Source organism: Nelumbo nucifera, chromosome 7 (assembly GCF_055504915.1).
Source record: "Nelumbo nucifera cultivar China Antique chromosome 7, China Antique-T2T, whole genome shotgun sequence".
Taxonomy (NCBI): Eukaryota; Viridiplantae; Streptophyta; class Magnoliopsida; order Proteales; family Nelumbonaceae; genus Nelumbo; species Nelumbo nucifera.
In genome coordinates, this window is record NC_142655.1 from 8,186,565 (window position 1) to 8,242,312 (window position 55,748).

The 55,748-nt window shown below is 37.8% G+C and overlaps 3 protein-coding genes and 2 pseudogenes across 4 annotated transcripts; all 5 read right to left on the minus strand.

Annotated features, from left to right (window-relative positions):
- Positions 1 to 481: 481 nt before the first annotated feature.
- On the minus strand, positions 482 to 1,514 carry LOC104613409 (N-terminal acetyltransferase A complex catalytic subunit NAA10 pseudogene; annotated as a pseudogene). The gene has a single exon (XR_016078628.1). The product of XR_016078628.1 is annotated as an N-terminal acetyltransferase A complex catalytic subunit NAA10 pseudogene (transcript).
- Positions 1,515 to 2,982: 1,468 nt separating this feature from the next.
- On the minus strand, positions 2,983 to 27,298 carry LOC104613410 (F-box family protein with WD40/YVTN repeat doamin). The gene is made up of 9 exons (XM_010281205.3): positions 27,033 to 27,298; positions 24,584 to 24,784; positions 21,447 to 21,501; positions 19,929 to 20,027; positions 12,932 to 13,035; positions 8,693 to 8,782; positions 6,233 to 6,372; positions 4,340 to 4,424; positions 2,983 to 3,737 (listed from the first exon to the last, which is right to left on the minus strand). Exons 1-9 carry the CDS (start codon positions 27,170 to 27,172, stop codon positions 3,371 to 3,373), a joined length of 1,281 nt encoding a protein of 426 aa, XP_010279507.1. The 5' UTR covers positions 27,173 to 27,298; the 3' UTR covers positions 2,983 to 3,370.
- Positions 27,299 to 38,300: 11,002 nt separating this feature from the next.
- Positions 38,301 to 39,648, minus strand: LOC104613411 (protein MIZU-KUSSEI 1 pseudogene; annotated as a pseudogene).
- Positions 39,649 to 48,460: 8,812 nt separating this feature from the next.
- LOC148790129 (putative serine carboxypeptidase-like 53) lies at positions 48,461 to 49,418 on the minus strand. Its single transcript, XM_088891922.1, has 3 exons — positions 48,949 to 49,418; positions 48,759 to 48,875; positions 48,461 to 48,642 (listed from the first exon to the last, which is right to left on the minus strand). Exons 1-3 carry the CDS (start codon positions 49,277 to 49,279, stop codon positions 48,596 to 48,598), a joined length of 495 nt encoding a protein of 164 aa, XP_088748048.1. The 5' UTR covers positions 49,280 to 49,418; the 3' UTR covers positions 48,461 to 48,595.
- An 883-nt stretch (positions 49,419 to 50,301) lies between these two features.
- Positions 50,302 to 53,695, minus strand: LOC104613412 (serine carboxypeptidase-like 40). Its single transcript, XM_010281208.3, has 8 exons — positions 53,208 to 53,695; positions 52,517 to 52,624; positions 52,137 to 52,411; positions 51,811 to 52,068; positions 51,557 to 51,675; positions 51,361 to 51,453; positions 50,967 to 51,072; positions 50,302 to 50,614 (listed from the first exon to the last, which is right to left on the minus strand). Exons 1-8 carry the CDS (start codon positions 53,569 to 53,571, stop codon positions 50,456 to 50,458), a joined length of 1,482 nt encoding a protein of 493 aa, XP_010279510.1. The 5' UTR covers positions 53,572 to 53,695; the 3' UTR covers positions 50,302 to 50,455.
- Positions 53,696 to 55,748: the final 2,053 nt, after the last annotated feature.

The window sequence follows — 55,748 nt, forward strand, 5'->3', positions numbered from 1 at the left end:
GTGTTTATGATCCTGATAGAAGCATAACACATCTTTGAGTAGGACCACAAAGCTATTGTTAAGGAAAACTGAGGAGACAGGTGTCATTCAAATGGTTGACAAAAGTTCCAGATAAGAAAGTATTCTAAGGAGCCAAATTAAATCGAGAAGAAAGTTCGGGAGAAAGGTTCTATCGAAATTTTTTAACAGAAATTCCAAAGAAACATGTCAAGGAGAAAACTAATGTAATTGCACATAATGGAATCAGATCATAGATTTAGAGACAGTATTTACAAAAGCACTAATTTGGATAAGCCGTTACAATAACCAATATAATGTTTAACCAGAACATTAGATTGGCATAATAGCTATTCACATAAAACAGCCACCCAAAATCTAAACTAATTTACATGCTTAGTATCACTAGTCCTGACCTCAAGTTCAAATTCATATTCCAAAACAGAACAACACTTGAATCAACTGATGGAAGGATTTCTCCATGTAATATAAAATTGCTGCCTCTATAACTACTCTCCACTTACAATTTCAGTCAAGGTTCAGAAATATGAAGAAAATGTCAATAGTAAAGAACAAATTGACAAAATACATAAATAGCATTACCGAGAAAATGCAATGACATGGATTCTCAAAAGAATTGTTCACCAGAATACCCAGTTTGCATTACATAGCATGCCCATTTGAATTACTACTTCGATGTTAAATAATAAAACCAAGATAATTGGCAATCTTCTGAAGTAGATTTATCCATAGAATACTAAAATACAAGATATTACCTCATTAGCATTTTCAAAATCATAAATGCCCCAAACCCCAGTTCTCCAAATCCTAATTACCTCCGCCATCATCCAGCTGTATTAGCTTTTGCCTCCTCACTCTTAGCCTCGCCCGAGCAACAGCCCCCATGATGGTGATGATGATGATGATGATGATGATGATGATGATGGTGTTGATTCTGCTTTCCCTTGAGCTGCTTCCTCATATCGTAAGCATCCTCTCCGTCAGCATAGTACTTGGCCTCAACGTCATGAATCTTATACCCAAGCGTCTCGGTATACAAATTGAACGCAGCACGATTGCTCTTGCGGACATGAAGCGACACGTACTCGGCACCGAAGACCTGCTCCATGGCGTTCTGGGCAGCGGTCATGAGCTTGGTGGCGAGGCCAAGCTTGCGGTGAGTACGAAGAACGGCAAGAGAGGTGATGTGGCCATGGCACTCGGTGCTCTCCTCCTCCATCTTGGCCAGAACGTAGCCGACGATGCGGCCGCCGTAGTCTTCGGCGACGTAGAGGAGCTGAGGCCAGGAAAGGATGTGATAGAAGTAATACTTCATCTGGTAATTCTCAGGGAGGCAAAGAAGGTTGCAGGCCTGCATCGCGAGAAGGTCGTCGATGGTGGCCTTTCTGATGCAAACCATGATTTCTGGAACCCGGGTTGCGGTTAGGGTTTCGCTTGTTCTTCTTCCTCTGGTGCTTTGCTCTGCTTCCGCAGCTACAGTAGCGGCAAGTGGAAGGTGTCAGAAACTTGTGGTTAAATATTGACCTCATCTTGGGCTTGGGCCTCAGCCTTGGGTGTCGTGTTGGTGTTTGTACAATTGTACCTAGTACCCAAGACCAAGAGAACCAACAGTGGTGCATGAGTATGACAATGAAATCAAGGGACACAATATAATGATGGGCCACTAGATTTCAGGCCCAATCCAAGGGAGGAGGCTTCTAACTTGGAATATCGAAGAGCAACAAAAAGTTCAAAAACATATGGCAAAATCAAGAATAAAACATATAGCACTGATGACATTTCTCCTGTCGCAGTAGTTCCTACAAACCCTGCAACAGGCTTGTTTACTCTTTCTTCTTTGGTATCTCTATACGTTCAAATGTAACTATTTACTAAATTTAAAGTCTTTTAACCCTTCAGCTTCATACATCTTATTTATGCCTTTATTTCCTTCATACATCAATATCTATATCTCTCATTATCTGAGAAAATCGATGCTTTCTGCCCTACAACCTCATTGAATCTCTTAAAAAAAATGTAATTTCTTGAAACTTCCAACACTTGACAGAATGGAATGGTGGAACAGGATCCATTTAGTCAATTCCATACAATCCAGCAGACGAGGCTCAGATGTTGATTATGATGAGGCTGCATTTCTTGATTCTATATGAAACACCAAAATAATTGAAAGGTCATTATCCTATGTTGGTCCCAGGTAGCTGAGATCATTGGAGGGGTGAATAGGATAAACCCTAAGTCCAGGGTTAAGAATGGCCCGGTGCATTTACCAAAGTGCTACATTCTATAGTCTCCCCTAAAATCACTCTAACAAGTAACAAGTAAGAACTGAGTGAACATAAATGAAAATATTTGGGATTCCATCTTCTAAGCTCCAACAAATCAATATGAAGAGATTCTAGAACCACCCCCAAATTTTAATCAAAAGGTAACCTTGTCTCTCATTCAGGGAGGCATGTATCCTTTTTTTCAATTTTCTTTTTTATGCCAATTCTTTCCCAGTAGTTCCCATATTTTGATATGTAAATAACTGATATTTATCAATTTATGACTTCTACTTTAACAGAACAGATCGTGCCAATAGCCTTGGTAAAAAGACTTGAATATACCCTAAGATTTCTTAAATTGACTTAAAACATATCTTGAGCTTGAGGTGGCCCCCATTGGACTTAAACATACCCTCCACAAGGTTCAAAATATCGATACACCCCTTCCACCATATTGGGGTGTATCGATACTACACGCACGTCAATTTTTTTTGTTTTATTTATTTTTTTTTAATAAGGGAGAAGGGTAGGTTTAACCGTTTAAGTATTATTTAACATTTAAAACAGTTCATTCAAACCTCAGGGTATGTTTTAGATCTTTTACCCTCAACAAAATTGCAGACATCACCAAATTCAAAAGGATGAAAATTGTCTGCCAACCATAATCAAGTGCACCTTTCAGGAACATGTAGGCATACCATTTTTCCATCAATATCTATTGATTTTTCATGATTTTCTGATTGCCCCTCTTGTCATGGAAGAACACCGTGTCGGACCCATTGTTAGTTGGATCCGCTAAAATACACACACATTCAATCACATTTATAATGTACAGATTCCAATTGAACAAGTACTCCCAAACGATGAACAAATAAATAAATACAAAAAAAACCATGCAGATTGCCTTACTAAGATCTCTGCTAACCACTCATCCATGGAAATCAGGCAAAAATCTCTTGAGCGCAAGTTTTGCCTAGATTCTGAACGGATGCGAGAGCCAGATGTTAGATGTATTGGTCATTTGGTCTCCAGCATCTCTTCAATGGAATACCGAAAGACATTTCAAGGCAAAAATGAAATTTCCCCAGCTACTTGTTGAATTTCCACATCCTGATAAGCTTACCATTGTGTGTGGTTACAACCTTCTTCATCCCAACAGCCAAGCATGTAATGGGAGGTCGACTGAGTTTAGGAATGCTGTCAATTTGGATGTCTTCTGAAAGTTTTCTGACTCTCTTCTTTTCGATGATGCCATATCTCTTTTCAGCAGAACCTGATTTTCCGGTTTCTTCGTTCATCACATAGCTGGAAAGAAGCTGACCAGTGTCTTGGTTTAGAATACGTAGCACACCATCTATCCCACCAACAACCAGTGCCGTTTTATCACTCTGCAAATGTTGCATGGAATACACAACGTTTGGACCGACTCTTGTTTGCCATAGAGGCTTCATAGTCCTGGAAAATAATTCATGTCCGAGACAAGAAAAAAAAAGACATACAAATCAGTATCATTCAGACCCAGTGGAAATCATGCTTCATAAAGGGCTTGTGATTTTGTGCACCAAGTGGGTGAGGCAGGTACCATGACTGAAAAATATATAAGATGCTCAAAACTTGTCAAAGTTGGCAAGTATGTAGATGCGTTAAAAACACAATATCTTCTCTTTCACATATAATCCCTTTAGCCAACCATGTCATCCACCACATTAGCTTTTATAGGACTGAATTTCAGAAGGAAATTACACCGATAGGACTCCCAGAGAGAAGGCGACTGGAAACCCATAACCCAAAACAGGCATATTATCCAAACCCAAAAACAATCACCAAAACTACATGAAAAAAGGAAAAAAAAAAAAAAAAAACAATTTCACTAGTGTTACATTAAAAAAAAAAGATAGGCAGGGATATGCTTAATGCTAACTGCATACTGAACAAGAAATTGTCAAATTTTAATGTGAATAAGATATCATTGGCACCAGAAACATCTTTTTTTTTTGATAAATAGCACCAGAAACATCTTTCATGCAATAGCTTGGTAAAAAGATTTATTTTCATACCTGAGGTCCCAACAATGTGAACATCCAGAAGTTGATCCGGCAAATACTAAATGTGAGCGCGGGTTAAAACATAGGCTCTTTATGCCTGTTATGAAAAAGTATCAAATTTAAGGAAATAATAACTTATAAAGTACATCACAATTTTGAAAAATAATCATAATTATGATGTTTCTTTTGGAATTTAATGTTATTGTATTAAGATTAAAAATAGTTAAGGGAGCACATGATATATTACTGTTAAAATATCAGCTAATGTCCAAACGAAAGTTATGTTAACTTTGGCATCATGTTGTCACTATTTCACCTGCTCTGATATTTTGTTCCCTTAACATCCTTCTAATCTAAATTGAAAGGGCTGATCTTAGCTCCCTAATATCATTTGGCATGTGAAAAAGCAACCACGGGCCTTTGCTTAACATTTTCTCAATCCAATGGTGTTTCCACTTCCCAGTGTAACCTTGTACAACTAAAAATGTGAACATTAAGCTTAGATTAGCATGCACAACTAATACACAACCTCAGTTGCATCTGCATATAATCAGAAAAGAGGCTCTATGCTACCACATATAATCAGAAAAGAGGAGGCCTAACATTTCCATTGTACTATTCATCAAGTCACTATTGCCAATGCCACTAAGGCTGTGTTTGGTTACAGTGCAAATTTATTTGCATTAGTATAAAAGCATGGGAGTGCAAATGAAAAAAAATGGAAATTCTCATTCAACTTTGTTTTGGGTTTTAGTTTATTCTGCTTCCTGTCTTAATTTACTTTATTTGTACTGCAATCAAACAAAATAAGCTAAAATTTAAAACAAAAATAGGTCAGAATTTACACTCAAATCATTTGCACTGCCATAATTTTGCATCAGTACAAATATATTTGCATTGCAAGCAAATACAGCCTAAGTTCCAGAGATGCCAACACTTCATATGATCAAGCTAAAGGTTTCCTCTTAATAGAGTTAAAAGAGGCATCATTTGATGCATCAAATATGGATAAGCAAAAAATCTACCCATAAATAATTTAAAAAAGAAAGACACCGTTCATTGAGAGTTTCTGTCTAAAAGATAAGGACAGCAATACTATCCTATCCCCTTTTCCAAGTCCAGTGGGAGTTGGTGGTTCTACAAGGGCTGAGATACTGGCTGCAGTAAAAGGAATACAGGTTGCCAACAAACTAGGAGTAAAAAATTTGATAGTCAAGGGAGACTCTAAGGTGGTAGTGGGCTGGCTGTCGAATCCAGATATAGTGTTCTGGGGATACAGGGATCTTCTCAAGAAAGTTAAGTGGTTTGCAAGGAACATGTCAGTCAGTTTTCAGTGGGTTAGCAGATCGGAAAATGCTATGACTGATTCTTTGGCTAAACAAGGGGTCGCAAGGGATGAATTATTTTGGGCCTACCTTATGATTGTATCCTGTTAAGAGTATGGTTATCTTCTCATCTCTACAGGGAGGTAACATCTCGTGCCTCCTCTTAAGGTGAATGTATACTTCCTACTTTTAATAATAAAATCATTATTCATTTATCAAAAAAAAAAAGTTTCTGTCTAGCATTCCATTAACATACTCTTCATCAAGCCTGCAAGTTATATCTACTCAACCTACCAGAGTAGGCTTGAAAGAATTAGATCACTATTTCATTTACATGTTCTGCCATTAGGAAGTCAAAAACCATCCCTTTCCCAAAAGCAATCACAACAGGAAAAATACAACAAAAGAAGGCATAAAGATATTCACACAAATACTGAAAAGGGAAAAAGGCATGTCACAAGCATCACCGTAACCTTAGAAAAACATATTGAAGAAGAAAAGTAAAATAAGAAATAACTGCACTTCTGCCAACAAATTGAATCTCTAGATATTGTTTATAGATCAAGCATATGAAGATAACCTGTGCAATCAGTTGACTTTAAAGAAGCTACCCGTTGATCAGATGAAAGGCCTGCCATTGTTATACTGCCAAGAGAAGAGCCACTAAGAATCATCTGATTATCAGTTAGAGCCAAGCATGTTACAGGCCCAGAACGCATCCTACATGCATGAAAGCAATGCAAACAATGAACCAGAGGGTTAGTGAGAACAATAACCAACACCATGAAGATCCACTGAATATGTATGTGATATCAACAATTCAGCATCATTAAGTTAAACAAGCATTAGGCCAACTATAAGGGGGTTCCACTCTATTGAAATAACCAATCATACTTATAAGAAAGGCAAAGTGCATTACTTTTAAAAAAGAGGACATGATAAAAGACTTTCTTAAAGACATCATATGACCAATCACTAAACTTTTAACATATCCCATACCTGACAATCTTTTATTTGCATAGTTGATTCTATCTTTAGACTGTGTCTAGACCATAAGATGGTTGACAATCAATTTTGGTGAATACCTATACATACCATTTCCTTATCCCCTGCTTCATGTTTTATTACTGTGTTTTGGTTCAAGGTCATCTAATGATATGACATTGATTGGAGTTGATCCTTCCTACACATTGTTTTATGATAAAAAATAATTTAACAAGCCCCTAATAAACTCCTAAAGGATCTGCCATGGGCATCTGCAAGTTAAATTTAGAAGGATCTGCCATTTGTTCTCTTTGGAATTTGAAAACCTTTTTTGTATCTCCAAATGAAAAAATGGTCTAATTTGCTTTGTATTTTCCTTTGTACAGCTACTGGTTGTACTTGTTTTTTTTCTAATGAAATGATACCTAATCTCTTCTCAAAAAAAATAAAAAAGAAGAAAATCTTAAAGAATATTTGCATATGCACAACTTCCATCACCATCATATGTAATCCTAGCTATATCATATAGAAGATAAGATTAGATGCAAACTCATTATAAAAAGAAGTTAAATGTTTGGCTTCTCTGTCTAGTTCTCTCTATTGGAATGACACTCAAACAGTCAATCATAGTAAGAAAATCCATGAACACTTGTGATTCTTCTCTTGTCAGAGTAATTTATAGGATAGCACATCAGCTCTGATGCAATGTACTTTTTCTTTGATGTGCCTCACACCACTTTTTTAGAACGGGTATACTATACTCCACAGCCCTGTTTTACAAAAAGATTACCATATACAAAAAAGTGTTAATGCTATCCTTAACCAACTTGTTTACAGAGAGCCAACAACACATTTCGCCCACAATTTTCTGAGGAACTGAATCAGTAGAGCTATTTTATTCTTGAATATTCTTGCATTTCAATTGATCAAAAAAAAAATCTTGTGCTTCTCTCTTGCTAAATGCACCAAAGGGTTGCTGCTGGAGCCATGTTGGATGATCCTCCTATACTTAACCTTTCACAAACTCCATTACCAATTCTGGACAGAAAATTTTTGCCTCAAAAAGCTTCCAAATTTTGGACTATACCTCGGCAGAAAAACTGCAATGTAGCAAATGATTCAGACTCCACTTGTTACTCACATAGTATACAGTTTGTGGAAGCCAATTGCATACCCTTCCTTACCAAGTTATCCCTAATAAGGATTCTGTTTAGGTATGCAGTCCAAAGTAAAAAAAAGCTACCTTTGTAGGCACATTCTTGCACCAAACAATCTTGACTGGGATTCATTACACCTCCAACCAAGAAATGAAATTATAGAAGGATTTAACTGAATTTTTTCCAGATTTCCCACTCTCACATTCTTCTGTCATACCTTAGTCCTTACAATAACTCACGCTATTTATTTAGAAAATATCATGTTAATTTTTTTGATGAGTTCAACAAATATGATATTAATCATCCAATTGGCATCCAAGAATAGTGAAGCAAAAAAAAGGGAGAGGAAAAAAACACTAGGAAACATCAACTAGCTTCAGGTCAGCCACTCATTAAGTACTTATAGAACAAGATGAAGGCTGTAAAAGCATTCCAGTGGAGAATATCTGAAGTAACTGATATGAAAGCTTGTAATGTCAAGATAATAGACATGTAAGGTGAACATACACTAGGATGATCTGATGCAGCATTTTTTGGACATTGACAGAACTAAAATAATCTTGGTTTCAAAATCATTGGGAGTGCAAATTTGTAAGTCATTCTGGTAATTTCATAGAAGTCACAAACAATAAACAAGTACTTGGTTACTTGAGAGAGAGAGAGAGAGAGAGGACAAGGCGCAATCCATATCCATCATAACCATACATCAAGACAAAGAAAAATAAGGAATTATATACAAGACTTAAACAAGAAGGATCCAGCCAAACAAAATTCTTTGTTATTGATTAAATAAAAAGTAAAGCATCCATATGTAACTGTCAATTTGACAACTAATGCAATAAACATCCACTTTAATTACTAATACCAGGTTGATGAGTAGCATAGGTTATCATCTGTACCTAATAATGTGAGAACATTGTCTACTGTACATGTCAAATATGCGAACTGTTCCATCCTCGCAACCAACCACAGCCTCTGGATCAATGTAGCTGCATATAAATATTATGGTCATTTTGGCTGAAGCAGAAAAGATGCACAATACTTCAAAATGGTGGATGATATTTTTTTTTTCTTTTCTTTGTTGGTAAAAAATGAAAGTTTAATAACTCTCATGGTCATGGATCCTGATTTGTCTTCTCATGCTAGGATGTGCACTCATAATTTAATGATGGATATAGCACTGAACAGAATGGAATGACAAAACAGGATTCATGTAGCCACCCAAATAATTGGGTCAAGGGTTAGATGATGATGATGATGTTGAGACCATTCCAAAACATTGAATGATTGGATCTTTCAAAACATGTGTAGTGAGATATGCAGCCATGTCACCTTTTCCAAAAAATCTTTCATCCACATGTTTCCTTAAAAGCTAGCTATAGGGGCATCTTCCAGGGAGAGTTGTTATGACCACTTCTATTCACATGCATGAAGGAAGCTCTAAGCAGATTGACAAGAAAAGTAGGAGGTTTCATTGATGGTTTCTTGATCAAAGAGGGGGTAGTTAAAATTTACATTATTACAATTTGCATATGGCACTTTTTTTTAGTTGTGCTTCACAGGAGTAGTTCCTTTACGGCTTTACCTCTGGTGTGTCCTAAGGTGGTCCAAGGTGCTGTCTGACCTATGTATAAATTTATCAAACATTGAAGTGATGCCAGTTGAGGAGGTAGAAGATATTGCTGATTTAGCAATTGCTTTGGGATATAAGGTATGTTTGCTTCCATCTAAGTATTTGGGTCTGCTGCTCCATGCTAAATACACATTTAAAACCATTTGGGAATGTAGTAGTACTTCGGGGAAGGCTAAATAGCTTTGATTCAAAACACATTAGAAAAACCTACCCATATTTTTTAATTGTCTTTTCCATTATTTGATAAAAAAAAAATTGTCTTTTCCATTATGGTATCAGAGGAAAACAAATTGGAACAGCCTCAAAAGGGGTTCTCTATGGAAGAGATGGATAAATGATGCCAAGTTCCATTTGGTAGATTAGGAAAAGGTGTTCTAATCTGCTGGATGCCTGGACTCGTGGCACCTCAAGATGGCTAACTCTGCCCAGGTAGGCTTCAGCATTTCAATAGAGAACCTGATAGCCTATGGAGAAGGATAACTGAGGAAAACTTCTGCACCAAAAATCCAAATTTGGACCCAGGTATTGTAGCTACATCCTATGGGTGTTTAGTGTAGGAAGGAGTTGAAAGAATGCATTAATTAAAAAGAAGCATGTATAACAAGAGGTTGTGAGATTACAAATCAGTTAGAAGAAATGAATAAATGAGCACAGCCCCTGCTATCTCACCCCTAATCATAGTTTATTACATTTAGCTCAATACAATTGTTGCCTAGTAAACCCTTGTTTAGCTAACCCACTAGCCAAACTGTTGGCTGACCTGTGTACCCATTGTATTTTCAACTGCATGTCTCTAGAAATCCAATCAAAGCATCTTATTTCATTCCTGTAATTCCAGTTTGCTGTAGTGATCTTTGATAACCAGCTTATAATCACTTTTGAATCTCCTTCAATGACCAACATGTCAATCCCCATTTCCTTTGCCTTTTGCACCCCAACCACTGCTGCTCTTAGCTCCCCCCTGATTGAATCTCCTTCACCTATTGGACCTGTGTACAAAGCAAGCATAATCCCATTCTCTTATTAATCCCCCTATCCCAGATGGTGCTGGGTTCCCACACTGCTTCCATCAAAGTTCAACTTCTTCCATCCCCTAGCTGGTGGTGGCCACTTCTTTTTCAGCTTTGGTTTCTTAAAAGAGGAGGTTAAAATTGCACTCTAATTTTGAAGAAATCATCCATGGTGAAGTCTGAAAACAAATCCAATTTTTTTACCCAATGTGCAACCTTCAGTGCGATACTTTCAATAATAGCCTCTTTACTTCTTTCCTTGCAAGAATATGTGGGAGTCCCCAGTCCCTATAAAAAAGTTTTCTTCATGGTATGGAGTGTGGGTAGCAGCCTTGAGAAAATGTCTCACAAGAAACAAGTATGCACAATGTGGTATAAGTATCACATCTATTATTTTTTTCCCATGAGTTTTTGTCTCCTTTTTAACATAAGCTACTGTTGAGTGTTGCCCAAGAACTTTAGTAGACAAGCTAGCAACTTGGAAGTTAAGCAGATTAAACAAGAAAGGTAAAGTTGCCTGAAGCATATTCCTGTTATAATCTGATGATATGAACTGAAAGAAATGCAAGGACCTTCTATGACAATCAGCTTTAGAAGAGGAAATTCTTTTTTCTTTTTTTTATTTTATTTTTTTGATAGATAACAGAAAAGATCTCATTAAGAGAAACACATAACTGCTCAATAGAGAACAGCAGGCCTGCAAAGTACAGAGTAGAAGGAACCAAAGAACTACAAAAAAAGCCACAAACAGAAACTTTACAAAGTACAGCTTGGGCCTGGGCAACCCCGATCTAACACCTCTTTCCCCACCCCTGCTTTTGCTAATGAATCTACCAGCATATTTGAACTTCTAGGAACCCAATTGAATGAGGCATTCAACAAGGTCCAAGTTACAACTGCCACCCTCACCAACTGCCTAAACTCCCACGGTAGATGATCTTGTGCTTTTATCCAACAAATCACAGTTTCACAGTCTCCCTCTACTATCACATCTCTCCACCCCTGCTGCTGCATCAGTTTTAAACCTTGAATCAACACTAATAATCCTGCACTTAACCTTAACGAATTACCCTGTCCTGCTGGACCTGTAAATCTGAGGATAATATTGCCACACTGATCTCTTACAACACCCCCCCCCCACACACACACACACACATACAAGAAGGCCTTGGGTTCCCAAGGCAATACCAATCAAAGTTTGAACTTAATTAAACCTGCTTCAGGAGGATACCAATCCATCAATCTCTGTTGTTTGCTAATCTGGAATCCATCCACTGTTTTCCATCCTCTTAACAAGTCAATGATGGACACTCCCTTAAATTCCTTCGTCACTAGTACCCAATGTGCCACCCTTGCCAATGTAATCTCTAACACCTCTTCAACTGATTTATTTTTCTCCTCCAATAATCTTGCATTCCTTTCACACCACAACCCCCACAGAAGAGGAAATTCTTAGGAAAGCAATGGAAACAGAATTCTCCTGGCAATCAGTTCAAAATGATTTCAGGATGTTCCACACAACCTATATTTCTCTCATGTTAAACTATTTGTCCAAAGATAGAATACTTTTTGCTTTTTTTTTCTAAAAAGTATATACTTCTTTTTTTTATCAGGGATAAAGATCCTCTGTACAGCCACTGACCACCACAAGCTGCACCTCTATATTCTGCACATTTTTGGTGGAATGCATTTTACTTTATTTTTCAAAAATATAATCAACATTAAGACTGTCAATGGATTGGATTTTAATCCATTCCAATCCAACTCAAATCTCAAAACTAGTAACTTCAGATGCAGATATCTGTTAAGGATTTAATGGATCGAATTGGATTGAAGTAAACAAATCCTTTTCTAGTTGGATTAGTTTGGATATATCCCAGTCCAGTGACTCCAGTGCAATAAAAATCCAATCCAACTTCCTTTGCTCTGTCATATTTGGAATGAATGGTTTCCAGCTAGATATCATGGCCAACATGGTATATGTTACATCATGACTCCAGCTAGATATCATGGTGGTAATTGGCAAGTGGTAATCAGTTCATATGAACATGGTTTTCCTGCGAGACATACTTGAACTATCTTTAATCATTAATTATTACCTAAAAGTTAATTTCCAACCAATTTATAGATAATGAATTGGATTGGATCTCAAATTTCAGGTGTCAGATGGGATTGGATTTGGATATTATGAATTGGATTGTTATTGGTTTAGAACCGAATTGGACCAAATTTGATCCACTGACAGCTCAGCAGAATTCATACTTTTATGTGTACATTATCCTTTTTTATTGGTAATTACTTATACATTATCCTTCAGTTAATTCAGGTACATATCCAAGAATATTGTTTTATTCCATAATATTTTTAGCCTCAAACAATAACTGAATAAAAGGTAATGCACTATATTAAATTATGAGCAATAAATATGAAATTAATTCCAAAAAATTAACAATAAAACATTTTTCTATGAATTATGGAATCATTTGACAACAAACCGCATGCATAACCCCCTTGAAAATGTTCCTTCACGTGCAGGAAATATACTTCTTTCCCCATGACGCCTCCAGATGCATACACGAGTTCCAACCAGCCCAACAATCTATATATAAGATAGAGAACTTTAAGACTGTGGATCTTAAGATAAAATATAAAGGTTAACCTTTCTAAAACTCTTGATTTGATGATCATCAAGAAGAAAAACATATGGGCCATTCATACAAGTTGATATGTGTCAAAAGAGTATAAGCTTGCATACATCAGGAATGCATTTAAATTTTAACTTATAGGCTATGTTATCCAAATATGGCAAGGATACAGATGGGCGTAGTGTCGGATACATAATTTATACTAAAATTCAAAGTCTCCAATATGGCATAACATCCTAACACAAGTATCATAGATTATAGCTATTCAAGATTAAGAAGCTGAGCTTATCACATAATTATGAATCATGTTATACATAAAGCACACCATAGAAATAAGCCATCTAGTTGACCAAAAGAAAATTATTATAATAGTCCAACATACCGCGTGCAAACTCCTCAAATTATGTAGACATGGACTCAGTTTACAGCTATCTCTGTTATCTTACCATAAAAATGAAATAAATCCCCCCAAAAACCAAAAAAAAAAGTTTATTAATGACAAAAAGATCTAGTTGTATATGGTTTCTTATTTAAAACAGCATTCAGATTAATAAGTACACTGTAATCTGAAGAGCTATACTCGAAGTAGCAAGGAAGAGAAGAGAACCACAGAACTGAAGAGAATGTCGAACTGTACTATCCAGTCGACCAGTCCTTTATTTATAGATGAATATAGTACAAGGTACAAGAAATTACTGAGATGCCCCTGATTAGTGATGGGACACCCAGATGGCTTAAATCATTAAACAGGATTAGGCCCATTAACACAAGCCTAGTTACAAGATAAGTTAAACATAAGAATGGGCTAATAAGAACTCTTATCAGCCGAACATCACTCTAACATTCTAACACTCCCCCTCAAGCTAAGCATGAATATCAATCATGTTTAGCTTGCCAAGTATGTCCCTGAACTTCGTTGATGCCAGCCCTTTAGTTAATACATCTGCAATCTGCATCTCTGATGGAGTATAAGGCACACAGAGTTCTCCTGAAATAATTCTCTCTCTGACAAAGTGTCGATCAATTTCAATATGTTTTGTCCTGTCATGCTGCACAGGATTGTTGGCAATGTTGATAGCAGCTTTATTATCACAATACAGCTTGAGAGGACCCTCAGTCTTGATACCAAGCTCATTAAGGAGAGTCCTGAGCCATAAGAGTTCAGCAACCCCGTGTGCCATAGCCCAGTATTCTACTTCTGTACTTGATCTAGCCACAACATTCTGCTTCTTACTACACCATGTGACTAGGTTTCCTCCCAAGAATGTACAGTAACCTGAGGTTGATTTTCTGTCTCCAACGGACCCAGCCCAATCAGCACCAGTGTAGGCTTCAATTTCAAGTCTGTTGTTTTTTCTGAATAGAATTCCTTTCCCTAGGCAAGTCTTCAAGTATCTGAGGATTCTTTCCACTGCTCTCATATGAGGGGTCTTTGGTGAGTGCATGAATTGACTGACAACATGCACTGCATAGGCAATGTCTGGCCGAGTAAGGGATAAGTATATCAGTTTTCCTACCAACTTTTGGTACCTTTCCTTATCACAGTATTCCTCACCCATTGATTCTTGTAATCCATGGCTTGGTTCTATTGGAGTGTCTGCTGGCCTGCACCCCATCATGCCTGTTTCCTCTAGGAGATCTAGCACATACTTTCTTTGACATATGTAGATTCCTTCTCTTGATCTAGCAACTTCAATTCCAAGAAAGTATCTTAGATTTCCCAGGTCTTTGATCTCAAATTCTGAAGCTAAGAACTCCTTCAGCCTCTTCATCTCTTTCACATCATTTCCAGTAATCACCATATCATCCACATACACAATGAGTGTTGTAAGTTTGTCATCCTGTCTCCTTGTAAACAATGTATGATCTGCACTGCTCTAAGTATACCCTACTTCTTCATGGCCAAACAAAGTCTTTCAAACCATGCCCGGGGAGATTGCTTCAAACCATATAATGCTTTCCTTAGTTTACATACCTTCTTTCCAACATCATATCCAGGTGGGGGTTCCATGAATACCTCTTCATGAAGATCACCATTTAGGAAGGCATTCTTCACATCCAGCTGATGAAGTTCCCAAGAGAATTTTGCTGCTAGTGACAGTAGAACCCTGATTGTGTTGAGCTTTGCTACTGGGGCAAAGGTTTCCTTGTAGTCAATTCCTTCCTTTTGTGTAAATCCCTTTGCCACAAGTCTGGCCTTGTACCTCTCAATTGACCCATCTTCCCTGTGCTTTACTGTGAATACCCACTTGCACCCAACAGTGCCTTTCCCTTCTAGCAGGTCCACCAATTCCCATGTCCTTGCTTTCATTAGGGCTTTCATCTCCTCATTCATGGCTTCTTTCCACCTTGGATCAGATGCCGCCTCTGAATACCTGGAAGGGACACATACAGAGGAAAGAGCAGACACAAAGGAATGATAGGCAGGGGATAAGTGTGAGTAAGAAACATAATCGGCTATGGGATGCCGAGTGGTACGAGAACGAACAGGCTTACGGAGAGCAATAGGAAGATCCAAATCTGAATTGAATGAATCAGAATTACCTTGGATTGCAGAGACAGATTGATCTGAGTTCAACTGGTTGCAATCATGAGGTTGAGGGGCCTTCTTCCTTCTACTGTATGTAAGTATCTCTTTCTCTTGTTTACTGGAACCTTCAGAAGCATCAGCCGAATCTGGAGAAGCAACTGGCACAGTGGAAGTCTCACTAGGTTGACCCGGAATGTTACAGCTAGTAGTAGTGGAAGGTGATGAAATGGGAACAAAAAAGAAGGGAGAATGAGAATCCTCTTCCAACCCACTATTCTCCCCCAGAAGAGGATTCTGAGAAGACTAGAAATAGGGTTGAGACTCAAAAAAGACTACATCCCTGGTGACATAATTTTTCTTGGAGACAGGATCATAACACTTATACCCCTTCTACGTAGGAGAGTACCCCAAAAATATTCCCTTTGTAGCCTTAGGATCCAGTTTGGTCTTCTTTGGATCTTTCACATGTATGAAGCATGTACAACCAAAAACCCGCGGGGGAAGAGGAAATTCTGGAAGAGTGGGACACAAAACAGAGAAAGGGGTCTTCATACCCAGTACCTTAGATGGCATCCGATTTATCAGGTATGATGCAGTGAGAACAGCTTGAGACCAATATTGCTTGGGCACATTGTGCTGGAAAAGAAGGGCTCGAGCTGTCTCCAATAGATGCCTATTCTTGCGCTCAGCGACCCCATTTTGCTAAGGGGTGTAAGCACATGATGATTGATGTAACATGCCTGCATCTTCCATGAATGAGTTCAGGGATCTTTCAAAGTATTCAGCTGCATTGTCTGAACGGAATTGCTTGATCTTTTTATCAAATTGTGTTTCAACCATCTTGCAAAACATCATAGTTATCCGAGGAACTTCTTCACATCCTTTCAACAGATAAATCCAAGTGCACCGAGAATAATGGTCAATAAAACTGATAAAGTAACGGAAGCCATCAATGGAAACAATGGGTGAAGGACCCCAAACATCAGAATGAACCAAATCAAAAGGGGCTTGAATTTCATTACTAGAAATTTGATATATTGATCTACATTGTTTTGACATTTGACACACATCACAAATTAAACTCTGACTCGGAATGCCCTTACATAATTCGGGAAACAACATTGCTAAGGAAGAAAAGGACAAATGACCTAGCCTAGCATGCCACAAGTGCAGCCTAGCTATTGACTCCACACTTTCCGGACTAGTAGTAGAAGCTTGTAAGGCTGAGCTGGCATCTTCATCAAAATAGTAGAGGCCCCCATACTCATGACCACTCCCAATCGTTCTCCTCGTCAATCTGTCCTAGAAGACACAATGAGAAGGAAAGAAAGTTATACTGCAGTTCAAGTTTTTTGTAAGCTTTGAAACAGACAACAGATTTGAAGTAAGACTAGGAACATGTATGACTGATTTAAGAGAGAGATCCTTGCTTAGGTCAACCACCCCCTCTCATCTTATCCTGGCCAGACAACAAATGATATGTGGAGAATAAGGAGGACATATGTGTCATATGGTCAGTGGCTCCGGAATCAATCACCCAAGAGGTAGAATTAATGGAACTAGATGCACTAAATGCAGAGGCTGTACCTGATTTGGCAAGTGAGGTGGAAGCTAAAGAATTGTTCTTCAGACGGGCTAATGCCCGACTGAGAACCTCTACCTCACTAGCTGTGAAGCCCAAAGTACTTGGTCCAGAGGAGTCGGCAGCCTGCCTTGCGGTGGAAGATGACACTGTCTGAATACTCTGTGAGTTGTCACTACTGTTGTTAGTGGCAAGATTCCCACTTGCTGTGTGGCCCTTATGTTGCCTTTTGTCCTTTCTCAGAGCAGCTGGCTTCAGATGAGGGTATAGGACCCAACATTTCTCCTTTGTGTGTTGCTGAATGTTCTCCAGGTAGTTCTATTGACTGTGTCTGGGAGTCAACTTGCATCTCCTTTCTCCTTACTTCTTCATTCCTCACTAGGTAGTAGACATGGTGAAGCTCAGGTAATTCATCTCTCCCTAGAATCTGTGACCTTATACCTTCATATACAGGGTCAAGACCCGCCAGAAAGTTGAAGGCTCTGCCCTCCTCAATCTGCTTATCATGCCTCCCCTTATCATTAGCATTTTCCCAATCCAAAATCAAATGGTGATCAAGCTCTTCCCAGAGGCCTTCCAGTGTTGCAAAGTAGGTTGCCACGGACATATCTCCTTGCCTTAGGGTTGCAATGTCTTGGTTCAGCCTGTAGATTCTAGCATTGTTCTTTTTCTGGCCATATGTCTTAGATACTTTCTCCCAAATTTTAGCAGCTGTGGGGAAGTGATGAACAGTTCTGGCCACCCTAGGAGTCATAGAGGCCAGCAACCAAGACATGACTGTGGCATTTTCCTTGCGCCACACGGTGTATTCAGGACTGCCAATTTCTGGTTGTTTCTTGTCTCCATCCAAATAGCCTGTGAGCTCACGAGAGGTAATGAACAGCATTGCTGAGACAGACCACTCTCTGAAGTTATACTCATCTAGCAGCACACTTGTAATCTGCAAGCTGTGCAGATTAGGGTTTTCCAGGTTTGAGGACCTTGTAACAGGTCTGTTATCTCTACAGGAAACTTCACCGGATAGTGAGGACAGCCCGACTTCAGTCCAAGAGTTGTTCACAGTGCTGTAGGTGGTTCTGTTTAGGACTGGCCGAAGTGGTCACAGTGTTCACAGTGCTAGTAGAAGTGTTCACAGTTCGGGTACTGTGCAGTGCTGTTTAGGACTGGCTGAAGTAGCAAATACAGGGCTGTAACTGAACCAGTTCACAGTGCTAGTAACTGAAGTTACTTCAATTAGGGCTTGTTCTGCAACCTGAAGTAACTGTGCAGTGCAGTAACTGAAGTTCACAAAGTAGGACTAATAACCGACCTGAAGAGAATCTGTAACTGAAGTTACCACAGTTCTGCCCAAGTCTTGTTGGGGCACAAAGCTGCAACTGTAGAGAAGGCTAAGTCTTTATCACTTGTTCTGCGCAAGTCTTGCTGGAGCACGAAGCTGCAACTGTAGAGGAAGCTCTCCCCCTTTCGGCTAGTGCTAGGACTGCTGAAATCAGTCCTCAACTAGATCTGTCCTATACAGACCTCTCTTAGTAGCCCAATAGCTACTATTTGCTGGAGATAATCTAGTAGGACATCTACTTCTGGGTCTTACTTCCCTTGAGTCCTATAACCAAGAGAAACCCTAGGTTCGAACTTGCTTTATTCTCTTACACTCCTAGGTCTTCACTGCAGCAACCCAGAAAAGGAAGAGAGAAGATGAAAAGACAGCAAGAGAAGAGAGTGCGCCTGCTGAAACCAGGAAGGAGCTAATGCTCTGATACCATGTAATCTAAAGAGCTATACTCGAAGTAGCAAGGAAGAGAAGAGAACCACAGAACTGAAGAGAATGTCGAACTGTACTATCCAGTCGACCAGTCCTTTATTTATAGATGAATATAGTACAAGGTACAAGAAATTACTGAGATGCCCCTGATTAGTGATGGGACACCCAGATGACTTAAATCATTAAACAGGATTAGGCCCATTAACACAAGCCCAGTTACAAGATAAGTTAAACATAAGAATGGGCTAATAAGAACTCTTATCAGCCGAACATCACTCTAACATTCTAACACAAATGTGGAAATAAAAGCATGATTTCATGATTCTAACCACCATTTGCAAGAAGCATTTTGTTACCTTCACAAACTCCTAAAAAGCATGGTGTTGTGACTGTCAACCCAATGAATCATTCTTGCAGACTAAGGACCATACTTGCCAGGGCCAAAATGATAGGACCTTCCAGAAGTTTGTATTGGAGGAATCCTATGTATTTTACTTTTTGTTGTTGTTCTTATATTAGCTGCTATGGTGGCCATAATATTGTAATCAAGGATAATATAACTACATATAACCAAAAGAGTAGGCCCTTAAAGGAATGAACCCCCATACATCACAACCCCAACAAAAATGGGTGATCCATCAACTAAGGAACTGATGACTCTTGTTCTTCTTTTTCTATTTTTATTCTTTAGTTTTTAGTTTTTCTTTTGAGCAAAAAGTATCTTATACCATAATGCACAACATGCAAGTATCCATTGAAATATACATACAATTAATCAGCTTAGGGGAAAAAGGCATATATCATATATGCCAGTCTTGTTAATTTATGTCATGCTAATCAGAAGATATCATGTACAAAACTATGTGTAATACCATAATCAAACATCAGTATCACATTCAGAAGAAAAGATACAACGCCATATCAGCATATGCTCATCTTCTTGGACAAGAAATTCATTCTATTTCAATATTACCTTATTTTCATCAAAACCAAAATCAACCAAATGGCCCACATCTGGAACAGAATATTCTTCCAAACATTTATAGCTTTTAGATGACCAAATGCGCATAACCTAGCATCATTTTAATCAAAATAAGTAAGAGTTGGACAATATGGCATCTCCAATTAAGGAAGAAACAAAAAAGGGATTATCCCAGGTAGCAATTAACATTTCAAAATCATCTCAGGGATAATTACATTATGAAACACATTAGACAAACTAAATTCTTGAAAAAAGGTAACTATCATTTCATCAAAAGAAGATGGGATGTACATGAGAAGATGTACAACAAACAGGAGTAAAAAACCTGGAACCCACCCAGGAAACTACAAGCGCCGTGGGCATTCAAAAGAATGTCTGAAATACTTCTTTCCCAATTAAACCATATCATCTTCAGATGGAAACCATGAGCCAATTAGCTAAAAAGAAAAGTCAAGTAGAACTACATACTATGCTCCATTTTCTTGGACATTTTGGTTTACAAAGTGTAGAATGATCCTTATTGTTGTTAGGACTGTCTTTTCTAATAAGTTGTAACTAGGGGTACTTGTACTTCTGTAATTTTCTCTTATGTTTAAACACCCTAATATATAAGTCAGTTTGGGAACTGCCACTGACAACTTTTGCCAAAATATTCTTTCTTCTCTGCTGTTATTTCTCTCCTCTCTTCTCTTACAACCTAGACTTGTTATAGTAGAATATAAATATTGATATGCATCAACTGATACATACTGGTTTCTGCTCAAAGAGATAAAATATACAATGGAGTATTAGGATGCCACAAAATTCCTCGGTTTTAATCAGTATAAATGGTATTGTAACATCTCTATATCCTGTTCAGCATACTCAAGTATTAATAGTACAGTATCATTGCCCATCAATTATTTTCCCTTTTCTGCCGCTATAAACTCACAGTATCAATGATCTGAAGTCACTTCGGATCACCACCCCATTAGAATAGGATCAGAAATTTTTCTAAATAGTCCCATTCCCTTTAAATTTGAAAATATGTGGTTGACTCACCCAGATTTTGTTCGCAGAGTCAAGGAGTGGTAGAAGGAGGACCTAAGGGGGGTCAGGTGGGAGGGAATCAAATTCTCACCAAATCCAAAATTCCTCAAAACCTCCAAAAGGAAAGACCAATCCACTAAATCATACACCTTTTCCAAATGAAGTTTGCACACCAACCCTTTCTTTCTATTTCTGTAATCCTCCAAGCTCTTATTGGCTATTAGGATTTGATCAAGGATTTGCCTATCCCCAACAAAGGCTCCTTGATTCAAGGATATTAAGGAACGAAGCACTTCTCTAATTCTTCAAGTAAGAACCTTGGCCATTATCTTGTAGAGACTATTCACCAAATTGATGGGTCTAAATTAACTTGGATGAACTGCATCTGGATTCTTAGGAATAAGAGCAATAAAGGAAAGGATATCAAATACACAAACACAATCCCAGGATGAAGACATAGTTTAAAGAAAAACCCCATACCTTGTCCCTGCCACCAGTAAGAATCAAGCCCATCTTCATCCGGCACTGATGAACACTAAATAGAAACAAAGCTAGCATAAATGAGTAAGATCAACATATCAGAATACACAAGACAAATAGATAAGTCAAGTCAATATGGTACCAAAAGAAAATTGGCAGTATTGTACACCTTGTCATAGGCATATGATATAAGTATGCCAATGCTTATGTTTAGCAAGAAGTTGATACGTCATGTTCATGTAACATCCAACTTAAACCATTTGTATACATCTCTAACTGTTTCTTAGGTATACCAGTTTTTTTTTTCTTTTTTGATCATTTACATCCGTCTTTTCTTCCATGCATAATTTCTTTTGTTAAAATGCATACTAGATGAACCAACTCAGTATAGAGACACATCTTTTTATATTTTTAGTATAGACACAAATATGAAAATCTATAAATTATACTCTATAGACATATCTCATATTGGGTTTTCCAAAGTGACCATGTCATAACAACATGTAGCAGTATCTACACTGATCCATCTTACATATATAGGAACTAGTTAATAATTTAAGCTATCATCATTAAATGTTTTAATTATACAAGAATTCTTGTTTAGTAATGTTAATGTAGATTTGCATATCTTGCTTCATGTTAAACCGCATATAGACCACACATCATGCAACAACCATTAAACTAAGAAATGAAAAATGAAATGGATAAAGAAAGGAGAAATTCATAATACGACATCAAGACAACTACAGAAACTTACAAAGAAACATAAGGATGAAATTGGCAAGACAATCCGACAGGGATATTAAAATGGCAAATGGCTTGACCAAGTTCAAATATGTTATGTATAAATTATTTCATTTCCACGTATTTAATATATATAAACTATTTAGAAAAGCATAGAAATATCATCATTAGTGCATCCCCACACAAATCAATTTGATCTAAAGGAGTGAAAAATTTATCTTTTCATCCCTAAGCTAATTGTTCCATCACTAGGAGCCCAGGATTGATTCTCCACCCTAAAGTTCTGAAACTGCAATTTCCCTAGTTGTGGGGGTGTCTCACTAGTTATAGGCCCTATACCCCTAGACCTCACAATTAATAATAGGGATCACACCCCTTTACCTACAAGCTATTAGGTTGTTATAAGTAAGATGTTTAGATCTCATAGAAATGTGCCTAGACCAAATGGAAAATAAGTATAGATTTCACATTGCATGACCATCCTAGAAATCTATATTATATGAAATGCTTCAAAATGGACCATACCCATGTTGGAGACATGTGACCATCAACACCATCAAAAAAATCAAGGGACTTAAGGAGACTCTTCTATTTGTCAAGTCAATAATATGTAAAGAACTTCACACTCAGGGGCTAAAATTCAGGCATTAATCTGTCCATAATACCCAATAATTTAGTGTAATAAACTAGATATTATTCTAATTCTTTATGTTGCTTTTGACCTTTTGTTGATCTATGCCTCTACTTAGTTTGTTTTATTTTTTTGGTAATAAAATAAAATTTATTAAAATAAAAAAGAAAATAGATAAATTATACGGAGAAGTACAGACAGGCCCAATGCAGATTTCTGATTTCCACTGCAGAGCTATAAACATTCAAAATGCCAAAAACCCCCCACTCTACAAACCATTTCCCGCCTGTGAATTGGCATCAATTCCAAGCTGGCACCCACCCCAACTGTACTTCGGGCCTAAAAATTCTGACCCTGGGCTGAACCGTCATTCTCTCTAAATTATACAAGGAAGGTGACCAGAGATCACCTGTCAGAAAAGAAAAACTCCAGCCCCCACCCACCTCACCCTGACAACAAACAGTCAACCCAGGAAAACATAACAAAGTCAAAACTCCCACCCAACAAAAATATTAAAACAACCACAACAAAACAGATGAAACTCCAAGAAAAAACAACCCCAATTTGAACAAAAATCCCACTTCCATAAACCCAAAAAGCAACAATGAACCAGACAAACCACCAACCACCCAAAAAAGGCAGACCATGAGCTCTCTACTTCTTTTTCACAATCCTCCTAGGCTTCAGCAACTTCCTATTTGGCCCAATCCCAAATGAACCTTTTTTTCGGGTCTATCAGAAACATTTAAAACCAAGACATCTCGGTGCTTCCTCCTTCTAAATCTGTTAACTACTAGGGAGGTCTCCCTAATCAACTTTACGTCCTTAAATTCCTCATTAATTCTTTCCAGTTCTAACACTGAATTCTTCTCAAAAATGGCTTGCATCAGAGAACTCATTCTTTTTCCCGACAGATTTGATCAAACTAGACAATCTCTGATCATCATGACTTCTGCAATTGAGTAATTCTCTTCAGAGCCAACCTCATTTTCCATAACTGGCATAGGATGTTTTTCTTCCAACTCTCTGAGCATCTTCCTAATGCAACCCTCACCCCTAGGATAATTAAACCCAAATATATACAAACTTCAGCTTCTACATTCACAATCTTTTCCAGATCAATTGATTTTTCAATTTCATGTGTTTCATCCAAAGCAATCTCCTTGCCACTTGAAACACCATCATTTTCTTCCTCCTCTTCTCCTCTTTCTCTTCTACAGCTGCATTCTCATTCTGCTCTAGAACTGGAAATATTCTGTAATTTCTTTTTCTTTCTCTTTTGGAATTCTTTGAACAAGGACCTACTGTGTTCTTTTCTTCTTCCTCTAACTTCCCACTTTCGAGCCCTTCAAGCTCAACCTTTTGCTTTCCCCCATGAAACACCTCTTTATTTTCTCATTATCTTAGTTATCTTTTCCACTTGTCGATACAATATCTCCATCGACTGTACCACAAACAGGTTCTTCAAGCACCACCAGATCCTCCTACTTGGTCTGTTTTCTTTCCCAATAATTATTTCACAATCCATATAACAAAAAACTAAAATTAAACTATACCAGCTTGGGCTTGTTGAATCTGACACCCATACCCCTGTCAGATTCAGACACTTATACCTATGTCCACATAATAAAGCCAGCAATAATTGCAAATATTAAGCATAGACCTTATCAGAATAATACATATGGTTAGCACATTATAGACCTTGTATCACACACTAATAAGATTAAAAAGAGATATGACAATCAAGTGTCAATGAAAGTACCCAACAGAATGACCCTTCCATTGATCAATGCAAACAGAACCATCCCGCAGGGACAATCTATGCTGCTCCATAGCAAGACCCTCATAGTACATCTTCCATGATGTTTCAGAAAAATCTGATATATCAGGAAGGCATGCAGAACCTCTTTGCTGCTTGTAATATTGCTTTTTCCACAAATTACATTTATGGATGACATTATACCTGAGAAAAGGAAATGACACATATAAAGATCTTAGGGCAATGAACAAAAAAGAAAAAGCTAGAGGATGTCATCTTTAAAAGAAAAGAAAGAAACAACCAAATTTCCTTTAAATTGATTTAATTACAATTTTAGAAGCTACTGAAATTTCCTGTGCGAAATGAAAAATAAGTATCTCATATTTCCAGCTCCAGACATGGGTAGAAGTAGTAAGAGATGATTTAAGCACTAATAGTTTAACAGTGGATATGGTTTTAAATAGAATGGATTGGCGAAACAGTATTTACGTAGCCGACCCCATATAGTTGGGATAAGGCATGGATGATGATGATGATGATGATCTTTCCAGCTCCAGGAGTTAAATAAGCTCCCAAAGAACTAGTATTAACCAGTTTAAACCAGTGAACTAAGTGAATTCTCCTGTTCACTTATGTATCTCAATCTATGACTTTAATCTTTTAAGAAAGTTGTCATTTGAAGAATGCAGTATACTACTGAGCCCAATCGCAGTTCACTTGGATCCAAGTTTTAGTTGATAGGAGGATCTCAAATCAGTTGGCCATAATATATCTGCAAAATAAACAGCAAACTATATGGTAACATAGCCTTGCTATGTTTGGAAAAATCCAAAAAGCTGTTAATGTATTATTTTTGTTGATTAGGACCAAAATACTTCTAATTTAAGATTTACTAGGAGTTTATCTGATTCCATTCTGCAAATCAAAGGTAGCTGTTGGGCTTATTTAAGACTGATATGAAAAGCCTATCCAAGAACAGAAATGTAAAAGTCCTTTTTTAGGAATTTATAGCTTGTTCTTCTTGGAAAGTTCACTTAGGTTGCAGCATGAGGATTAGACCCAGAAGTGGGCTTCCTTAATTAACTTTGGATTCTCCTTTTCATTTTAAACACCTTAGTAATTATTTTCTAACCTGAAACAACCACAAAGTTCTCAAATTAGCAAAAGTCTTAATCAATTTTTCCAAAAGCATTCATTTAATTAAGCAGAAAAATAAGCAAATCTATTCATTGCATTAATAAAACAATCCTTCTTGGACATTACTCCGAATTAACATTTTTTTTTGATAGATAAAAATTCAATTGATTTCATTAGAAACAAATGATAAATAGTTCGTTACAAGCATCCCAATATGAGGTGCGAGGTGCAGCCTCACTCATTAATACAGAAACATCATAAAGTTACAATTGGGCCCAGTACAACTGTTCCCTAGTTACCCCTTGTTTAGCTAGAGAATCACCAAAAGCATTTGCCTCCCTCCCCACCCATTGTATAGTTACCTCCATCTGCTGAGTTAACCATTTGAATTTATTCATTTCATTTCTGTAAACCCAGATCATTGAATCTGGGTATTCTAGCCAACCCACCACCACCTTGGAGTCCCCTTCTATCACCAACTTTTCCAATCCTAACTCTCTTGCAATCTGTACACCTTGTAGGGCTGCGTACAATTCTGCCTTTAAGGAGTCTCCATTCCCCACTGGTCCTGAGAATAGTGCTCTTAAGTTTCCTTCCTTGTCTCTGATGACCCCTCCTATTCCAGCTGGGCCTGGGTTGCCTTGACTATTCCCATCGAAGTTTAATTTCAGAAATCCTTCAATGGGAGGAGCCCAAGCCAACCTTACCTTAACCTTCTGCAATGAGCTAGAAGCCACTAAAGGCCAATTCCTCCAAATATCATAAAACGTGAAATTTTTTAATAGTTCCACCGTTTGTAGCAGTGTATAACCTTAGTCATTACACACTCCACAAGTTGTCGTTTGCTCCTTTCTTTCTCTTGGAAGATTCTGGCATTTCTCTCTTCCCACAATGTCCATACCACTGCTGCTCTAGTGTACCTCCACATTACTCTTTCCCTCTTCTTCGGTAAAGCAAAGGTAGATGGGTCAAACAGCATTACTCCGAATTAACATTCCAACTCCGCTTGAAATTTAATCGATCCCAAAGCTATTTAACAGTAGTGTAAAACACAGAAAAATTTTGAATTTTTACAAGTACTATCCAACTCAATTTGAAAATTAAGTCCCCTTTGGATATCAGAATACTTCTTTTCAATATCTAGTTATCTACAAAATCAAGAACTCGGGAGTTCATTTTTTTCCTAGGATTCATACTCCTCTGTGACCTACTTATATGTCTACAGTGAAGAAAGAAAAGGAAACATTTAAATTCGATTATTAATTGGAACTTTGGAAGTAAGAAAGGCATGATAGGTAGGTAGAGAAAGACAAACCAGGATGTGCAGACAGCGGAGCAGCGAGCGAGATCGAACCAGTCGAGAAATGCGAAGATCAAACAGAGAATATCGGAGTCAAGAGACTGAATGGAAGTCCGTGAGCTCCTTTTCGTAGAAAACGGCCGGTTGGCTTCCATCGGTATCTTCCGGCCGAGCGGAAAGAGAAAAGCTAGAACACATGTACGCCCCTTTGTGCTTCCATGGTTACGTTGTCTGATGACACCTAAGATTGTGCGCGGCTTGTCGAACTCTCATAGGATATAGCCATGGCTCGTTAACCAAAAATTTTCGCTCCTTTCGTAGAGGAGGAAATGCTCCTCTTCACGTGAGGAAACGGATAACGTGACGTGGTTGTAATATCCACCGTTGAAAGGAGCGTTAGGAACGAAGAAAAAAACTCATCATCAAGATCTAGGGTTGCAAATTAATCTGACCGAGTGGGACATAGATCTAAACTTTATTACCAGCTGATGGATGGTTCAGTTGGTACGAGTCGTTTGCTCGTTCTAACTTCGAAGATCGAAATCCCTCTGCTACGACCGCAACATGCGTCCGATTCGGGGGGGGGGGGATGGGGATGGGCTACCCCTACTCTCTTAGTCTCTTGTAGCCGCATTAAGGCTCCGTTTGGTTTGTGGAAAGATTTAAGTGGGATGGAATAGGATGGAAAAGTGTAAAAATTCATATATATTTTTTTGTTTGATTTTATATTGGAAAAATAATTAAAAAAACATTATTCATCATCTTCTACTTTTGGACAATGCTGTTGGAGATGATGAATAATGCTTCTCCCAGTCTTCCACTACCTGCCGCACTGTCGCATCATTGTACACGATTACATTTCCGTGCAGTAGAAACGCGCACGCCCGTAGATCCCTCGAAAGCATCTCCCCAACAAAAGTGATCGTTGGGTTCAATTCGCAGATGATAGTTCACTGCCATTTGGAATGTGGTTACTATCAGCTTCAGTATCACTAGTTAATCTCAGCTTCAGTGTTCAATATCACTAGATTTCAACTAATTAATCTTAGCTTTAGTATCGCTGGACTTATTAATCTCAACTTCAGCCTCAACTGGTTATTATCACTATGTATTTCAGCTTCAGCATCGCTTCTCTATTGAAATGAAAGATTCTCACTTCGAGGGGCGTCAGTAGAGAAGTAGCAGATCGCCAATGGTTTTGGTGCGACCCCTCCAACTCCTACTTCTGGGTTCGAACGTCACTGTCACCGAACCAGCTCCTCTTCTGTATTTTCCACACAAACCGTTCCTCACTCCCTCCTCTTTCTCAAAATACCATGCGACCCCAAACCCATGATTTTGGGATCTGACATCCCACATATTTCTCATCCCATCCCTCTCTTTCCCTCAAAACAAAACAGAGACTAAATGGCTTCTTCCTTCTACAAGTGCCATCATTTTTTTTTTTTTTTGCTTCATGGAGCTACACAATAAGGGGTAGCCCATCCCCTTTCCCTTAATCCACCCCACCCCCAACCCCTAGTGGCAGCGGGATTTGATCCCAGGTCTCTACTTCAACGAGTCAGAGAACCTACCAACTGAGCCACCATCAGTTGGCCCTTCTACAAGTGCCATCCATACTCTTGTTACCTTCACCAAAAAAAGAATAATAACAAAAACAAAAATTTATTCGAAATAGGCTTTATAAAGTGAGTTATTATTTCAAAATAAACTTTATTTAATCTCTTAAATTAATTAAATAATAGATTTATACATCAAATAAATTAATAATCTAAATTTATAACATAAAAAATTGGTGTCAAACAAAATTTATTAGAATATATTAATAAAAAAAACTATTAGAATATTGGCATCCAATGATCAAAATTTTGATACAATACACCGCCTATCGAGTGTATTATATTGTATATTTTAGGTCCCGAAACACCTGTTTATAGGTTTTTTGGGACCCCTCTTTTTTCAGTAAAAAATATATAAAAAACTATCTAAAGACCAATTTTTAAAAATAAAATATAAAAGCACATTGTTTTTAGTATCGATACACCTTTGCCAATACACAAAATACTTTGAACCTTGTTGGTGCCATATTCAATATGGAGAGTCATTCTCAATTTGAGCCACCATTAGCTGGTAAATTTAAACAAAAAAAAAATATTTTATCCATGAGATTTATATCAAATTCAGATTATAATTGGATATTAAATAACATTTTTTTGCATAAAGACATTTAATAGTATCAATAAATTAAATTTAAAATTTATCTGAATGCTATATATTAATGAAATAAACTAAAAATGACTAATATTGTATTTCATGAACAAAATAGAATGATAATCACTTAAGACTTATGAACATATAGTATAGGGTTTATATTTTAAAATCAAACTGAATTAGATATTAGATTTTTTAAGTATTTTTTACCATTCAAAAAATGATTTACTGTTGCAAAAGTAAAAAAACAAAGACATGTTTTGAACTGTGATTTTTGTAATGATTTACTAACGGAAAAGTGACAAGGTTTTCTTGTGTTTTTGTTTTGAAAAACAAAAAGAGGATGGTTTTGTTTCAAATTAAAATAATACGTGATGGTTTTTAAAACCAAAAAAAGTGTATAGAAACCATATATATATATATATATATATATATATTATAATTTATGGGACATGATATATATTAAATAGCCAAATGAAAACATGTTCTTTAAACTAGAAATCCAATAACATGTTTTTGGTTAATTTCTTTTGAAAGCAAACCCATTATCGACATGATAAATATTGAAACATTTAGGCCAGGATTTTTTATTTGAGTTATTAGGGGATTAGATTAGGCTTAATGAGAGCCGAGAGCCCTTTCATGGACCTTAGACAGAAAAATAATAATTTAAAAGGTGTTGAGTGTGGGTACAGCCCATATGAGGGGCCCACCCCACCTTTTCATGCTCCCAAAAGGAGCCATATTGTGGAGGCCAAGAAGCTCCCACTTTTTTGTTTTAGTGTGCTTCCTTTTCGTAACTACCAAAGTGAGAAAGGAGAGAAGAAAATGGAGGGAAGAAGGAAGGTTTTTTGGGTTTTGAGTTTGTGAAGAAGAGAAGAAGAGAGTTGGTTTTTCTGCTCCATTCAAGGTTAAGCTCGAAGGTGTTTCAAGCCCGTTTTTGATGAAATTAAGTGCTAGAGTTAAGAATCCCACTTCAGTATAGATTTATTGATTCTTCCTTCTTCCACTTCTCAGTTTAGATTTACAGCAACTTGGTGAGATTTAAATCTCTGTTTTTGTTGTATCCACCTTACATTTAGTGGTGTTAATGTTATACTTGTTAGCCAATGATGATTTCCTTGATGCTTGTAAGTCTCTAGTTGCAATTAGAGAGGACTGTTGTACCCATTAATTTCTAAATTAGTGGAGAACTTTTACGAACCATAGGTCATGTGGTGTTTCCCCAATTTTGAGATTTTCCACATAAAAATTCTAGTGTTCTATTGTGTGATGGCTGCTATTTGTATTTTTCTGTTATTTGGCTGAACTGCTTATTTGTTATCAGTGTTGTTGACAAAGCCATTCTAAAATACAAAATCAGGGAAAAGTTTTTGTTGTCATGGGATTGTTCTTTAAACTCATTTTTGCTACTATAGTGTATGTTCCCCAACAAAAGGTTATTTACAAAACATGAATATCATCTTTACTACAAAGATTATTTACAAAATAAAAATATCATCTTTTACTAGCTTTGGGACAATGGGAATAAAGATAAATTAAATTCTAATATAAATGCCATAGTAGGTTTCCATTAGATGGTTGGTAGGTTAAGGGACTACCAAACTATTGAAAGTTGAAACTAGGTTATTGATGATGCGCAATCCGGCTGGTCCTAGCTGTCAACGACCTTGTCTCTGAACTGAGTAGCAGGGAACCTGAAACGGAGGAGATGAGGAAACTCCGGGGAGAACCCGGTGTAAAGGCTTCGAAGCTTAAGTTAGAATCCTTCAAAGGCAAGATAAAACCAGATAGTGCAAAGTTTGCATACCTCCTTTTGGGGGGAGTGGAGAGCTTTTTATAACCACCTCGCGCACTCACTCCTAGACTTCTGTCAGGCCGGGAATGAGTATTTCCGTGCTTCTGCCAGTTCGGGCGTCATCGCCTCTACTGGGGCAGAACCGTCACTGCTTCTTTTGTTGGAGCCATCTCTGTAACTGGAGGTAGCGGTGACAGGTGACGGTGGCAGGTGGCCGTTTGAAGTGCGGCCGTCAAGCGTCAGATCCCAAGTCAGTCAGGTGCGCCACTCCTGGATACGGACTCCTTCGGTGTCAGGTACGGTGTGGTTCGTCCAGTTCAATGCTCTGGAAGCGAAGTGCCTGGAGCAGTGCGTGAGGCGAAGTCTTGAGTTTGGATAAGGGGGGGTCCCGAACTGTCATAAGACGAGTCAGTTCGGGTCTCTGCTTTGTGTGACTTGGGGCCAAAGGGAGAGTTCTGACTCCTCGTAGGGAGTTTGAACTCTAAGTAGGGAGTTCGGGCACCTTGCAGGGAGTTCGGGCTCCTCGTAGGGAGTTCGAGCTCTAAATGGGGAGTTCGGGCTCCTCGTAGGGAGTTCGAGCTCTAAGTAGGGAGTTCGGACCGCTGGTCTCTTCCCTTTGGTGGTTGTATCCTCGGTACGCTGTTTTTGCCACATGGCGTGATTTGCGAGGTCAGGCCAAATCTTTCTTCATCAGTTATATCCAATCAAGCACCTCTTCAAAGGGCTTTCTTCTCCTCCTTTCTTGGGTTTCCCCTCTTTGCCCTTCTACATCCATTTATGTTTTGCTACAGTTTCATCTTTTAATGGAGGACCTAAGCTTCATGAAAGCTCCCATTATACTAGTTTTGGAAACCAAATAAAACACATATATAATCAATAACATGTTTTCTGTATTTTTTTTTTATTTTAAAAATTAATTTATTTTCAAAATAGATAGCTTTAATTTGTTTCTGAAATTCACAACAAGATAAGATAGACAATTTACATTGAAGAACGCCCCCTAAAGCATTGGATTTGAACTTTTATTTTTTATTCTAAAAGTCTACAGTATAAGCACTTGTATGATACATTATTTATTTATTTATATGTTTTATAGTTTGATGGCAGGCTGTTGATAGTGTGATGATATAAATTTTTTGCTGGTATGATATTTAGATTATTGGCTGTCAGGTTTAGCTTCTCTTCTACTATTTTCTGTGCCAGAAGCCAGGAGGATGTCTTACCATTATAGTTCTCTTTTTTCGGCAAAAGATTTCTAACTTTAAAACTTCAATGATAAAATATAGAAATCTAGAAATTCTTGTGGCGCAAATAGAGCTAACTGCTGAGATATATGTGTGTCTGAGAGCATTTAAAACTAGAATGCAGTAACAAGGAAAAATTAAGGGTTTTTCTTTTACCTGATGAGTGGGTTTTTGCTTTAAACAACTGCAATATTCCTGTACACTGCTGGGGTTGGTTATTAATTGGTCATCATAGGATTTGTTCTAGGACTGATCACCAAAGCACCGAAAGTGATGAAACAATATAATTGAGGGCAATTAAAGAGGTGTCATATAGGAAATAATAAATTTGTGCAACTCTACTTTCTGCATCTGCAATAAGGTGGGACCTTGAAAAGACATACCATAATACATTGTGTTTCAATTCATAGTGTAGTATGTGTTTTCCTCATTTTCATGGGTGCTGCCATGTCCATGGGGCGAAGCATGAACTTATATATTGTTCTCTAAATATTCCATGCACCAACATAAATACATCCCAGAAAGTTGATGCATTTTTCTATGAGTATAATATTATTTTCAAATAGATAGATATAAAAATGGTTAGCGAGAAGGAATCTGTAAAGCTTTAGGATGAAGACATGACCATGTAACCAAATCACCTCAACTGAAGCAATCCACAATGAAAAAGAAATCCAGGCAAGGGAGGTTAAAAGATACATGTAATGATTTTGGTGAATGATGGAAAACAAATGTTGGTTGCTATGTAAAAGTCGGGATCACCATTTAAATGGATCCGGTTTGGCTCAACTTGAACATGACTTGAAGCACCGTCAACCTGACTACCTGACCCGATTAAACGTGGTGAGGAAATATTGAACCCAACCTGACCTGACCCGTCCCATATATTATTTCTATATTCTATAATCAACCAAGAGCCTATGTTTGCATGTACATTTCAATGTTGCAATGTTAATGGGTCAGGTTTAGCATGGGTTTACCTCAACCTGAATCCAATTCATCAAAATACTGTCCACCGGTGGTTGAACAGTTCAAGTGGTTTGGATTATTAGGGCAATTTCTAGCTTTTATCAGTATGAGAAAAGAGAGACTATGTAGTTATCGACTGAAAAAGAAATAAAGAAAGAAGAAAAGAAGGAAAGAAAGAAATGAGAGAAAGGAAAAAAAAAAGGAAATTAAAGAAAGAAAGGAAAGGAAGGAAGAAAGAAGGGAAGGAGGGAAAGAGAAGAGGAGGATCTGATGTTCACCGGCCGACGATGACGATGACGGCGGCGACGGCAATGGCAACAGCAACGACGACGACAACAGATGTAGTGGCAATTGTTATAGATCTTAGATCTGGGATCTAAGAATTGAGATATCAGATCTGATATCTGATTTCTCTCCAACCTTTGCAAATCTTGTTTCTTCTTCCTCTTCTCTCTCTCTCTCTCTCTCTAGGATCTAGTGATTTCATATCTGAGATCAGTCTTGTCTCAATTCCTCCCCTCTCTAATATACTCTACATCCTTTATTAAACTGAGAACCGCTGTTCGGATCGACGATTTGACCGCCCAGGTCAGCAGTTTTCTAACCAAGTCAACAATTTTTGGCCCAAGAACGGGTTAAGGGTGAAACAGAACTGGTTGCCTAGACGATTTCTAGGCTGAACGGTTTGATTGTTTGGGTCAATGATGGTTCAATAACTCTGGTTGAAGCTATACATGATGGGGTTACGACTCAATCAAAGTCACCGACACCCCTAATAGGAAGGATGATTTTAATTGATGTTGAAAAATAAGATTGCTTTATAGTCCTACTCAAAATGTAGTCGGGCGTAATCTTCTAATTCATCATCATCATCATCATCCAGACTTTATCACAATTATATGGGATTGGCTACATGAATCCTGTTTCACCAATCTGTTCTATTTAAAATCATATGATCCATCATTAAATTATTAGTGCTTAAATCATTTTATTACTTTTACCTATCCATATCGAATGTATCATATCGTATTTTTTAAATTCCAAAACACCTATACATCGATGTTTTGGATACCCTTTTTTTTAATAAAAAATATATATAAACTAATTTTGAAAAAAAAAAGCTAAAAGCATATAAAAGAGCATGGTTTTTAGTACCAATACACATCAATAACTTGAATCTTGCTTCTACCCATGTTCTCTTCGATCAATCCCCTTCCACTTGCAATAGATGCAACCTTCTAATTACAAACTAAATTACCATTTAAGGTTCAAATATAGCCTTACAACTTCAACTGTATTAAAACAAATGTAAAAAAGCAGATCCGATTACCTCCTAATTTGATAAACTGGTTGCCTACAGTTAATCTTCAATTCAAACATAGAAAGTGAATCGATTACCTCCTAATTTTGACAACTAGGGTGCTCATGTGCTGCGTTGGAGCCACATCAGTGATTGGTTTTCAACTGTCTAATCTACTGTTTAGTTGAAAAACGTAACGGAAAAAACATGCAATGGTTCTACAAAATTGGTGGAAACTGCAATGGAATCAAAATACCTCCAAACAAAGGATTAGCTGAAGGCTTTAGCTGCTCAACCAATGGTAAGATTCCATGCCAGTATTTAATACATGGGGTCTGCATATTTTGCAGTGGAGCCCATGAATTTATTACTGATGTAGAAACTCATCATTAGTTCCACAATGGGCTGAACAGTTAAAGCATTCAGCTAATCCAAATTCCTCCAAACATTGCCATTTTCTAAGAAAACATAATGAAAAAAAAAAACAAAAATAGAACCAAACAACCACCTAAAAATGTTTTAAAAAAAGTGATTTGAAAACTTTCTAACATCGACCAATAGAGCATCCCTCGGATGGACAGACAAAAGAGAACCTCTTGTGGGTAGTGTATCTGATCGTCAAAGCAACAAAAGCACTTTTTTTTTTCAACAAATTGTGCACTTTATTTATCAAAAAAGTGGTAGCGCCTAAATAAAGATTCCAAAAGTATTTCAAAATCTGCAATTATACATGTTGGAATATATATTTGAGTGACAAAAACTTTTCCTAATAGAGACTTTGGTACTTCCACTTCCCCTCAGGAAAGAGTATGATCTAGGTTTGGCTTAATCCAATATAAGAAGCATGAATTGACTAGTCCCCTCTTGGTAAAATTTCGGGTTGGCATCCATGAGAACACGGGTTGGAGTATGAGGGTGGCAAAAAATGCCAAAAATTAAATCATACCCAATCTATCACTCATTCCCTAAATCCTAGATAGCTGGGACCAACATCTGACGATGGCCTTATATTATCTGTCAACGTACAAGGTAATATTTCCAAATTATAATAGATGCAACTTGTATCATTTGTATCTTTAAGCCATTTGCTCATTTGTTTTGTAAAATTCTGAATTTAGTTGTGTTATGTTTAATTTGAAATTACTGTCTATTTTTGTTTTAGGAAGATAGCATTCCAAAGTAAATACCATATGTAACCTGGAATGGGCCATTTAATTAGATCAAGTCAATTATCATTTTCCCTTTCATATATTATAACCCTCTTGCAAAAATTTTAATGGTACTTGACCAATTTCAATTTAAGAGGAAGCAACACATGCGAAGGGATAGGCAATGGGCTAGATCGCTCTTTTCTTAAATTTTATTTTCTTTTCTCTAGTTTAACAACCAAACAATGTTCCAAGGACAGTAACACCCATAAGAAGAGCCTTTAGTTTAACACTTTAACCAAAACCCAACCCAGAGCTCAAAACCTAAATCAAGGCTGAACTCTGTCATCCCTAACCTAAATTATTTATGCTCATTTTAATTGCAACTCTCAGCTAAAAGTATAAACTATAAAGGGAATCCCAATGCACAAGGTTTCTATCAATACAATACAGGGTCTGGGGAGAGACAGATGTAAACAATTTTATCTTAATTTATATATAAAAAAAAAGGCTGTTTCCAAGATTTAAACCCTAATCACCCAAAGTCGCAATGAAACACCAAAGCCCACCCTTATAACTCCCAATACCCAATTAGAATATAATTTAAGGGACTTGGAATGTGTATGAAGAAATCTAGAGGAATGGGCCACATACTTCCTATGTATCATTTGGATGATTTGAAAGAGCAGACAATGCACTAGCCCAATATGGAAATACCACTGGAAGTTTCATAAGAAATCAAGTGGGACAATGGATGATTGATTCTTCTTTTATCTTATTGAAAGGGCTACTAATGGCCAGGCTGATGAATTATGGGGAATTCATGGATGTGTCAAGCTGGTATGGCCGGCATAAAAGACATTCATAACCTGGGTGTTGGAATCCGATTCCTGAGCAGCTATTTCGGCTGGGCCTTGCTTTTCAGTGAAACCCAAGAAAAGGATCAGTTGGGATTGAGTAGTAGGCCCAATTGAATAGTGGGTCCCAATTGTATCAGTCCAGTTGTGAAGGACATGTGACAAACCTGCAGGGCCCCCAGCCCCAAACTGCCAAACTGTCTGTCCCCAAAACCAAGCTTTTAAATTACACAAACACTTGGTGCATTATCTCTTTCAACGTGGATCGCCTAAACCGATGGAGATTGCTTTGAAGCCATCCACATATAAGGTGCCAAAAAAACACTGTTTCATGGAGCCTCTAAAAAAATTGTCCAGATCTTCCATGGCAGGATCCTGTCTCTTTGATCCCACGAGCTAAACCAGTATATATATATATATATATATATAGAATTTAATAAATGATATAACGCATCTCTTGTCTTGCATTGGTACTCTCGCACCTCATTTTGGCTTTCTTTCCTTCTTCCTTGTTCCTCATGGTCATGGCTGCCTTACTCCGTTTCATATTATTTTCCTGCTTTTTTATTCTTTATTTTATATTTATCGATTAATTTACATTTTTACAGTCCCCGTGCACCACAAAGCAATCATAACAGCCCCAGACATCCCACTTTATCTCACATGCAAGTAGGGTTGTCATTCGCTTGGACAAACCGGCGGACAGACTTGAACTGAACCAACCCAATAATATGGGTTTGGGTCTGCATTATATTATCCCAATTGTGATTGGATTGGATGATGACCCGGTAGTTGAGATGGTTACTTACTTTTACTATAGATGTGGCCGAATGGGTTGGATTCTACATAAGTGTAGGCTCTTTATGATAAGTTCAATGGATCTCACGTACACCGTGCTCTGGTCTAACCTTTTAATCTCCTAGTTCACGAGTCAGGTTCAGCCGTTCAAGCTTGATTTTTGACTTTTTGTCAAAATTCTAATGGATTGGACCCGAAGCCCGAACCCAAAACTGCGAATATGTCTAATAATGTAAAATATGTGTATATATATGGAGACATTAGAAGGAGACCTCAAATCTGATGCCTACTTTTTTCATGATCTAGTTATAATATTCTCAATTTATCATGTTTTGATGTCTAAGTGTGTTAATTTAACAAATAAATAGGTTTATTATTAAGTTATAGATTAAAAGTACAGCTATCAAATATAATCGGGTCAGACCTAATGATCCCAATTACAGACCCTATATGGTTTGACTCGAAACTGCTTTTGCACATTTACTTATTGGGGTCGGGACCGGATCTCCTGACGTGGACAAGGCCTGACTCATTGAATAGGACCAAGGTTAATTAATGTGCATATCGTAAATATAATTTTGAATTTTCATATTTTCTTAATTTTGTACGCATGCAATATAATTTTGACTTTGCCGCACTCTTATATTAAATCAATTCCCAAAGTTTATTAGTATGATTATTGGTGGGTCGGGTTCTGATCGGACTCGACAAATACATTAAATAATAGATGCATACAATACAACAGCCAACCGGGTCTGAGCTACATGGTCCGAACAACGATCCGACCAGTTAGGATGGATGTCTTAATTGGAGGAAATGCATTGGATGAGAGAGAGGTTTGCCGCTTGCCGCATGTGAACGGTGCACGTGTGGGTGTAAGTGTACGCGTTTGAGAGAGCAGGTCGAAGTCGAACCAATTCACCATGAACGAAAAAAAAAAAGATTTGAGAGGAGATGATACAGTCATACAGAAATACACAATTGCAACATAAACATTACAAAGTTACATTCTTACAGAAAGCAATCATATAGCCCAGCTTGTTAAGATTTAAGGCGAAACAATCGAAAGATGAGTATCTCAAATTCTAAGCAGAAAGATGCTGAGTTCCGGCCCGCCATTACCGTCCGGGTTCATCATATAAAAAGCTTCCGAGTCACGACTACCGACGACTCGTTCAAACCTTGCTCGCATATACATAAGCTCCCCTTCTGCCGTGTTATTATTTTGATCCTTCTCGGCCGGAATTACACCGGCACCGACTGAAACAGTCTGCACGGTATTCAGCACTTGCCAATCGGGTTCCCCGCACGTGCGGGACATACTATAGCCACACTTTCGGCCATTACAGTACATAGTCCACATGGGCTCCTGGAACAGCTTCACCGGCCGGCCACTGGCAGCCGATCCCTTCTCGCATTCAAGCGCGATTCGGACCAAGCCGGACGACATCTCCTTCACCAGAGAAGACGTCGAGGTGGCCAACTCCAGCAATAGAACAGGTTCAGACCGTGGGTCATCTTGCACTGCAAAGCTGACATGACCCTTCTTGTGCCCGAAGAGAGTTCCAGTGACTTTACGCCCTAACGATGGTGATGGTGAAAGACGGGAAGGGATGCTGAGCCACCGGGATGAAGGAAGTAAGGAGGGGAGAGAGATCACGCCGAGAAGTGATCTGATAATGGCTGCCATGCTTCGAGTTTTGTTTTGTCGTTGAAGGCTGAAAGCCGAGTTATTCCTTCTGACGAGCGGCTTTTCGGGAACGTCGTCGGTGTCTGCTGGAGGTGATGATGTTGATCTTGTGTAGTTGGATGGAAGAATCCTTCGGGTGCTTCTGCAGCTACTGCTGCTTCTCCGCAGGCCGATCTCCTCAGCTGGTTGCATTGTAGCTTGACGAGATGACTGTAAGAGAGACAAGCGGGCTCTATAAACTGTTAAGGAGAAATCTAGTTGAGAAAGAAAGCGAGAACTGGTGGTAGTGGTAGTCTATTCCTGCTGAATGCAGACATGCACACGCGCACGGACGCCCCCACACACTCCTAACACCCACACAGAAAGAGAAAGAGCTTCTCTTGGGAATGGTGGTCTGATGTAAACACACAGACAAAGAGGAGATAGAGGGTTTTGGTGGTAATGGTGCTCTATTCGCAGAGAGAGAGAGAGAGAGAGAGAGAGAGAGAGAGAGAGAGAGAGAGAGAGAGAGAGAGAGAGGAGTGAACTGTGGACTTTGGAGGAGGAAGAGTAGTGTGGAGCTAGAAATGGGTAAAGCGGCCGACAAGGTGATGATGTTGCTGAGAGACTGCCAATATAAAGGGAGACTATGGAGATATATGGTAATGAAGAACCACCCTAGAGAGACAGCATTCGGTCGTGCAAACTGCAAAGTGACATCAAGGTTAGTGGGGCCACTATCTAAAGGCATCTTTAACCTGAACCGTCCAATCCGTGAGATATATCTCATGAGATCTGCGGCTCACATGTAAAACCTAGACCTAAACCTTGGGAAGAATGAAAACGGGTTCATGGGTTGGAGCCATATGGATTCTTGAGGCTTGACAACGATCCAACAAATTTGTATTGCACAACGCAACAAACCCAGCAATCCTGACCGTTGGATTGAGTTTGTTGAGGCAGTAGGTGGTTGGGAACATGATAATGATGGGCAATGGGGAAATAGGGGTGTGCTTGAGGAGGTTCCACTTTTGTCTCCTATACATTATTGTGGAAAACTAAAGCTTCAATAAACTAATGATACCTTGGTATGATTAATCATGTATTAATTTATTACTAATTACATAATTTGTGTTTATATACAAGATTAGGATTTGGGAATAATTTCTTAATGCTTAATGGGTGCTACATATAACATGGATAGGTGTATCAACATCATCATCATCATTCACAATCAAGCATTCTCTTATTTGTGGAGCCTCGTATGATTAAATTGATTAAGATGATGGCTTTATTTCATTTGAAAAATAAAATAACTTGGCATTTGTGTTGTCTTTCATTCAAAATTCAAAAAATAGCTCCCCTCTCTATCTCTTTTAGGGTATTCTTCAATGTGTTGTATTTATTGTTGTGAGATCCAAAAATAAACAAAAGCCGTATCTGGTTTGAAAATAAATTGGCTCTTCAAACAGAAACATATTTAACATGTTTAAAAAACGTTCAATTTCTTGAATTTTTAGTTTGAAGAGCATGTTTTCATCCGATTATTAAGATCATTTTCCATAAATCATATAATATCTCTACTATAAAATTGTTTTCTGTTTTTAAAACCATCAGTTTCATGGTTTCAAAAACATGAATTGCTTTCTCAAACAAAACTAGCTTGTTTCATATTTTCAAAATAAAAACACAGCACAATAACATGCTTTTTATTGATGTGGTAATTTAAAAAATAAATGGAAAAAATATTCATTTTGTAGAACACTCCCTTATATAATGATTTATGGTGAGAAGAACTTATATCATCAGCCCAAGTTTTCTTAATGTTGAGTGAAAGGGTATGAGTATAATAATTTGGTAAAATCTATACTGCAAGACAGACATGATACTACGTGATTGTTGTATGATGTCCGTTCATTGGTTACAAGATTTTATAGTATCATAGTCAAAACCCCAATAGTATAGGCTGTGTTTTGGTGCCATCGCCAATTGAAATTCATATGACACATTTAGAGAGGCAATGGTTTCATGCATTTTGACATGAAACTCGTTTGCTCAGTATTTGTAAATTATCATTTGTTGATGTTGATATTGGCCATAAGGGTGAAGATGAAAAGTTGTTGGATTAGGGTGTCACCTCGTGATGGAGGCCCATCACAAGACCCATCTCATCCCTAGGGGTGGCAGTTCTTAGGATAAAGATAAGTTAAATAAGAATTCAAGATAAGCAAGGGATCCAAGAATCCAAGATTAGCAAGATAATGCAAGACTTTTCCAAGATAGAGCAAGACTCTTCCAAGATTATCAAGAAAGACTCCAAGATAATCCAAGATCCATGCATCTAGAGAGATCGGACGGTGAAGATCAAACCCAAGAATTCTAAGAGGGTTCGACCTTATCAAGACATCTCAAGAAGATCAAGATCCATGTTCTTTCCTAATTATTTTACAATTTCTCAATGTATTATAAATACTGCTATTATTAATCAATTCATACTTCAGATTTTTAGATTTTCTGGAGTTCTCTTCTTTGAGTTTTCGCCACCTTTTCTCTCTCCTAGAGAAATCGGTGTTATTCGCTAGGTGCTAGCGAACGCCCGGTGCTTGCATAGCCAGCTCCGGCTTCCATTGCTTTCACGCTGCGTCAGGTGGTATCGGAGCAGGGAATTCGCCCAGTCATGTCCAACCCAGACGGTAGCAGTCGCAACCCACCCCGTGACGGATATCAGGGGTTCCCAGCTATTTGGAGAGCAATCGAAGAGCAGCGTACAGCCACACGTAACATCGAATGACAGTTGGCGGAGGTGACTGAACAACTGCAAACCTTGTTACGGGAGGTTGTCCCATGAAACTAGGAAAATCCACAACAGATCGAAGGAGACGACCACGACAGACCACCCGTCGCTACTGCGTCCCGACGTCCAGTTCTTGATGACGACAGTGATGATGATTTCGAATTTGGTGGTGCTCCAGTTCTTCCCGGCAACGACAGAAACGGTAGAAATTGGCACAATCAAGGTAATTTCAATCCTCGTAGGAATAATGATGAATTTAAACTCAAGGTAGATATTCCTACTTTTAGTGGAGATCTTGGTATAGAGGGACTTCTGGATTGGATCACAAAAGTCGATAGGTTCTTTGATTACATGGAAATACCAGAGGAACGAAGGGTAAAATTAGTAGCTTTCCGATTAAAGGGAGGCACATCTGTTTGGTGGGAACAGATGAGAGAAGGAAGGGGTCCTATTCGAACCTGGAGGCGCATGAAACAATTAATCAGAGGTGTGCGCAGGGTTCTCGTAGTGTTAACGAATATACATCTGAATTTTTGAGATTAGCTGGAAGAAACCAATTATCTGAAAGTGATAACCAGCAGGCAGCCCGTTATCTAAGCGGTTTGAGACCGTCCATCAGAGGCAAAATTGGTGTACAAATGGTTCTTAGTGTGCAGGAAGCAAGGAACCTAGCCTTGAAAGCAGAATTAATGTTCCAAGACAAGGCGCACAGTGATAATTACCACCGGTACAGCGGGAGCGACAACAGACCGACAACTGTCAATAGGAACAAATCAGTCCCGGCAGTACAACCTTCTCACCCGGCATGCACAAGTAACGCCAGTAAGGCTACTACAGGAGGACATACTCGAGGTAATCCTTCCAACCCTCCTAAACCCAGTAACCCTTATGCAAGGCCTGCTCCTATTAAATGTTTTAAATGCAGTGAAGTGGGACATAGATCCAGTGAATGTCCCAGGAGGAAGGCAGTTAATATGGTAGACAGGGAGGAGGAAGAAGATATTGAGGATGAAGTATATTGTGGACTTGATGGGGAGGATGAAGAGGGTCCATATGAACATGAGGAGTATACTTGTGTAGTAAGAAAACTAATGTTGTTCCAGAAAAATAAGGATACTTCTCAAAGGCACAGATTATTTCGTACTAGATGTACTGTTAAGGGAAAATTATTTAATTTAATTATTCATAGTGGCAGTCAAGAAAATATTATTTGCAGGGATGTCATCCAACAATTATAACTGATTCCTGAAAAACATCCCAACCCATACACAATTGGGTGGATCAAGGAAGGAGGCGGCGTACGAGTGGAAGAACGCTGCAAGGTACCTTTTTCTATTAGTAAGTACCATGATGAAGTATATTGTGATATTGTAGATATGGATACTTGCCATATTTTGTTAGGGAGGCCTTGGCAGTTTGATACAGATGCAAGGCACATGGGTAGGAAGAATATCTACCAACTTGAAAAAGAGGGTACACATTATGCTTTGTTACCCATAGCAGAAAAAAATATTACAAATACTCCAAAGGCACATGAGAAGAATTTCCTTATCATCACCCATCATTATGCTGAATTTGTTAAAGAATGTAAGGATACTCATGAGATACATTTGTTACTAGTAAAAGGAGAAGATGTTAATGATGAAAATACAATTCCAACTGAAATACAAGGACTACTGGATGAATTTAATGATGTAGTTCCAGAGGAGTTACCAAATGAACTCCCTCCCATGAGAGATATACAACACCATATTGATTTTGTTCCAAGTGCTAGTCTACCTAACCTCCCACATTACATGATGAGTCCTAAGGAGAATGAAATCTTACGGGAAAAGGTAGAAGAATTGTTGAAAAAGTGACACATTCATATCAGCATGAGTCCTTGTGCAGTACCTGCCTTATTAACACCTAAGAAGGATGGCAGTTGGAGAATGTGTATCGACAACAGGGCCATTAACAAGATCACCATTGGGTACAAATTTCCCATTCCTAGGTTGGACGACATGCTGGACCAACTAAGCAGAGCTGTAGTTTTCTCAAAAATAGATCTCAGGAGTGGATATCATCAAATCAGGATCCATCCCGGAGATGAATGGAAGACAACCTTCAAGACTAGAGATGGCTTGTTCGAGTGGTTAGTCATGCCCTTTGGACTAACCAATGCACCCAACACTTTTATGAGGCTAATGAACTAGGTATTGCGCCCCTTCATTGGTAAATTTGTGGTAGTCTATTTTGATGATATTTTGATATACAACAAATCTATCACTGAGCATGTGGGACATATTAGGGAGGTCCTGAAAACATTGAGGGAAAATAAATTATATGCTAATTTGAAGAAATGAATTTTCATGAATGATAATTTATTATTCCTGGGATTTATTATAAGCAATGATGGTGTGAAAGTAGATGAGGAAAAGGTGAAAGCCATTAGGGAGTGGCCGACCCCATCCACTGTCACAGATGTTAGGCGATTTCATGGGTTGGCAACCTTCTATAGGCGCTTTATTAAGAATTTTAGTAGTATCATGTCTCCCATTACTGAATGCTTGAAAAAGGGGAAATTTCATTGGGGAGAAGAACAAGAGCAAAGTTTTGCTCTCATAAAAGAAAAATTATGTACTGCTCCTGTTCTTGCCTTGCCAGATTTTAATAAATTATTTGAAGTTGAATGTGACGCCAGTGGAGTTGGAATAGGGGCTATATTGTCCCAAGAGAAAAGACCCATTGCTTTCTTCAGTGAAAAATTATGTGAAGCCAGGAGAAAGTGGTCTACTTATGACAAAGAGTTTTGTGCTGTGGTTAGAGCCCTGAAAACATGGGAACACTACTTAATTGCAAAAGAATTTGTTGTTTACACTGACCATCAAGCCCTAAAATATCTTAGTGGGCAAAAGCAATTAAGGAGTGATTTACATGCCAGATGGTCTGCTTTCCTAGACAAGTTCCCATATAAAATTGTGTATAAGATAGGACAACAAAATAAGGTGGCTTATGCACTTAGTAGGCGCGTAGCCCTCATCAAGACCCTCAGTGTTGAGATTGTGGCTTTTGATTGCCTAAAAGACTTATATGCCCAAGATGAAGACTTCCAACAGGTATGGGAGAAATGTGTGAACAAGCAGCCAGCAGAAGACTTCTTTATTTATGATGGGTTCCTTATGAAAGGGGAACAACTGTGTATCCCTTGCACCTCCCTCCGCGAAAAGATCATCAGGGATTTGCATGGGGGTGGATTAGTAGGACACTTGGGAAAGTACAAAACAGTAGAAGTAGTTAGGGGGCGATATTACTGGCCGAAATTAAGAAGGGACGTGTCTATCATTGTAAGCAGGTGCTATGTTTGTCAGACAGTTAAGGGACAAACCCAAAACACAGGTCTCTACATGCCCCTATCCATTCCTACTGCTATATGGGAAGACTTGTCCATGGATTTTGTGTTAGGTTTGCCAAAGACCTAGAGGAACATGGACTCCGTCTTCGTGGTGGTTGATAGATTCTCAAAAATATCTCACTTCCTCCCATGCAAGAAAACAATAGATGCATCCGCAACAACAAAATTATTTTTTAGGGAGATTGTCCGCTTGCATGGGGTACCCAAGACCATCACTTCTGTTCGTGACACATGGTTCCTCAGTCACTTTTGGATGACCCTGTGGAGGTTGTTTGATTCATCACTTAATTTCAGTAGTACAGCCCATCCGCAGACAGATGGACATACAGAAGTGGTAAACCGGACCTTAGGGAATTTAATTCGTAGTATATGCCGGGAAAGGCCAAAATAGTGGGACTTCGCCATAGCCCAGGCTGAGTTCGCCTATAACAATGCAGTGCACAGTTCTACAGGCAGATCCCCATTCTCCATCGTATACATGAAAGTCCTTAACCATACACTGGATTTAGTGAAGCTACCCAAAGTACCCAGCGCCAGTATCTTGGCAGAGCAGATGGCAGAACAAATCCAGTCCGTCCAAGAGGCCGTGAAGCAGAAGCTAGAGCAATCCAATGCCAAGTACAAGATGGCCGCAGACAAGCACCGCCGACCTCAAATGTTTGACGTAGGTGATGAGGTCATGGTCTTCTTAAGGAAGGAAAGGATTCACGTAGGTAATTACAACAAGTTGAAGCCTCGGAAGTATGGTCCATATAAGATCGTGAAGAAGATTAATGACAATGCCTATGTAGTAGATTTACCAGATCATATGGGTATGTTCAGAACCTTCAATGTTGCTGACCTTCATCAGTACCTGCCGGAAATAACACTCGCCTACCCTAGTCACGACTCGGGGTCGAGTTCTCTCCAAGTGGGGGAGAATGACGGAGGCCCATCACAAGGCCCATCTCATCCCTAGGGGCGGCAGCTCCTAGGATAAGGATAAGTTAAATAAGAATTCAAGATAAGCAAGGGATCCAAGAATCCAAGATTAGCAAGACTCTTCCAAGATTAGCAAGATAATGCAAGACTCTTCCAAGATAGAGCAAGACTCTTCCAAGATTATCAAGAAAGACTCCAAGATAATCCAAGATCCATGCATCTAGAGAGATCGGATGGTGGAGATCAAACCCAAGAATTCTAAGAGGGTTCGACCTTATCAAGACATCTCAAGAAGATCAAGATCAAGATCAAGATCCATGTTCTTTCCTAATTATTTTACAATTTCTCAATGTATTATAAATACTGCTATTATTAATCAATTCATACTTCAGATTTTCAGATTTTCTTGAGTTCTCTTCTGAGTTTTCGCCACCTTTTCTCTCTCCTAGAGAAATCGGTGTTATTCGCTAGGTGCTAGCGAACGCCCGGTGCTTGCATAGCCAGCTCCGGTTTCCATTGCTTCCACGCTGCATCACCTCGGCTTGGAATCTTGGCTCTAAGGGAGACCTACAATTAGAAAATACATCAAAGACCCCAAGGTGATATCACAAGAGCGTAGACTCTAATGGTTAAGTTAGTAATGCCAAAAGAAGAGAATGTGAGCCAAAGAACTTAGTAAAATGAGGTGAGATCTCGTGAGAGAGTTAAAAAGCTCAGTGAAGTGAACTGCAGAGCTTGGTGGGAGAGCTAGAGAGTTGGAGAGATTGGTGGAGTGAGACGGAGAGTTCAATGATGTGTACCGAGGTGTCTAACATGTCTTGTGCATAGTAGCATAATACAGTGTTGTTTTGTGTGTCCAAATGAATGAGAGGATCACCTATTTATAGGAGACAGGCTTCATCCAAGAACCAATACATCGTTCACACATGGTCTGAGCTTGGTCCATTTGTCATGCCCTTGGTACGTTGTATAAATGTTGTGTACATGTTTTATGAACATGGTAAGCAGTGGGCTTGCATAGAATGCATTGGCATTGATGTTCTGATAAGTTCGGCCACGTGTTACTTGTGTACATGTTATGAGCTGGTACAAGGTCATCTCGTCTAATTCAAGTATGCTCAGCCTGATCAATTAACTACTTTGCCCCGCCCCAGCATGCTGCCACTTAGCAGTTTCTGACTAGTGGTTTGTTTTAGCCGTATCATCATTCATGGGGAGATGTTCCCAATGCACGGCATTCTCTATGAGGAGAAAATTCGAATTCATGAGTTCTCCCAAATACAACGAAATGCCTTGCCAGTTACCATACAAGGTTATGAGATCTCATCCAATATTTATACATTGGAGATAAATCGTACTAAGGTTATGCTTTGTTTGATAGAAAATAAGAGAAACAAGAAAGTTAAAGTAAAAGTTTTACAGGAATTTCTCTTTATCTCTTATTTTCTATTAAACCAAACACAGGTTAGTTGAAGTACCCCCATTTTAGTTAATCCATATAACTAGTATGGTGTCAGTAATGGCTATCTGATTACCCAGTCCTCATCGTAGGGCCCTAGGTGATCCGAGATTAATTCCAAAAAACATTGGCCCAGGTCGGGTCCATGGTTTAGAACTCTTGAAAATTGGTTCCAAATTTGGACCCAGGCCTGCTTTAGAAATAATTGAACCCGAGCTGTTGGACCATACATACCTTAACAGGTCCAAGAAACATCTTAGGTAGTTGGACCATCCAACATGAGACCAGATTTGGTCCTCACAAAATTGTCTTCACACAGTTTTTACAGCCTTGCATTGGAAACATCTTCATACTTGTATATTTTTATTCATAGGAAGATACTCCAATTACTGCAGGGGATGTGAGGATGGTGTGATCAGTCTTGTGAGAACCAAATCCGAATTCATCCAGCAGGCAGTAAAATTGGCTACAATTTTTTGTTTTGGTTTCTGGTTTTGAGAACACAGATCCACATACACTTTGATTAAACAAGAAAATGAGAGAACCAACCAAAGACCAATTTATAATAGAGTGATATTTTACTTTAATTTTCAGCAGAATTATTAATTATCATGCATTAAGAAAAATGCGTAGCATATACAGGCAATTTACAAATGGAAAGAAATTGAAGTGAACAAAGGTTCACTAATTTCTTTTAAGTTGGGGAAGGGCTTCTCATTGAGGAAGTCTTTGATAATAAATTAAATGCTCTCGGTAGCTCGTAGCTTGGGTCCTCATGACCTGCTACTCTCACTGTAGCACATTTCAGAAAAGAAAAGAACGATCAAATACCCAAAATATTGATTACAAATAGAATGAAATTAAACTAGAGTGATAAAAGATTCTCTATTCTCCTAAAAATATGGGAAATGGCTTCTCTTCCACGAAGTTCTTTGATAAATTCAAGTGCTCAGCGGGGCTTGTAGCTCAGGACCTCATGATCGACATGCACCTCTGACTGTATGAATTATGAAATGTTATCCCCATCCTTGCTGCAGGTGACTCCAAGAACAAAGCATTTGACCTGCAGAACCGTAAATGAACAAGAGCAATAAGATTGTTTCTTCACTCACTTTCTGCTTTCTCTGTGTAAAACTGAAAGGAGAAACTAAACCCAAGATCAAGCGAACATAATCCTACCTTTGTTCCACGCATTTTCATTCTCATAAAGCATTTTCCAATCGCTGCTGATCACACGAAATGGTCCGAGTTTCTCAGTTGCTCCAACACCCAAAGAAGAACAACCAGGACCAGGACCTGTAATGAACAACTACAATAAGCCAAAACTCACCTTTCTATCGCTACAAAGCTGTATCGGGATTGAATGAACCTCCATTAAACCAGAGGATGAGCGGCAAGGAATCCTTGGGGCCATCAGCTTCGGCGAGATTTAGTTTCTGAGGTTGTCCTCGTAGCTCTGTAATCCTACATTGCTCTTTAAATCCTTCCAGAGATAGAACTTCAACTTTGACGTTAATATCTTTATTTGTGGCCAGGTTGGAGACGCCATTGACAAAACGCATCTCTGGCTGTGCCTCGATAATCCGTTTAGGAGCATCTGCTTGCTTAGCAGGAGTATCCCCGTGTAAGCCATGGCTATTCAATGTAAGAAATAATGAAACAAGGTAAGGAAAGAAGGAAAGAATGTAATAATTCTTCATCAATCTTTTTCAATTTTCAAATGAGAAAAGTCATTTCCATCTGTTTGTGTTTGTGTTGTTAGATTTTATAAAAAGCTTTAGAAGAACTAGCCATCCTAACAAAATATCAAATTCTGGGGTTCGTTAAGAATGTAGGGAGCTTATATCATCTAAATTTGAAAGTTGGTTGGTTGGACAAATAGGAGACTGAGATTATTGGATGGTCTTTCTTGATCTCTCTTGACCTCTCTTTACCTCAACCATCACCACATCCAGGGCCGTTGTAATCAACCCAACTTTAGTTTCAGTCATTGAGGAGTTCACATCCTTTTTAACAGCTTATTCACTAAAAGACAGCAGTTATTGATTCAGTTCAGCTATTTCAGCAGCTGTAAAAGAAGATCCGAAACCTACTTGCCATAATTGAGGACCCAAAATTGGGTAGGAACAATCAATTGATGAAATTGGTTGTACTTATACATAATAAGTCCACCGATCCAATGAAGAAGATTGATTGATGTTGACATTCTAAGATGAATTTCTGCAACAAATTGAATCTAAGTGATGTTGAACGGAGCCATGTTACTAATTGTTATTTATGCATGCCTAATCACTCCAATGATATCAATAAATTGACATGATCAGTTAAAAGTAACTTTTGTCATACAACTTTATATAAATAACTCTAATATTTTAGAGTGAGAGTATGTATCATTTTAAATTATATAAGGTTGCAGTGGAATTCAGAATTCTACATTATGGTGCAATATATTTTTCCATAGTATAAATTGCTTTAACAACTTTTTATTTTTATTATTTGGCTATTAATCGCTTTAGCGATTTTTAAGTTTTAATTCATGCCACCCGGCGTTGCTTGCCTTATCAAGAGTCAAGGGATAATTCAGATAAAATTCCTTGAGTGCGCTGGATACTATATATCCATGGTCATCTCCCTTGCTTTCAATGAAAATCTGTCAGGGAGAGATGTGTAACTTCTGTCGTTGAATAGAACTTAAAAAAGAAAAGAAAAGAAAAAGAAATTCTTAATGATAAGCTAATAAATTTTCAATTAATATTAACGGTAAGGTACAATCAATTGACCTGACTATAAATGTTTTTGGACATCATTGTTGTATGTAAAAGAAACAAAGACAAAATAAGAATTTCACTATGAATTGGGAGAGAAAGGGGTAAAAACTAATTAGATATATTCATTTTGGGTAGGGGTCCCCCTTGGAGGTAATAATAAATCAGTGCAAGCCCTCTGCGAGGCTGGTAGCTTGGGACTTCATGACCTGCTCCTCTCACTGTGGCAAATGTTAAGTTGCCTTTGTACACAACGCTGTATCCACCCACCTGTGACAAGCATAATCAATACCATTCAGTAGATGAATGAGGATGGGTTTAACCATTACACGTTAAAGCACCCAAAATATACCACTAATCTGGAACATTCTGTCGTTTCGAGTGGGTCCCAATTTGTCAATACTTGTGGGTCCCGTCACAATATTCCAGTTGTATGGTACTAAGGGGTACAAGAAATGATAACGTGCGATACTTGGGTTCTACCCACATCTGAAATTTGGCCCATGCATAGGGTTTCATTGGACAATTATAAACGGCCCGGGATCTTCCATGTAGGCAACATGGAAAATTTTGGCCCATCCATACATGCATACATATGATAAGTTGGTTAAGAAGAAATTACCTCATTTGACAGGGCCCAAGGATACCAGGAAGTATTCACCGCAAGTTGAAGCTTATTAAGAGAATATCTGGTTGAAGTTACAGGAACTCTAGCATCTACGTCGCCACTGCATTACGACCAATGAACCAAATATTTAATCTCACATATCATATTTCATTTAATAAATTACTAAAAGTCCATCTCTACTGAATCAACAATGAAGTTTTGATCATTTTTAAATTCCACCCATTTATGTTTTTTTTTTTAATGAATAACAAATCAAATGACTAAAAATCCATCCAAATTGAGGAAACCCCATTTCAGGATTCCTTTCTCCAAATTCCATCGTTCAGATTACAGAATGCAACCAACGTTAAGAAAGAAATTAGGAAGCCAGAAATGAATATACATATACCTATACACCCAAACACGAAGTCCGTTGGCCATGAATTCCTGTAAGAGAGGAAGAATGGTTGACGGGCTGTCTGTCCAGTTATTGAGTACGTCGCTGTGAATCATGGTATTTCGATTAAACTCTTAAATTTACAGAGGGAAAGAAAAAACATAAACAAGTAATCTGCACAAACAGAGGATTGGATTTCCCTTCTTACCTGCAGGGTTGCCAGTCATACTTGAGTTTGGTGACATTGGCATGGAGGGCATTTTGCACATCTGGACGGTTCAAGTATGCATATACGTAATAATCGGTGCATGGATCGAATTCCTCAATCTGTAACAAAAATAAAAAATAAAACAAAATCTCTCAAAATATGAATTCGGATTCTAGAACAGAGCCAAGAATAGACATTGTAATAAATCAATACAGGGAGCATTCAAGAAAATAATGTTGAGTAAATAATCTTACCGAGGCCAACTTGGGCTTTTCTGTGAGGTTGGAAGAGTGGCAAAGTGGGGCATAAATGTTATACATGTCAATGGGATCAATATCTTCATAATCTTCATTGACAGCTTCAATGCACTTGTCAGTTATGTTAGCACCAGGAGAGAAATCACAGTACTTGTCGATTGCATATTTGTCTTCATCAGAAGTTAAAGCATGGGTCCAGAAATAATCAAGCATTCCCTTGGTGTCAGTTTCATCATTTATCACTGCATTTCCTATCTGCAACACAGACAACAGATTGAGTAGACTTGTAATTGATTTCCCAGAGAGAGAGAGAGAGAGAGTACCATGATCCCTTTGAGATTGATGATGTTCTTCTGTGAAATCTTGTTATGCTGAAGAATGGTATGAGCAAATTGGGGCACATAATGGCCAGCATAGCTCTCTCCAGCTATATAGAAATCTCTAGTCTTGTACTCAGGAAATCTCTCTAACCAATTTACCAAGAAGACATAGTTATCTTCAGCTGTATTTCGATCTCCTCTTGTAGCATAATCAGATGTTCTGTTTGAGTAGGAAAAGCCTACACCAGCAGGAGACTCCAAGAACAAAACATTGGCCACTGAGACCACAACAAGAACAAATTAATCAGCCAATAATAGAAGCTTGGTTAAATCAAAAGATAACAAAAAACAAAAAATGAATGCAATAAGCAGCCAAGATCAACCTTTGTTCCATGCAAATGGATTTTCGTAGAGTGTCTTGCCATCACTCTTCACTCGAAATGGTCCAAGCTCCTCCATTGCTCCATACCCAAGTGAAGAACAACCAGGACCTTAGAGAACAGATATCAAACCAAACATGAGTACCCAAATTTCTTTGCTCATCAATTGCCAATAAGATGATGAAAAATTAATGGGTCAATGTTTATATTTAGTTCATGTAATGCCTACAGGGGTAGAAGAGGTAATTTGCCCTTATATTTAAACAATAATATTTAGCATTAATATGGTAAGGACAACAATCAATTTGCTGGAAGAAATTGATTGATCACCTTCAATATCATTATCGTCACATGACAAAAAGTTATGGAATCTTCCTTAGAAGGTCCACTTTCAGACTGGAATCAACTGGATACCCAGACCCCACCTAGAGTTCTACATCTACAGAACAGCTGAGCAAAAGGACAAAACACCAACCAGATTTTGACCAAACTGCCCCTGGCATATTGTCCTTTTCCGACGTGCATTGACTAAAAGGCCCATTGGAATGGAGCAACCAACTTAAGTAAACGACATAAGACCCATTGGAGTGGATGCAACAAGAATTAGTGAATTAGATGCACACCCACAAAAATTTATAATAAAACTAAAAGATAAAACTAATAAACATCATTCAGTTCAACAGAATATCAATACCTCCGTTAAGCCAGAGAAGGAGAGGCTTGGACTTCTTATTGTAGTGAGATTCAGCAAAGTAGTAATAAAGAGCTCGACCAGCCGATTCATCCACAGTGACATAGCCTCCATATTGAGAGAACCGAACAGGGGGTTGCCCGGGCAATCTTTTGATCCTATCCTTCTCTTTCAACCCTTCCTGCGGGAGCACTCGAGCTTCATCCATGATTTCGATCTTCTCATCAAAGCTCCTATCGATTGCGACTTTCCTCTGCAACTTCGCCATACGGAAACGGCCAAGAACTTCTGCTTGCCTTCCATTAGTTTGAGCAATAAAGCAAGAGAGGCAGAAAAGGAAACAAATAACGAGACTGGGCTTCTTCATCTCTCCTCGATCCTTCCTTCTCTCCTCAATCCTCTCGAATGGAAGGATTTCGATACGAGGAGAACAATTTATAGAGCCAAGCTCTGTGAAAGGATATACTCAGTTTCTTCTATATTTCAGTGACGTTCTTCAACAAATTATTGAATGAAGGCAATATTTTCGTCCAGATTGGAAAGGGATCGGGTCGCGTGTCAATTCGAAAGATGTAACATAAATGGATCTAAATCAGAAGATAAGAGATAAGCCGTAAATAACGTAAAAACAAAAGATCTATCTATGTATTACTTCCCTACCCTATCAAAATTCTAGGGATTTTTAACTGACTTTTTAGAAAAAAAAAAGAACTCCAATACTCCATACAACTCTACCTTAATTACTTTCCATCTTGAATTTGGTATCTATCTGGATAATGCCCAATTTTATTAGGAAGTTTAATAACTTAATTAATTAATGTAAGCATTTAATTAAATTTAAATAATTAATAACTTAATAACAATTCAATAAAGGGAAATTGTCTAACACTCACCATGAGTTTTCAACATTTCCCTTAAACTCACCGCAACTTTTCAAAATGTATAAAATTCACCATGTCAGTAAGTTTTTATTTTCCAAAACTTACTTTCCGTTAGTGCACCGTTAATGCTTCTTAACAGAGCTGTCCATGTTAGCATAAATAACAATTTTCATGACCAAATTACCCTTGAATGGCGACTTAGAGGGAAAATGGTCTTTTTTATTTTTCAATTTTCTTGTTTTTTTTTGCATTTTTAGTGTTTTGTTATACTTTCCAATGTTTTTATAATTTTTGTTTTTTTACATTTTCTATTTTCTACAATCTATAAAATTCCCTGTATTTTTTGTTATTTATTTGTAATTTCTGTGTGTTTTCTATAATTTTTGGTGTTTTTCTTCAATTCTTATTTTCTAATTTTGTTTTTCAATTTCTATAGTTTCTATAATTTGAAAATAATTTTTATTTTGTTTTCAATTTATATAATTTTTTATATATATTTTTTGTAATTTTTTTGTTTTTATGTATTTTATATTTGAAAATATTTTTTGAACTCTTTTCTTTCTTCATGTCTAAATATTAAAATGGTAATATATTAACACCCGTTAATTTATTTTGTATATATTTTATATTGTTCTATGAAGGTTAAAATGGTAATATATTAACACCCATTAGTCTGTTTAACATCAAGTTAGTGACATGGTGAGCTTTAAACATTTTGAAAAGTTGTGAGTTTAAGAGAAATGCTGAAAACTCATGATGAGTTTTACACAATTTCCCTTCAATAAAAATAATAGAATCTAATATGAATTAATGCAACTTTATTAACAAACTTCAACAAATATTAGTTTTCGAATTAATTTTTATTAATTTAAAATCTATTATAAAATAATAATATTAATACAAATTAGTGAAATGTAAAAAAACTCTTCTAACAGAAACTAAAAAAAGAAAATAGTTAACAAAAAATAAAATCAATTTAAATTTATATAAAAATATTAAAAATTAATAGAAATTATTTACCAATAGTAAATTTAATAAAATTAACTTAATTAATTAATTAACATAGTTGAGAGCTTAGCTTAATTCGTAACTTAAAAAGTTAATTAAGTGATTAAGCTGATAATAAAAATAATATATATTAACAGAAATTAATATTTGTTTCAGATGGTTGAACGGTTGACTCACTACCTACAAGGAAATAAAATTCCAATTGTTTTTTGTTAATATTTTCAACTTGTGGATTGAAACGGTTGACCTTTCACCCGAGTAGGGTTTTGTATCCATTTCACTACCAAATTTATTGCTTGCAAAAAAATTGTTGACTTGATCAATTTAAAAAATAAAATTGGTTGAATTTGTTTAGCCTGGTCAACGTATCACATGTTGCATGTTAATTCTCTTTGCTTTTCAAAATTTTTATATTCCATTTCCATCATTAATAAAAATAATTTTTATTCATCCGTCACACTTCTTTTTGTTTAATATGATATTTATATTTATATTTATACTACTATTAAAAGTGTGAATGAGAGTGTGGAACTTTTGTTCGAATAAAATACCCCAATTTTTGAACTTGATTTTTCTTTAACTGTGAAGGCACAAAATATAATTTTATACTACATATCTCCTCATTCAATTTCCTCTCATTAAGTAAATTCAGGGT

Bases quoted from the DNA above. Each gene is read 5' to 3' on its own strand.
- LOC104613410 (XM_010281205.3), bottom strand. From the start codon at position 27,172: ATGGAAGCCAACCGGCCGTTTTCTACGAAAAGGAGCTCACGGACTTCC. The intron at 24,785-27,032 runs GTTTGTCTTTCT...TCCTTTTCTCAG, and splicing joins TCCGCTGTCTGCACATCCTG to GTATAATGTCATCCATAAAT. The intron at 3,738-4,339 runs GTATGAAAATAA...ATTATTTTCCAG, and splicing joins TCACATTGTTGGGACCTCAG to GACTATGAAGCCTCTATGGC.
- LOC104613412 (XM_010281208.3), bottom strand. From the start codon at position 53,571: ATGAAGAAGCCCAGTCTCGTTATTTGTTTCCTTTTCTGCCTCTCTTGC. The intron at 52,625-53,207 runs GTATTGATATTC...CTGTTCTCTAAG, and splicing joins CCTTCTCTGGCTTAACGGAG to GTCCTGGTTGTTCTTCACTT. The intron at 52,069-52,136 runs GTACTCTCTCTC...TCTGTGTTGCAG, and splicing joins TCAATCTCAAAGGGATCATG to ATAGGAAATGCAGTGATAAA.
- LOC148790129 (XM_088891922.1), bottom strand. From the start codon at position 49,279: ATGAAGAATTATTACATTCTTTCCTTCTTTCCTTACCTTGTTTCATTA. The intron at 48,876-48,948 runs GTTCATTCAATC...TGTTCATTACAG, and splicing joins CATCCTCTGGTTTAATGGAG to GTCCTGGTCCTGGTTGTTCT. The intron at 48,643-48,758 runs GTAGGATTATGT...ACGGTTCTGCAG, and splicing joins TGAAAATGCGTGGAACAAAG to GTCAAATGCTTTGTTCTTGG.